The 71,470-nt window shown below is 48.2% G+C and overlaps 1 protein-coding gene across 1 annotated transcript; it reads right to left on the reverse strand.

Annotated features, from left to right (window-relative positions):
- Nucleotides 1–27,485: 27,485 nt before the first annotated feature.
- LOC110556689 (uncharacterized) lies at nucleotides 27,486–58,844 on the reverse strand. The gene is made up of 6 exons (XM_060363892.1): nucleotides 58,415–58,844; nucleotides 51,481–51,621; nucleotides 37,839–37,983; nucleotides 36,401–36,469; nucleotides 34,319–34,593; nucleotides 27,486–33,716 (listed from the first exon to the last, which is right to left on the reverse strand). Exons 1-5 carry the CDS (start codon nucleotides 58,651–58,653, stop codon nucleotides 34,558–34,560), a joined length of 630 nt encoding a protein of 209 aa, XP_060219875.1. The 5' UTR covers nucleotides 58,654–58,844; the 3' UTR covers nucleotides 27,486–33,716; nucleotides 34,319–34,557.
- Nucleotides 58,845–71,470: the final 12,626 nt, after the last annotated feature.

Consider the following 71,470-nt stretch of genomic DNA (forward strand, 5'->3'; position numbering starts at 1 on the left):
AACCTTGTCTCGAGAAATTGGGGGAGGGGGACATAATGGAGGAGGACAAGTGGCAGGAGAGGATGGTTGGGACACGGTCTGAGGAATGGCCAGATGCAGGGGCCCTGGTGTGGCACATTGCCCTAGCAACTGTGAGAACAAGGAAAGACCAAGACAGAGAGGCCCTTTAAACCACTGAGCCGCCCAAGTTCATCCTCTGCTTTGACATTCAAAATGATGTCCCATCTTCCTGTCCACATGGACTGGGTGGCCCTAGTGATCCACAACCTCGCAGCTTCCTTCTCCCCCAGGGGTTTACATTCCCTCAAGCTGAGTTTGAATCTCGCGAGCTGTGACTCAGGAGTGGTTTGCTTCACTTCTCTATGAACCGAACAGAGAACACCTTTCTCTCTAGTCTCCGGGGTGGGGCTGGGAGACTAGAGAGACACGGGGCTCCTATGTGTGAGAGTAGGAATAAAGACCTGATTAGCCCTTGGCCTATGGCCAGGACTCAGCATGGGTCTCCCCATCTCCCCTGCCTGTCTCCGGAGCCAGTGTGCGTGTGGTCTCCACACAGCAAGGCGCTGAGCTAGTAGCCCCCCACAGAGCCCTCCTGCAGGCCTCAACAGGCATGACTGCCCCTTTCTCCCATGTGGTCCCAGCCCACCCATGCTTCTGATTACCAGCCGGCCTGTAATTAGATGGCTGCCTGGTCCTGGAGAGGGTGCCCGTCAGCACCTGGCCTCTGCTTGCCGATGAGACACCAGCTCCTACAAGAACCTACTCGAGGGTGGCTCTCCCCACAGCCCTGTCAGGCCTGGGTGACACAGACAGACAGCAAGAGGCATCACAGAGGTGGCTCCTGCCATACCAAGATTTCAGGCTTGGCATGGAGGGAGAACAGGGAGCTCTAGAAAAGGCTGCTGGCATGGCTGTCCTCTCCCATGCTGCCAAACCACCAGTTAGGGTTCCTTGACAGGGCCACTGTCATCCCACCACCTCAGCCTGGGAGTGGAGAACATAGGTGTCAATTAACACAGCACAAAATCCTGGTTCTGCCTTTCGCTGGCTGAGTGGCCTTTGACAAGTGGCCTCCCTGCTGAAAGTCTCTTTCTGCAAAGTGTCATGAGTGAACCTTGCTCCAGGTGCTTATGAAAATCAGCTGGGAGCCAGGCACAGACACCTGGGAGAGAGGCTTTCCTGTTTCTTTCTCTCGGTTCTGTCCCTCACTTCCTCCCTGAGTCAGCCACGCTTGCATCTGTCTCCCTGGACTGACAGTGCCCTGCATGATTTGCTTACCAAAGTCCCACTGACTCTGCAAGGCTGGTTTAAATGTCACCTGTTCTGTGAAGCCTCTGTCGGCTCCCCCAAGAAGTGAAGTGCTTTGTATTCTGTATTCCGAGAGTAGTTTGATCGTACATCCCCACTGGGTGTTACTATGGTAGCTGCTTCCCACCCCCACCCTCTCTGCACGCCATCCTTTAGTCCTCCACCCCTTGGCTAGGCTTATGAAACCAAGGGAGACTTAGCCTCTGTTTGTTCTTCTTGGAAATTCACCGAGTAGGTCCTCTGTAATCCTCAGCTGAATCAATGCCTGCCTGCAAAGGACTGGACAGGTAAGTATAGAGATTAAATATTAAAGGAAAAATGCAGAGGCCCAAAGAAACCTTGTTCTTTGTCAATATGTTTTCCTTGGGGTTGGGCTGGGTTGAAGGCTCAGGTCTAGAAGGAAGTACGGAGCCTACAGAGAGGCCACCTAAGGAACAGGAGCCCCGAGGGGACTGGCTGAGTAACTTCAGCTTGTTTTTCTTAACTCTCTCTGCCCTGGCAGGGGAAATTTAATAAAGCCTCAAGCTGTGAAGACTTTGGAGGCCCAACAGAGGCTCATGATGGCGAGACTCACAGGAGGGAGTCCCTGACCCAGGCTCTCAGGGACTGGTGGCCCATGTATGCCCCTCCCTAGAGAGGGACAGGACCTTGACTGTGACCAAAGAGACTCCAGCCGGGAACGTGTCCTGGAGAGGCCCCAGGGGGAGGACGAAAGGCGCGGGCTGCTAGATGAACTGGAGCACCCAGCACTACAGGTACTGCGTGCAAATTGAGAACCGGCTGCCAACCTGTCTCCTGGAGCAGCCTGTGTCCTGACCCACACACTTCCAGAGCCCCCATTCTCCTGGGCTCTGTGAGGGGTGACATAGGGGGGTCATAGGCTTGAGCAAAGGTTTGCTAAGTGAGCAAGTGAGTAGGTGAATGGACATGCAGATGAGTGGGTGGGCCCCGAGCTTGAACAAGAATGGCACTGGAGTCGGGTGCCCAGCCAACAGCTTAAAGGGTTCCTCAAAGTTACCTGGACCAGCCCCTGAGCTGACATCCTGGAGCCCCTCCCTGGGCTCTGGAGGGTACAGATCTTCGCACGGCTGGCACAGAGTGTATGCCCGTGGTGGGTACTACGGTAAAGTACAGATGCTTCCTTGACCTGTCCTGGATATACATCTTCATAACCCAGTCACAGAGAGAATAACATAAGTCGGAAACACACTGGATCCATCCAATCTTCCAACCCCAGCTTAGGGACATGAAGATGACTGCGCGCTGTATCCCACTCAGCTGTTTGTCCAGAAGCTCAAAGGAGAATTGTAGCGCTTACCCACTGGGCTGGGGAAAGAGTCAGATTCCAAATACAAAGCAATCTTTCTTCTGAGAGCACATGGCTTTTCCATGCTGCCATGGCCTCCCAGAGTCACTAGCTTCACTGTCCCGAGTTGGAGAGGGTCTAGAGTTAAATCTCAGCCATGGCACCCTCTCACTCCTCAAGTCCCTGACTACGCTCCATTACTCTTTCTGAACCCTCTTTCCATAAGTACAAAAGAGCCATCAATGGTAGCTCCTCTCCAGGATATGGTAAAGACAGAGATGGTGTAAGATGCTGGCACACAGGAAGAACTAAGGACACAAGCGTCTGTAGAACATGAGCCCGTTCCTTCTGAGGACTGGCCCACCCTGGCAGGAACAAGCTTATACAGAGTTCTGTGCCACCTCAAGCCTTCCTCCCACGGTGATGGTGTGTCTCATCCTCAGCTAAGACCCAGGAGTGTGAGACTCCCTCTCTTTTCTGAGAGCCCCTCTCTTTTCTGCCTACACCATTTCTGCCTTTCCATAACCTCTACTTATGACCATGAAATTAGCAGCTGTGCTATGCAGTGAAGAAGAGAGGGTTCCCCAGGCCAGAGCTTACTTCAGCCAGCTCTGTCCAGTTCTGACTGGGCAAGCAGTGAGAAGAACAAGATCCCTGTGTACCCCGAGCAGCAGCAGCCTGGCAGCTGCAGGACCCAAAAGGGCCTTTTCAGGCTCTTCTCCTTCGAAAACATGGGAGCAGGCCCAGGCTGGGAAGCAGAGCTGAGCCTTGCTTCTGGTGGCCTCTTGTCGCCTGGAATTGCTCTTCTAAAGCAGGGCATGGAGTATGCTAGGCCTTCAAGCCACATCCCCAGCTCGAGAGACTTCAGGCAGCCAGAACTGTGCTGTATCCCCACTGTGGTTCCAGTTGCACAAATCCACACGTTTAAATTTTTGAGTCTCTGGAGTCTAACAGAGTCATTCAGGCTTGATGAAACCAGGAAATTTTAAAGCTCCCCAAATAATTCTATCCGCGTTCGAGTGAGTCAAACACTGACACCAGTAGAATTTAAATCTGTGCATCTGGCTGTGGGAACATACTGGAGTAATGGGAAATAAAGCTGGAGGAGTAACACAGTTCTCTCAGGCTGAGCCCTGAGTCCTTCAGCACTGGAAGCTGGGATGAGAAGAAGCCATCGAGAGAGGAGGAGGGGATCCGGTCATAGGTGCAGGGGTTGGAACGACCCTTGCCTCAGCTGAAGGAAAAAAAAAAAGCTTTCTGGAGCTGGAGCGGTTGGAGGATCATGATGGGTTCCTGCGTCAGCCCCTCCTGCAGGGAGGAAGCAACGCAGCCCTGCCGGCCCCTTGACCTTTTCTCAGGGGAGCCAATTGTGGGTTTCCAACCTTCCACACTGGAAGATAATGAATCCGTGTTGCTAAGCCACGGGCCTTGTACTAATTTGTGACAGTAGCAGGAGGAAATGAGAATAGCCCCTATGCCCTGCCCAGGCAAGATCTTATTCCCGTCTTCCTGTGCCCCTCCCTGCTACCCTTTACCCTGTGTGGAAGGCTTCAACCTATTCGAGCACTGGATGGCCTTGGGTCCTCCACATGAGGTCTTTGACTTAGTCCTCTCATTTGATTAAAAAGCCTATAATATAACAGACGTCACCTGCGACAATGAGGGTAAATGAGATGACGCCTACAAGGTCTCTTAGCAACCGTGCCTGGCATGAAATTGGTGCTTGATGCTATTTTTAGGCATGGAACAGAATTCTAAAGTTCTTATTCCTGCTCTGGCTCTGGATGGGGTCCCAGCTTTACCTGAGGGGACAGTACCTTCCTGAAGAGCATAGGTTAGAAGCAAGCTGGCTCTCTCTTTCTCAACCAGCCTCAGGGAACCACAACCCTGTCGGCTATCCTAACAACAGAGAGAAACTCAACCAGCAGCACTCAAGTCCTTTTATTGCCATTTCTTAGCTGGGCGACATCATAGGAGTGAGTCCACCTCTCTGAGCCTTTCCTGCCTTGTTGGGAGGGTAGCCGTTGTGAGGCCTGGCCCAGGATGCTGGAGCAAAGGTGAAGTGCGTTCAATGTGGCTGGGTATATGACATGTTCAGTAATGGGAATAAACTGCCAGTTTCCCTAAAGGAGGAGGTGCTTCCTCCTAGTCAAGCCTCTGCTCAGGTTTGGGGGATTCTGAGACTCATACAGTTTGAAGCCCTAGTTTAAAAATGAATGCCCAGACTTACAAATTCACTAGGGCTTCAAATGGGACCATGGTAAAGAGGCGTCCTGAAGGCTGAACTCCACGGTTCTGAGGCCTATGTCAAATGGATTCCAGAACCCCTCCCAAGCAGTTTAGGTAGACACTAAGAGCCCAAGACTTTCTGGAACGTTCAAAAGCAGTACCCACTGAGGCCTTGCAGCAGAATCCAAGTTTCTGTGGTCAGCAAACAAGACTCTCAATGGAGAAAAGGCAGAATCTTTTGCTCCTGATGCCGGCTACTTGGACTCAAGCAAGTACATAACTGCCTCCTACCTTAGCATCAGCTTGTTGGACTTAACAAGTGAAAATATCAAATGTTCAATTTCAAATAAATAAGTAATTTTTAAGGTGTAAGTACTTCCCAAATATTGCATGGAACATTTAGCTGGCCTGTCTTGTCCACGCCTGGTAACCACACCTGCCAGAAGCTTTTAAAGTCAAGTTCAGGGCCTCTTAGGGAGAAGTGAAATTGCCAAATTCTTTCTCAGGCAATAAAGTGGCAACCCAAACTCAGCATGTGTCTTTCAGGTGTGCCCTAGTTCTGAAGAGCAGCCGGGACCCTCGATCCCCAGCACAGGAATAACCGGTGTATGCAGTGGTGGGGTGTAGTAACGGCTTCTGCCTCCCAAGCCAGTCAGAGACCTGATTGTCAGAGGTACCCAGAGGCAGACAGGCTGACTCTAGAGCGGGAAGAATTTTGATTCTTCTCTCCAGGCTTCTTCCCACAGTGGCATTTGAAAGATCCGTGAATGGTCTTGCATGAAGTGTACACGCACGGTGCCGGTGGCAACTCTCCCCGCATCCTAGCCCATTTTCTGTTGCTGTAGCAGAGCACCCGAGTCTGGTGATTTATGCTTGACCCACAGTCTAGAAGCTGAGTGAGGTAAGAATGTTCACCTGGCATCTGGTGGGGCCTTGTGCCGCCTCCTCAGTGGTACCTGACATCTCAGGGCCTGACCCGGAAAACACACCGTCTGGGTCATCCTTCTCTTATAAAGCCATCAGTCCCCTCTTGCTGGCTCCACTCTCATGCCCTCATCTGATGCTAATTGTCTGCCAGAGGCCTCACCTCCAGTTGCCACTGGTAGATAAATTTGGGGTGGAGCTGGGGTGGGGGATGAGTTTCTGGAGAATAAACTTTGAAAAGACACATTCAAGCCACAGCGCTTTATGCATAGATGTTGTTGTCAGCCATTTTGGAAAACTGCATTTCCCCCAACTGATGGGCATGCTCTCCTGAAAGGCAACGCAGGGACTCCCCTGTACATATACGGGGTCCCCAGGTGGGCACACCTCCATTCAGTGTTCAGCATGCCACAGTTACATTGGCCACCTGGCCTATCTACCAAGAAGCCATGCTGGAACCCAGCCTCTTGCCTCTGGCGGCAGATTCAAGGGCCCCAGAGCACAGCCCGCTCTCTTCCTGACCCTGGGCTCAGGCAGGAGCTCCCACCCATTTTTTGCCACACCAGGTGGCCCCTGTGGGGTGACCCACAGACAAGGTAATGAGGTACACTATGTCTCGATTGAGCCAGACAGCCCCTCTTATAAGGAGGTGTCTGTGCGCTTGTCTCTGCAGAGGCAGAAACTACAGCTCAGAGCAAGGACAGGCGGCTAGCCCCTGCCGTGTGCCTTCAGTTCACATGCAGGGCATCTGATGGCTCAGAGCGGGGCCCCTTCTCCTTGCTGCGGCTAAGAGCCACCCTCAGGAGAAATTAAAAGTCTCACCCACGGTCAAGACTATTCTCCTTGAACCACCTGGAGGTTCTTGGCCTCTCATCTAGTGACACTTGAGCCCAAATAATTCTTTGCTCCTGGGGCTATTGCTTGTGAAAGCATCTTAGCCCCAAGATGCCAGCGACACTGCCGCCATCTTTGTCATAGCCACAGAAATGGCCAAATATCCCTGGGTTGGCTGCAAGGCAGAACTGGCCTTTAGTAGAGTCTGTGCCACAGAAGCAGCACTGCTATGAATCTCTTTAGAATCTCAAGAATGCTCAAGAATCTCTTTAGATTGTTTCTAAGTGTATGTTCCAAGCCTTTATTTCAAAACACAAAAACAAAGCCAGATGGCTGTAGATACGTGGTTCTTGCACTGCTTGCTGTTTTACGGGACGGTAGAAGTCGGCTCTCCTTCTGTATGTGCACCCTGAATTTTCCCCTGGAGCAACTTCATGGGGTTGTGGTCTTCTTTGGCCACCGCTGTGATGGGCACGGCAGGCCCCTGTCGATAGCGTCAGAGTCGCTCCTCTCCTAGGGCTTGGCTGTTAGGAGCAAATCCACCCTGATCTACCCGTTCAGCATCCTTGCTGCGTAGGGGCTAAACTCTCGTGTGTGTGTGTGTGTGTGTGTGTGTGTGTGTGTGTGTGTGTGTGTTGAGTGAGCGAGTGCTGCAGGGGCTGTGCACATGCATACACAGGCATGTGGCATGTGGAGGTAAGATGGGCGTCAGGGGTCTTCCTCAGTTGCTTCTCCACTGAATCTGGAATTCACTGACTGGCTAGCCAATGAGCAGGCTCTTCCTTCCCCTGCCCCCTCCCTGCCAGCTGAACTTGTTTTTGTTGTTGTTGTCTGTTTGGTTTTTGTTTGTTTGTTTGTATTTTTTTTTTTTTTTTACAGTGAGGTGGAGGACTCGATCTCAGATTCTCAAGCTTTATCAACTGAGCTGTCTTCCTAGCCATGGGACTAAGAAGCAATGGGCCAGAGGTGTGTATGGTTTAATTCTGATCTGCCACATTGTTCTCCAAAATGGTTTGTGCCGATTTGCCGTGAACGTCTTGATTAAAAGCATCCCATGTTTATGAGCATATATTGTGTGCTTACTTGTGTTGTCTCACTGAATTCCTATTATCACTGTGTCTTCCGGGAGCCATCTTTATTCCTGTCAGCTTGTAAGTGGCAGAAACTGGAACCTCAGCTCTGTACTGTCTCAGGTATGAACACTGAGTGTTCATAACCTTTCTGTGAGGTCTGCCCCATTTTTCCCCAGTTTCTAGATGGAGGTCACTCATGGCTATAGTAGTTGACCCTCTTTGTCTTTGCTAGAGCAGCAGATCCAATCACAGATATAGAATCTGAGCTTTTTCATCCTGGGAGGCTCGAGGTCCACCGCCTCCAGGAAGCTGTTTGGGATTGCTCCAGAAGTGCTCAGTTATCCTCTATGAACAGCTCTGTGGGGGGCCTGCAGATCTGCAGCAGGTACTTGAAACCAGCAGGGTAGATGTGTGGGTGTCCTGGATGCGATGGTCATGGAGTCAGGCAGACTCAGGTTAGAAACCTCCTCCGCCATCTACCCTTTCAAGTGAACTCACACAGGAGGTTCCTGTGATGCCCAATGTCATGATTCTTGTCATAGCTGCTTCCCCTTCTCCTCTGCTTTACTTTTCTAGTGTTTCTTTTACCCACGGTCAACCACGATCCAAAAATAGTAAATGAAAAATTCCAGATGTAAACAATTCCTAGGTTTAAAATCAGACGTCATTCTACGTATCAGGTGGGATTTCAGTCCATCCCACTCAGGACTTGACATGTTTTTATTCATCACGCCCACACTGTGTGTACAAGCCTTCTTGAAGCTCAGAGGGACAGCACAGAGCAGCAAATGGGGCTACTGGGAGCTATCACCCAATGGCAGAGACAGCTTCTGCGCTGTCATCAACAGTACAATAGCAGCAAACCAGTTAACAAGTGACAGCCCTGCATCACATTTTAAAATCTTTATTTATTATTTGTGTAATGCCTGCCTGTGTGTTTATGTACCACATGGCTGCAGGTGTCCTTGGAGGCCAGAAGAGGCTTTCAGATTCCATAAAACTGAACTTCAGGTAGGTTGTGGGTGCTGGGAACTGAGCCCTGGTCCTCTTGCAAGAGCTCTAACTACTGGGCAATCTCTCTGGCCTCTTGGTGTCTCATTTTTGCAGGAGGTAATATCTTATTCTGTGGCTCTGCAGAAGCAGATACAAAGATGAGGATTTAGGACAAGACTGTCGGGACCCATTCCCCTCTAGCATTTCCTCATCACTGGCAGAAGGGCCAGACAGTTGTCTGGAGTGCCTGCTGGCACTCTAAAGCACAGGCCGGCCTCCAGGCATGCTCGGTACCTGTGGCTCTCCTCAGCCCACCCCCTACCCTAAACCTCTCCAGATCATGGGCTTCCTGTCCCCCAGCTTCTCATTCCCACACAGCCCTGCCATTTTGACTTTGCTCTCTCTTTTGTCTTCCTTTCTTGGCTTTCCCTCTCCAGCCTCTCTCTTTTGGTCAGCTCCTTCTCTCTCTCACCACCCACCCCCTCACATGGCCAGGCCCAGTCTGCTGGCCATGCTCAATATACTGCTTTCTCTCCCTGCTCTGGACTCTCCCCAATGCCTCTGGCCATTCTCCCTCTCGTATCCACAACAAAAGCCTTTACCTCAACCAGACCTCGGAGCAGTTATGTTATGTCCTCACTTCATACATGTGGTGCCAAAGCCCCTCAGTTTAAATGAAGTCATTCATTTCAGAAGTTTCATATCAAAGCAGGAAAGGGGCCCAAACCATTGAACTGGTATATTGGCACAGCCATCTCTGCGCCCCCAAGAGCCTCGGCAACTACCATGCCAAGGAGTCCATCATGGCTTCTCCCCTAGGTCTGGGGGAGATCTGCTACTTCGCTGGCTGCAAGGCTTGCTTCAGGCAGCTTGTGGGAACTTCATAATGAACCCATGCCCACTCATCTTGGGTTTACCGTTGTTCTAGCTTGACACAACAAGCTAGAATCAAATGGACAGCAGAGCCTCAGCTGAGAAAATGCTCCTATCAAATGGCCCATAGGCAAGTCTGTGGGGGCATTTTCTTGATTGCTAATTGATGTAGGATGGCCCAGCCCAGTGTACTTAGAAAGTACTGCCTAAGACCAGCTCTTCCTTGACTGCCAAACAGGCAGTGCTGGGTGTACAAGAAAGCAGGCTCGGCAAGCCATGAGGAGCAAGCAGCATTCCACGATGGCCCCTACTTCAGTTCCTGACTCTATATTTCAGCCCTGAGCTCCTGCCCTGGCTTCCCCTGATGGTGGACTCTAAACCAAAACAAATCCCTTTTCTCCCCAAGTTGTTTTTGTCATGGTGTTTCATGACAACAATAAAAAGCAAACGAAGACAATCGCTGGCTGACCTTGTCTTTTAATTACTATTGACCTGGCGTCTCCTGCCAGCTCTGTAATCCTCCTGAAAGTCCATTTATTGTACGTCCTTAGGCTTTCTCATCACCACGCTGGCCTACACAAACCTTTGCTGATTGTCTCAGTTACCTTGTTACGGTAACACAAAGCTGAAAACACAGAGAGATTGGTCCTTCCTTAAATGCCACTGAGGGAGGTCATCTCATGGTAACTGATGCTAGGTCAGGCAGGGACTATCGATCATTTCAGATCTGACACAGAGCCTTGGTGAGCAGTATCATCCCAAATGAGAAGACTGAGACCTGGAGGTGGTCAAGGTCTCAGAGGCAGTGCACCAGCAGAGCTGGCCCTTGAACTCCAGTCTTTCTAGTTCAGAGATTCCCTGACCCCGCCAAGTTTAATTTTAGGCAAAGCAGGTTTGGGCCAAATTGTAATTCAGGCTTATGGAAAAAAAACAAATCTAGCAATGCAAGTGGTCTTCATGATTTAGCACCAAGTTTTATAGGGGTCATGATTCTCCTAATACCAGCTCTTCTTTGAGAGAGGGAAGGTCCCCATCCATCCATCCATACTTGCCTTGATTTTTGTGTACATACACATGTATGCATGCAATACATGTCACAAATGTACACACACACACACATTTCTTCTGTTTTTCCTTTGAATTGGAGAAAAGCAGCCATGCCTGAGGCTTAGGGCTGAAGTTTAAGGGCAAGCTAAATATTTGGAGAGAATGCCATGATGATTTGTTTTTGACATTAACAAGCAAGAAGCACACGAATTGGCACAGCTTCCTGGAGCTGGGAGGAGTTTCCCACAATGCACTTCAGGAGAGTAAGACAAAGACAAATGAACTCAACTGCAAGAATTGGTTCTCTGCTCTGCATATGGGTATGGCCCCCTGTTACAATGTGGTCAGGTATAAGTGAAGACACTTGTACATTTGATAGAGCAATTAGAGAAGATGGGGACTCAAAGGCCTGGGTTCTGCTCAGCGTTGCCACCAGCCAGTAACCTGGAAAAAAAATTACTAACCTAGACCCCAAGCCCAAGTCTTTAAGAACTAAATGTACAGCACACCATTTCTCTATTCCATTCAGGTCTGACACAGCCAGCCTTTTCCATCTACAAGGAATTCCATCTTTGAGGGACACACACCTTGACCAGCAGTTATAAGGATGATTACTCAAAGCAGCCAATGTTTACAAAACCCTTGTTACAAGCCAGGGACTGGCAAACCACTGTGACTCAGTTCCCTCTGTCCTCTAGTACCTTTATTGTCCCACACTAATAGGGAGATTGAAATCAAGGCTTAGAAGAAGCTCAGTGATTTGCTCAAGTCACAGAATAGAAATAAAAGCAAAATGAAATGTCAAGAGACACTGGGAAATCCAGGGTTGCTCTGGAATCTGCTTCACATGGAGGCTGAGAGACACAGGAGAGACAGGAGAGAGGCCAAGCCTGACCCCCTCATGAGCGCCTGGCTGGCTTCAACTCAGGAGTGCAATGCAACCAGATCTGCTTGGAGAGGCCCCAGCTAGTCATGCACTGAGCCAGAAACCTGAGCAGCTCCTGAGAGGAGCTGGAAGGCAGCCGGGGCCCTGGGGCCCTGTCCTATCTCAGCTTCACCCTCACAGGCTCAGTAGCTTTTGCCCCTTACTAATGGAGCCACCTCAGATCAGTGCCAGGGAACCACTGGCCCTAAGGGAGAATTGGGGGCAGAGGCTTAGAACGCCCTCACCGGCAAGCTCTCAGTGAGAATGCCAGGTCCCAAGTCCCTCGTCCTCCCATGTGTTCAATTCTGTCACCCTCCCGGATGCTGGCTGACCTGACAGGCTGACTTTGCTGTGAATCCTACTGTCTGCTGTTATTGCTTCAACACTGTTCCCTGGGAATTCTTTCTCTTCCTCTTTCCCGGGCACCTCCTCGCCACCTCCCTCTCTGATATACCTCAGAGTGACCTGTAACTGTGAGGCCCAGTAACACTGCTCAGACTCACCTCAGGAAGCTAAGTGAAAATGAATTCATACACCAGGCATTGACAATGTTGAAAAAAGTGTTTTTTAGATTGTTCTTGTTCTGTAGCTCAGGTTAGTCAGCTATGTGTCATTGTTGCCCAGGAAAGCCTTGAAATCATGGCAATCTGCTCAAGCCTCCCAAGGAAGTTACTAAAGAAATTTGTTTAAAGAAATGCACTGTATGATTTAAAGAAACAAAGCAAAACAAAACAAACAAACAAACAAAAAAACCAATATTCAAATGGAAAAGACCAGGCTCTAGTTGGAATGTGATACATTTTTATGATGTCATACATTGTAAATGTGTGTTTCACACTTACTCCGGAAGAATCACACCAGGCAAGCTCACATGACCGGAATATCACTATTACCTTCCCTTTTCAGACGAGGAAACTGAGGCATAGAGAGGTGAAGTAACTTGCCCAGTGTTTCAGAAATTACAAGAGGCAATTTACTAAGGCAGTTCCTCCTCAAGAGTGAGGAGCGATAATCCCCGATTTGCTAGGAACTTGAGAGGTTACATTCTCTAAGGGAGGAGGGCTTAGAGCCTGGAACCCTGCCCCTTTCTTCTCTCCTCCTCATCCTCCTTTCCCCCATCCTTGTGGACAGGAGGACTTAGTACCTAGAACACCTCCCTCCCTCCCTCCTCTCCTTCTCTCCTCTCTCCATCCCATCCATGTAGGGGACTGAGGAAGTGCTGGGTGAGTGGTTCTCAACCCGAGGGCCGCAACCCCTTTGGGGGTTGAACAGCCCTTTCACAGGGGTCGCCTAATACCATGGGAAAACATAGATAATTTACACTATGATTCATGTCAGTAGCAAAGTTACAGTTTTGAAGTAGCAATGAAACTAATTTTATGGTGCGGGGGCACCACACGATGAGGAACTGTATCAAAGGGTCGCCGCATTAGGAAGGCTGAGACCCCCACCCCACCCTGCCTAGGTGTGTCATTGACACGGGCGTGGCTTGCATGTCTCCCTCACATGACTGTTGTCCTCCCCCTGGCTCTGACAGCAGACTGAACCAGAGTGCCTTTGTCCCCTGACACCCCCTTATTTAGCATTTTATGTGACCAAACCTCTGCCCCAGAGAAGCGGAAGTGCTGGCCCAGTGCCATGCAAGGAGGGAGCCACTGAGAAGCCAGGCGTGTCTGACTGAGAGCCCGGTAAGGCAAGGCGGCAGTATGTGGTGTGTCCCCAGCTCAGCAGTCCGTTCTCGCCCTTCCACACTCGGGCCCGAACCCCCAGCCTGTGTTCTCAGAGGGGAAAGCATCCCTTCCAGCGTCTGCCTCTGGCGTCCAGAACTTATTCTACTATTCCATCCAGTGTCTCGGTAGACAGGAGAGTGAGCTCCTTGCCCTTCCTTGAGAGCTTGCTGGACGAATTTCCTTCTGTTACCCTTCGTCAAAGTCCCCCTGCAAGTGAGAGGCTGAAGGTCAACTGGTCCGCCTCAGTCTACAAGCAGGAGCTAGCACGCATTTCATCTTCCGTATGAGCCCTGGCTCTGTCAGCTTCTCCACTGGGCCCGTGCTCAGAGCATGGCCATTAGTCAGTGAGAACTACAAATGATGGGCACATCCACTGCTGCCAAGGCAACCGGGAATGGGCATCGAAGTACTTGGAGCTCTCTAGTGTTCTCCCACTGTGAACCTCCCACTGTGAACAGTTGTGTGTGTGTGTGTGTGTGTGTGTGTGTGTGTGTGTGTGTGTGTGTGTGATATGTATACCAGGTCATGCATGGGGATGCCAGATGAGGACATCGGGTGTCCTGCTCTGTCACTGGTGCCTCATGTCACGGCAAACTTGTTCTCTTGAGACAGGGATCTATCCCTGAAGCCAGAGTTAGGCTGGCAGATGGCACCCAGTGATTCTCCTCTCTCTGCCCCACACAGTGCTATTACAGGTGCGCAGCCATGCCCAGCTTTTTTTTTTTTTTTTTCAGTTGGGTGCTGGGCTCTGATCTTGAGGTCTTCGTGTTTATGTAGCAAATGCTCTTCTTAACCATAGAGCTGTCCCTCCAGCCACTCAGCCTAGGCTCTAAAACCAAGCTAAATCCCCTGACCTTGTGACACCTTAGGCTTTAAAACCAAGCTAAATCCCCTGACCTGGTGCCCTCGTGGTTGGTTTTGGAACTCCAGTGGACATGGCCTGTGACAACTGCTACCAAGGAAACCATGTGATTCCACGGTCCATACATGCTACTATCATGTGGGTATAGACAGGGTTCTGAGTATTTCAGAACCCATAGTGAGGCTGTGACCTCCAAATCTGTCATTTCCCTGAATCTAACCATGGTCTTCTTAGAAGAATCCCAAAGTCTCCAGCACAGCATGCCTCTCTCTACTCTAGCAACCCAATACCCAGCATCCTTCAGTCCTGACCCCGGCACACTGAGCAATCCCCACAAAAGACGCCACTCCTCTAGCATACACCAACGTCTTCAGCTTGTATAAATGGACACTATACCAAACTCTGGGGGTGGGACACAGGTTGGTTTCTATGTACATTTCTCCCTTTTTTGTGTTAATATTTTGTTTCCTCTGGAAAATGTGGCATGTTGGAATATTTAATCAGGTTTTCCACTCTCCCATACTGGATTATGCACTCACACAGCTCGAGGGGCCTCCCATTGTCTCTTGGCCAATGGACGTATCTCCTTACGGCACTGATGTGGAGTTCATCATGGTCAACGATGTAACTCTCATCTATAGTGAGTATCATGGTTTGGATTTCTCTTTCTTCTGATGGTGCTGAGGATCAAACCCAGGGCCTTGCATGCACGACGCAGACTGGGCTACAGCCCCAGCTGAATGGTTTGTTTAAAAAAAAAAAACTGAAAAAAAACCCTGACATTTATTGATTAATTGTGTGTGTGTGTGTGTGTGTGTGTGTGTGTGATGGTGCACCTTTGAAGGTCAGAGGATAACTTGTAGGGGTCAGTTCTTTCCTTCTGACCTGTGGGTCCCAAGCATGGAACTCAGCTCAACAATGTTGGCAGCAAGCACCTTTATCCACTGAGCCAGCCCATCAGCCCTGGTTTGGATCTTACATGTATTCCAAAGGCTCCTGGTCTCTAGCTGCTGGACTGTTGGGAAATTGTGGGACTCTTAGGAGGGAAGATCCAGATCTAGTGAAGACACTGGGGCCAGCCCCTCCAGAGGATATCGGGATGCTGGCCCCTTCTCTCTGTATTCTTCCCATCTCTCCCAAGGTATTCTGGCATCTTCTTCTATGTGCTCTGTCACCATGATGTACTGGGCTGTCCCTCACAGGCCCCAGACAATAAGATCAAGCAACTCTGGACTGTAGCTCCTAAAACCATGAGCCAAAACAAACTTTTCTTTTTATAGTTGTTTGCCTTGGGCATTTTGTCATAGAGGTGGAAAGCTGAGTGATGCAATGAGGAAGCACATCTCTTGATCCAATTAAGATGAACAGCATGTGAAAGAGACCCAAATTCGATCTCCGCCTGGAGCCCAGCCCAGCCCATTTGGCAGGTAGAAGCATATGAAATTCAAAACCTTGCCAGCATAAACCTCTGAACCCAGAACAGATGCCACCGCTCTGCTCAGCACAGTCTGTCCCAGGCCTAGACCCTCCACATTGCAGTCTTGCTGGACTCTGACATTTCTACTCGGTGCTCTGTGCCCTGCAAGCTAACAGCGGGCCAGAGAGATTCTCTGTGGCTAATCCCAGACATCCTGCCACCTCTGCTGTCTCCCCCAGCTCATGCCTGGCTTCCGGGAAAATATCTTTCATTGATTTGTCTTAGAGCCCCACACCTTTCATTCTAAACTCTGGATGTACATGGACAAGCTGCACCCCTAATCCCTGAACGGACAAAGTGAGGATTCTAGTGCTGCAAGGCTGCTGTGAAGGAAACTGGATCACGGGGGCAGTGCTGGCCAGGCTGTCCGTCCCTCTGAGCCGCAGAGAAGCTAGCTTTCCTGGCTGATCGTATTACTGCTGACATTGAATGCAGAGGCTGACACGCACAGAAACACCCAGAAATGCCTTCAGATCGAAAGGCCCCAAGCTTATTGTTTCTTCCTTTGACATTATGATACAGCAGAAAAACAACACCTAGTGCCATGGTGACCGTCTCTATGAAAGTCTCCGGCCTGCTTTTGGCACACCTACGGATGCAGTGGGAGGCTGGCACAGATCTGGACCAATCGAGAAAAGGCACGTTAGCCTTGGCCAGGTTACAAAGAACATTTATTTTCCCCCTTTGAAATGGACCTTCCTGTCCCCAATTCAGCATCATCCAGTGTCGTGCTAATGTGGGTTAATTTCCCATCAGCTCCTAGAAAGAGTGCCTTTCCAGTCTCTCCTGGGACAAAGGAGAATTGCAAACCAGATAAGGCCAGCTCCCATGCTCCACAAGGCCTGCAGGGGAGTCAGCATTTCAGGAGCCGGGGAGCTCAAAACAGGTAATCCTTCGGATCCTCCAACCTGAGGCAGCAAGGCCGTCAGAATCACTATGCCCCTATTGTGCTGGCCTTTTCTTTTTGAGCCTGGCCCTGATAAATATATTATGAACCGGCTGAATAAAGGTTCTTGAATGACAGCAACGGTGAATCTGTCCCTTTAAGACGGTCCTTGAGGATGGACAGCTAGAGAGTCAAGGAGCTGCTGGGCAGATGGCACTGAAGAGGGTGACATGCGTTAGGCAGAGACTATCTTGTTGCCTTGCAGTAAAACTCTCTGGCCAACGGCTACCGGTGGACTGGGTGACAGAGGACCAGACCTGACTTGCAGGTGTCACTGTCACTGCAGTGAGAAACTGACTACATTTCTCCTGAATGGGAACTCAGAACTCCAGCCTCAAAAGCAGTGGCATGAGGCGGCCTCACTTCGTACCTGTAGACCTTGCCGGCCTGTCTGATCACCTCCCCTTGAGGCAGAGGCGGAGAAAAATTGTCTCTGGAGACTGTGACCCTCCTGCCCGTGTGGACACATAATATACACTAGTCAGTGCTTGACAACTTGACAGAAACTAGAGACACAGGGGAAGAGGGACTGCCGATCGAGGAACTATCTCCTTCAGATCGGCGTGCGGGAATTTTCTTGATAAATGATTGATGCGGAAAGATCGTGCCCACCGTGGGTGGCGCCACCCCTAGGCAGGTGGTCCTGGGTATAGGAAAGCAGGCTGAACAAAGCATGGAAAACAAGCCGGTAAACAGCATTCCTCTGTGGGCTCTGCTTCAGTTCCTGCCTTCAGCTCCTACCACTGCGTTCTTGCCCTGATTGTAACCTGTGAGATGAAATACATCTTCAAGGCTGGAGAGACGGCTCAGCACTGACTGCTCCTGCAGAGGACCGGGCAGAATTTCCAGCACCCACAGCACAGTTCATAACCGTCTGTAGCTCCAGTCCCAGGGGATCCAATGCCCTCTTCTGGGCTCCATGGGCAGCAGGCATGCACATGATGCACACACATACATGCAACCCAAATGTCCATACGTGAAAGAAAGAAGGAAAGGAAGGAAGGAAGGAAGGAAGGAAGAAAGGAAGGAAGGAAGGAAGGAAGGAAGATTTTAAAAAATGAAATAAACCCTTTTTTCCCGAGTTGATTTTGGCATCTGTCACAGCCACAGAAACCAAACTAATACACATAATCTACAATTTAAGTGCTGGGAATTTAACCCAGTGCTTCACTGAACCCAGAGTGCCACGTAAGTTAGGCAGGCTCTCTACTACTGAGCTATATTCCCAGTATACATAGTCAGAAAGGTACAAGGTACGTTTTTGGGCAATTTGAATATGAAATCCCTGAATCCTACACGCAGCTGTAAGGATCTGCTTTATGCTCAGGACCACTGTCAGGTTCCAGATGGCAGTGGCACAAACCAGACAAGGATTTGCATCTCTTTTATATGAGAGGAGGCCTGTTGCAAACAGTCAGGGACTAAAATGGTGGCTTCCTGGTCGTTTGCTCCAGGAGGCCAAGGGTCCTGTCTTGGTGTCCTGCTATCCTTGGAATAAGCGTTCTAGTATCAGTGCCATAACATGGTTAAAAAAGTGCTGCAGTCCGCTATCATGCCTGTGTTCTAAGCCTCGGGAATGGCTAAGAGGTGCAGTAGGTTATCTCCCAGGTGAGTCGGCACTGTGAAAAATGTTTACTAGAAGCATCTCCCAATGACTTCCACTCAAAAAAAAATCTGTTTTGTTTTTGAGTGCGTGTTTGAGTGCATGTTTGCTTGCATGTGTGTCTGTGCATCATGAGCATGGACGGCTGGTACCTGGGACTGGTGGTTGTAAGCTGCCATGTGAGTGCTGGGAACCAAGGTCCTCTGGAAGAGCAGCCAGTGCCCGTAACTGCTGGGCCAACTCTCTAGCCCCCAGCTCTCATTTCATTAAGTACCTTTTCCATCAAGGGAGATTGGGAAATTACTGAGTAGACAGATACCCCAATAATGTGGCAGTTCTATCATTTCTGGCATGGCCGGTGTTCCACTCCCTTGGTTTTCTGCCATGGGCAACAGGCTCTTAGAGGTAAAGTAGGGATAAAGGAGAAAATGCTGAGGCAGGAGAATGCTGAGGGTGAATCTGTATTCAGTTCAGGGTTGCTCAAGGTTCCCTGTGCTTCAGGGCAATCCTTATTCTCGTGATAAGTATATGGACGGACTGATAGATTCCCTGTCAAAGTGGGAGAGGCTCAAGAGCCCAACTCCTTCCTGTGGGTTTATGTTAAGGTTGAAGGAAAGGCATTTTCTTCACTGGTGTAGCCACTAGCCATGTGCCCGTATTCCTGTATACAGTCACTCATCATCTTTCCTATAAGCAGCCCTAGTGAATTGTATTGGGTCATGAAAGGTGTGTGTGTGTGTGTGTGTGTGTGTGAAGAGAGAGCACATGAAAACCTGGAGTAGAGCTAGAGCTAAATAACCAATGCCCTGTGCAGCAGGGAGCCACTTCTTTGTGGCTGCAGAGGTATGAGGGCCCGGGCAACTGGGACTTGGGTGTTGCAACTCCAGTGTGTCTGCTGGAAGGAGACACAGGTTGTGTCCCCAGCATAGCTGAGGGTCAGGTTGGAGAAGTGAGCGGCAGTCAGGTGACCATGTGTCCTGGGGTCACACTGAGGCATTCGGGTTTTATCTTCAGGAAATGGAGAAGCATGGGAGGATTTTCAGGTATGAGGTGATACGGCTGGCTCCAAGCTCTGGAAGGTTCTCTCTGGGCCACAGTGGAGGATGGGCTGAAGAAAGAGTCACCGGGAGAAAGAGCCAGCTGTACCCTAAGGAGAGAGGCCTGCCTGGGGTGATGGGGTAGAGGGCAGGAAAGGAAAAGCTTGAGTGTGAGAGGGCCTGGATTTGTCAGTTGTCAGGAAGCCACCCCCCAAGAGATGGCAGACATAGCAGAAGGCAGAGTCCATTCTCAAGTTTAGTTTGGAGTCAGGGGCCTGTGAATTTTTGCATTTCTCCATTTTGTGATTCTCAACCACGGCAAAAGAGAAGAAAAAGCCCTCATCAGAGTTCAATGCAGACCTGCAATCCCGGTGTTGGGGAGGTGGGGAAAAGCTGATCCCAGGGGCTCAGTGGCCACAGCTAGTCAGTCTAGCAAGTTGGAGAGCTTCAAGCTCAGTGAGGCCATTTCAAAAAGGAAGGTGGAGAGCAGGAGAAGAGGGCACCTAATGTCAACCCCTGGCCTCTGCACAAATGTGCACACTCATGTACACTCACCTACACGCATATGTACACAAGGAGAGAGAGAGAGAAGAAGGGAGGGAAGGAGGGGGGAGGAGGAGGGGAAGGCAGCAATCTCGGAAGTCCAGGGCTCCCCAGCTTTACAGTAATTGCTATGGAGTATGAACAATTAAAACATTCAGTGGACAGTGTTCCCGGCACACAGGCAGCCTAGCTCAGTGCCCTGTGGAGGGCACAGATCCTTTCTCCTGCCCTGCCACCCTTAGCTGTGGGCTTTTTGATCCTCTTGCTAGCACATCCAGTCTCGCTTGTATGTCTGAGTCTTCAGGACGTGGACAAGCGTTTCCTTGACATAAACCTTGTGCTTTTCAGGGTCCCCCAGTGTAACCCCACTGGCACCTGGGGAGACCTTTAGCTGTCACTTAAGTGACAAGAGTGGTCTGGCAGTGTTTCAAGAGGATTGAAAAGGCTTCGGAGACAGCAAGGAGATGTGGCCAAATCCCTCAGGACACATGGGTGACCGTGTGTGACCTCCTTCACTTCCTGTCCCTGAGATGTCTCTTCAGCAACCTCTGAAGAGTCAGGTGTTCCTGGAATGCTATTATGAGCCAGAAACACTCATCTTTATACAGTGGACACCTGTCCCCTCCTACCTGACTCCATGTAAAGGTAACCTAAGAACAGCTCCAACAAACAGCAAGTCCAGTGCCATGGCTGCTAATGGTAGAATGTCAGGCCCATGCTGCTAGCAGGGTGTGGGTTTGGGGTGGCAAGGGTAGGGAAAATAGGTGGCTGGGCAATTACTTTTTCCTCCTTCTATTTACTCTGTGCACACGGGGCCATTTCCAGAGTCCACATCCTGAAAAAATAAAAGAACAGTACCAGAGAAAAGTCTCCAAAAGCCACCAGCTTCACCTTTGAGTTCAGACCACACCAGGAATGGAGTTGCCTTTCCTCTGCTGCAAAGGCTGGCAAGGCCATGAGCAAGCACACAGCCCAGCCTCCCCTCGTTTCCATGAGTCACAGTTGCCTGCCCTCGTCCCTGCTTACCAGCTGGCTACTATATTTAGGCGTCTTCATTTTCCGTTCTGAGAAAGGATTATGCCCTTCGAGCTCTGTATGCCTCAGGCAGAGACAGGCTCTCTCTAGCTCCCCGTCAGGCCTGAAGCAGGCAGGAACAATGATGCTACCCCTGGCACCTTGTGAGATCTGCAGAGGGCTTCCTGTCCCATGCAACTGTTATGCAAAACAGCTCAAGTAGCCCACAGTTTGGTTGAGTTTCAAAACCAGGGATGGTACTGCAACAAAAGAAAAAAAAAAGACCTGACTGACTATGGGTGGGGCTGTATGGTTTATACAACCTGAAAAAAAAAAAAAAAAAAAAAAAAGCACGTAGGGCAGAATGGACTTCAAATGAAAGAAGCCAGCATGTACATGTATGTAGAGAGATATCCGCCACATGTGTGTGAGCATGCACATGCATATAGATATCTACCACATATAGGTCAGTGTGTACATGCATGTAGATATCTGCTGTACGTGTGTGCATGCGTAAATGTGTATATAGATCGGTATCGTCCATATATGTCAGTATATGAAATATATATATACCTGCCACAGATATATCTATACATATATGCCACAGATAAATAGATGATAGATGGATAGATAGACAGACAGATAGATGATATATAGCTAGGTAGGTAGGTAGATATGATACAGAGAATATTTCAATATACTAAATGTATAACCTCTCACAATATACAACATGTTAAATATAATAGCATATAATGTATATATTGTTTATCATATGTGTAAGTTTTATCAGCTGCAAGGGAGCAGGCTGAGGAGCTTGTGGATTGTGAAATGCAGTAGCCTGAGTGGAACTCCAGGGATTCGATGTCAACTTGAAGATCACATGGTGATTCCTTCTGAAGAAGGAAGGCTCTCCCACCTGGACAAGGCAGCTTCATGAGGCTATGACACTTAGGAAAGTATTTACTTGGTGGAGTATTTACTTAGTTTATGTTGCTGTGACAGACATCATGGCCAAAAGCAACTTGAGAAAGAAAGGGTTTATCTCAGCCTACAGGGTACACTCCATCACTGAGGGAAGCCAGGGCAGGAACTCAAGGCAGGAGCTAGAGGCAGGACCCGAGGCAGAGAGGTGTATTGTTTTCTGCTTGCTACCAGCTCACATTCACCTAGTTTTCTTATACAGCCCAGGCTCACCTGCCTCGGTATGGCACTGCCCACAGTGGGCTGGGCTATCCCACGTCAATTGGCAGTCAAGTAACAGGCCAATGGAGGCAATAGCTCAACTGAGATTCCCTCTACCTCGGTATGTCTAGGTGTGTGTCAAGTTGACAAAAACAACCAGCACATGGAATCATTCATGGAGCCCAGGGCAGTCATGCCTGGCGTGTGGATTCATCAGCCAGAGACTTAGTTTAACTACTCTAGGAAGCTGGTAAGCATGGGCAATCTTTGACTTCATCGCTCATCTTCAAACACATGTCCTGTTTACTGTTTGGGAAGGATGACATGAGGTACCAGATGCATTGACATCAAGTCCGAACTTGGCGTGGTTATACTTTCATTATTCCTTTTCTCCGCACAGTTCATGCAGGGTTACTTTATGTAGGCCCTGTGCTACGCGCTGATAAGGCACTCTGATTCATTCATTTCAAACAGATTTGCTGGCCACCTACTACGTGCTGCTGGGCGTTGTGCCACATCCCTACCCAGGCAATGTCCCGGACAGACATTCAAAAAGTAAAGAAAGGTAGCACAGACAGTTCCTTGCCCTTGGGCTTCTAGTCCACAGCGCTCCTCACAAAATGACCTGCTCATTCTAGAGATAAGAACTCAACTCAGAGCCCTGGGAGCCCTGCAGAGACTGATACCCCAACCAAGGACCATGCATGGAGAGGACTTAAAACCCCGGCTCAGATGTAGTGCATAGACTCAGTCTCCAAGTGGGATTCCTAGTAAGGGGAGTAGGGGCTTTCTCTGGCATGAACTCAGTGGCTGGCTCTCTGAATACTTCCCCCATGGGGGGTGGGGGGAGAGTGCAGCCTTGCCAGGCCACAGAGGAAGACAATGTAACCAGTCTTGATGAGAGCTGATAGGCTAGGGTCAGACAGAAGGGGAGGAGGACCTCCCCTATCAGTGGACTGGGGGAGGGCATAGGGGGAGAAGAGGGAGGGAGGGTAGGATTGGGAGGAGACAGCCAGGATACAAATTGAATAAATTGTAATAAATGATAATAAAACAACAACAACAAAGAACTCAACCCTGAGGTTAAGGACAGGTGAGAGACCTGCCCAGGTCCTATGGCTAGTGTGTAGGATAGACAGCTTTAGCATGAGTCAGCTTGACCCCACACTCTTCATCCTTCCTCACCACACACCTCGGCTAAGGCTGTTCCCACCACTGGCTGGGCAGGGTGAAGAAGGCTCAGCATGCCCAGAGGAAATCATGTTTTCCCCTCAGAGTCTCCAGTTAGAATACAATTTTTATGTACACAGGAGAGGTTAGGGGAAGACTCAGTGCCCACTGCCAGAAAGGGGCAGTGAGTGGGTATGCCCGCTTCTTGCTGAGGATATGCTAGTGTGTGGATGTATATACTCTGTGTGTCTGTGTCTGTGTGTGTATGTCTGTGAGTGAGCATATACCCAGGATCTGCGTGGATAACTCTGCATACATCCTCCCTGTAGGCCTGTGTATCTGTGAGTCTGTACCTATGTTTTGGGGTCTGGGGAGCATTTGAGTGTGTGTGCGTTATGTTTTTGGTGTTTTGATTTTCTGTGTGTGTCTTACTGTGCCTGTGCGTCAGCGAGTGCCCTTGTGTGTGCGTCTGTGGGACTGTGTTGTGTCACTGCTCCCCTCCCTACACCCCGTTCTTCCTGTGAAGCTGATCTCTGACATGTCCTTCAGTGTGAGGGACGTCAGTGGCTTTAGCCTTATCTCCCAGCCTGCCACTCTGTTGGAGGAAATTAAATTTTGACTTGGCACAACCTGTTCCTTATGATGTCACTGGCTGTGACTGGCACACTCCACCCAACGAGGCATTTGCATTTTGATTACTTGATGAATACCTGCCAACACAGAGATTCAAAGAGCGTAAGTTGATTTTGAAGGACCGTACATGCAATGCTAGTGTTTTTGTGTTCTTTGCTGTGGACTTAGAACCTCAGACAAAGGAGAAAGAGTTTCAGCTTTGCAATAGAAGACCTTGGTTCAAAGCTCCTTCTCCCCCTTCAAAAGCTGTGTAAAACTGGGGAAGACATTGCAATTGTCAGGGCTTACTTTGTAAGAAATTACAAACACAATAATGGGGAAAATGTTCTCAGAAATCTATGAAGTCTCTTAGTTACATAATGTCAGGGGGGGAGCAAAAGGAAAAGATCCTTGGGAGATGTTTGACAGACAACATTTAGCTCTTTTCTTTCCTCAAGACATGGTCTTGAGTCAATGCCTGAACTCTTCTGAGCCTCATATTTCCCTAGAAACTCAGGACAGGAACTCAAATGGGGCAGAAACATATAGGTGAGAGCTGATGCCTAGGCCATGAGGGAGTGCTGGTTACTGGAGTGCTGGCTTGTTCCTTATGGCTTGCTCAGCCTGCTTTCTTACAGAACCCAGCACAACCAGCCTAGGGATATCACCAGCCACCATGGGCTGGGCCCTCCCCCATCAATCACTAATCAAGAAAATGTTCCATAGGCTTGCCTTCAGCCAGATCTTACAGAGGTATTTTCTCAATCAAGAGTCCTTCTTCTGAGTCTAGCCCATGACACGCTGACATAAAAACTAGCCAGCATACTGCACAAGCCTGACAATCTGCGTTTAGAGCTCAAGAACCTAGGTTAAGAAAGGACACAACATGGTAGCACTAGTGTCTGCAGTGCCAGTGTGCCTCTACTGGGAGGTGGAGGCCAGTGAATCGACAGAAATTTGCAGGTCAGGTAGCCTGCCATAGAGCGGGAAGCAGCATCTCAAACAAGGCAGAGGTGAGGCCTCACATCCAAGATTGTCCTCTGAGCATGCATGCTCAAGTGTGTGTGTGTGTGTGTGTGTGTGTGTGTGTGTGTGTGCATCCTTATGGTGGATGGCATCACCATGGCAGGAAGGGATGTGGTGATGATAGGTCATGTGATTTTATAGCAGGAAGCCAGAACAACGCTTTCTATAGCATGTCAGTCTTATAAGAACTAAATCCGGGTCTCTTGAGATCTACCTTAGTCCTTTCTAAGGATCTATCTAACAACCATCTAACAACAATCTATCTGACTGTGCCCCACCTCCTAAAAGTCCCAACACTTCCCGACATCACCACACAGAGAACCAAATTCCCAATGAGTGGTCTCCACCCTGCCAGCGCAGTCCTGGGGCTGGACATGGAAGCAGCCTGCATTTCAAGTTGGACTTTGCTGATCTTGTGGGCATTCTACCTGTGCCTGACAAAGTGTGTGTTCTGAGATCCTCACCTGGCACACTCAGTACCTCATAGCTCAGAGATCTGCTGTCTACCCAAAGGCTAACTCTGGCCTACCACTTCTTTTGTTAAAGTTCTATTGGGACATGCTACATTTAGGTGTTGTCTGTGGCTACATGCTCAGTAGAAAGGCAAAGAAACCACAGGGGTTGAAGGGTTTTTTTTTTCTGTCCCCTCTAAAGAGAAGTTTTCTATTCCCTGGTATTAGATTCACTATCTAATTTGGCAGAGCTAACAGAAACCTGAGCCTGATTGCCTTCTTTCAGCCCCGACACTGGGAGATTACCCAGACCGGACTACTCTGCCCCATTATGTTCTACACATGTTTCTACACATGTGACCCCCAAATGCCACTACCATAGCCTGATTAGCCTGCGTGTGTCCACAGGGAAGCACATTGAGCCACCTGGAGGCAAGACCTCCTCACCCTCCTGTTATATGAATCGGTGGGTTCCAGCACACCTGTTGACTGCATCTATTGATTATTCTGTGTCCTTTTCTCCAATTTCCCTTACTCCAGAAAACCCTCCAACTGGGCTAGAGTGACCTATAGGTCACAGTCTCTCCTGTTTAAACACCTCTGTGTCTCTCGCCTGCTCAGCCACCTCACTCCTGAGCACTGACATATAACTTGAAGGTCACTAGAGCAAAGCCTCCCATCCTTAGTCACCTTTTGGGAGACTGACATTCCTCCATAATGAGCCATTCTGCTCTTCCCATCCAACTGTCCGACTCCTTCAAGGCCCTACACAGGCTTCCCCCGCTGCGAAGTACTGTGTAATTCTCCACACACACGTGACCATTCCCTTTTGCAGTTCATGAAACTGACCTACAGCCAATCTTGGCTACACCTGGGAGGACGAGCTAGGTGAGGAGACACACGAGTGTCTCACTCCTTACCAGTTGTGGTGTAGTACAGGACAAAAGGCACAGGCTCTGGAGTCAGGTACGCGGCCGGAAGTCTGGCTGTCTTCCTGGAAAGCAGCCATGTTCAGCGCTGTACCACCAAAGTTGCAGTAGCTACATACTTTATCGTCAATGCTCTGAACCAAGTGATCTTATATATACCTCAGTTTCCTCATCTACAAGAAAGTGGTAACGATTCAACTATTCTCAAAGCTTGTCATGAGGAGCAAATGATGACTACAGCTTGGGCATCACTAATCCATGTATCCAAACTTGGAAATGTTCCCCACTGAAAACCTTCGGAGGAGAATCACACATCCTGAAACTTGGTTCCACCCACAAGGTTGTGTAAAATAACCTACAGGCATATAGCGCACAAGAAACAAATCTGGCATTAAGACTTTGGATCCATTCCTTGGTTATGTATGTATGTATTTCTATCCATCCATCCCAGTAATCCAAAATTAGAAACATTGTTGTTCCTCATCATTTCAGAGAAAGTGTCACTCAAGCTGAGCCATGCTAATACATACATATATAGTTAGTGTCACATGTCACGCGTGTGTGTGTGTGTGTGTGTGTGTGTGTGTGTGTGGTACCTATCTTAGGATGCTGTCTCAGAAGTACCTTAGAACTGAGCTGCCCTTTTCATTTTTTCTCTTTTCAGCTTAAGGGAACAGTTACTTCCTCGTGCAGTCCGAGGAGATGAAGTCCATGAGGGTAAGGCATGGCAGCAGGAAGCTGCCGGCCATGTTGCTTCAGAATTGGGCTTCTTAAACTAGGGGTCGTGACCTAATACAAGGTCATGTAATTGAACGTTGTCACAAAAATGTGGCCACAGTAAAAGTTTTCTGGATATACAATGACCAAAAATTAGTGTGTTAACATAACACTTAAGGAAACCAAGGCGTTTGTAGCAGCTCTTGTGCAGTGTGCCTGTCAGGCATAGCTCAGTTGCTCTGCAGCCTTGATATTGAACTTATATTGCTTTTATTGCACATACAAAGTTATCTGCTCTGATAGAAACACAAAGGTTTAATTATGGAGAACAAAGACTTTGAGTATTTTCTTACATCGCTACTCAGGATGGAAGCATGTTAGTACATCTTTGGATTGAATTGTGTTTGGTTTTTTTAATTTTTCTATTCAACTTGAGTTATGTAAAAAACGTGTTCAGTATATTTTGCCTTGGGATAAGAACAGAATTTCCAACGTTTTTTTTTTTTATATGGCCCTAAACACATTTTTGCCATTTTATGCTTCATATTTATACAAAGTACCATTCTCAGCACCAACTCATGAAATCAAAATATCAATTAATTTTCCATCCTTCCGCATCTGTTCACCCAAGATTCAATTCTTTATGTAACGATAAGCGAGTGCACGTCTCCCATACGGATGCAAGTTTTATTTGTCTTTAACAAGTACAAAAACTGAATGTATGCAAGAATCATTTTAAATACATTTCTGTTTGGCTTGTTATCAGGAAATATTTGGTTTGTGGATCTCCACTGTTTACTTTGTGCTCATATTGTGTGACAATTTCTTGGGCATGGAAGGGTTTTAAGTGGAGACTTTAAAGTGCCCTGTCTTAGGAGATACTTAGGAGTGCTTTAAGGAAAATGTTAGTGTGTGTGTGTGTGTGTGTGTGTGTGTGTGTGTATGTGTGTGTTCATACACAGACACTGTTGTGGTTCATGACAAACACTTTCTGAAAGCCTGTCGTATGGCAGGAATTCATTCTGACATTTCTTTATTCCTGTGAATACAATGTGATTTGTTGTTGTTTCAAGCCTTGGTTTTCTCTCCTTTACCAGACAGGAACCCCTGGAGGGCAGCAGATGTGTCCCATTTATTTCAGCATGCCCAGCACTCAGCAGCATGCTTTGTGGACAGTGCTGGAACGAACGAGACCAGAGTTCTAAATCCAAGATCCTTCAGTTTCTTCCTCCTCGTGGATGAGACTTGAGAAATATTCTTAGGATATCTAGCCTCCACTCCAAGGTTCCGTGACTCTATCTCGATGTCAGGAAGAGAGGCAGGCGGCATGAGGGACCCTCAAGTGGTAAATGGAGAGTCCATACTGACTCTGGAGAATGAAAACTCCAGCTGACCTGCAAGAGTTCTGTAATGAGCAAAAAAACCAATTTAAATGCAAATTGCCTATGGTGTGGTTGGGGAAAGGCTTCTTGCTGCCGGGAAAGGCTGGGAAAACACTCAGGGCCACTTCACTACTGGCCAGGGTTGCTTTATCCACTTAGGATTAAAGTTCAAACTAGTGACAAAGAGTCACACGCATTACTGGCAGCATTCCATGGTGTCACATGGTGCTGACTAAGAATCTCGGGTGTCCCAAAGGGTACCAGTCTCTAACCACTAGCCAGTACCATTTACCGAGTCCTTAGCTGGTGTCAGGTGCCGTGCTGAGAACAAAGGACAAATCTATGTACAGGAGCTGTCCTTAGGGTTCCAAAGCCCAGAGGGCAGGTTGGCATTAAAGTCGATTCTGGCCACAATACTAAGATTTCATTAACCGTTTTTTATGTGTCCTGCCCAGGATGAGAAGCTATACCTGTGCATGTCTGTCTGTCTGCCTAACTGTGAGGCAGATCCTGCTGTTTCTCAAGTTTCATAGTGAAGGAAAGTTAGGTTTGGTGAGTGTAAGAGACAGTGTGTGGTTTTTGGCCAGCGGATTAGACGGCGTCCCACTCTGTTGGTGGCTCACGCGCAGGCTCGAACAGGAAGTTCCTGGAGTTGTCTGCCCAGCCCTGAGTTCCTTCTAGATAATGGTATCTGTAGCGCTTGTTTCTAAACTCTACTTTATTTGGGGTGTTTAGGCCTCTACCTCCCTTCCAACCTCCCAACCCTAAGTAGGAGAGAAAGTGAGTGGGAGGGGCGCGGCCCCCTCCTGGCTGTTTAGGGTCAATGGGTTCTTTTAGGGCTATGCCGATCTCCCTCAATAGCTGTCAGCAGTCTCCTCCAAGCCTCTGTGCCCTGAAATGGTTCTCTCTATCTGTCTGCCACACTGTCTGTCTGTGGTCTCTCCAAACTGCCACTCGCCACACACCACCACCACATGCCATACTCCTCTTTCTGGGTTCTTATATTTCTATCCTCAGAGCCCTGGACCATGCTCCTCTCCATGCCGCAGGAGGCAGGCCGTTACCAGCAGTCAAAGGCCACACCCCACACGAGACAATTAACAGCTGTGGACAAGCTATCACCCAATTAAAACCCCACACTTGGAATTAAAACAAATTTACATAACATAATTGAGTTTACAAAGAAACCAAAACGTCCAGTACAGGTGCCTGTTTGCAGGTGTCTTCTGAAGACTAGAGGTGCCTGTAGTCAGGATGTCACGGGACAGGGTTTGTCACCAGCCTTGACCCAGGTCAGTGAGGAAATTATACTAGTCAAAGAATCAAGGTCTCAGATTACTCCACAGAAAATGCTTGTGCAAACTCAAGGGTCTCTCTCTCTCCCTCTTTTCCTCTCCCTCTCTTTTTCTCTCTCTCTCTCTTACAGCTGTAAAAGAATATTACTCTAGATCTTCAGCTACCCTCAAGAGGATCCAGTTGAAAAGGCACCTGTTTCCTCTCAGGCCAACTCCTGCTCCTCCCCTCTCACGGCCCATGTCTGCTGCAATGGGGCACTTCAATTTCTTCCCATTTTTTGTAATTCAAAGACAGTGCCATCTGCCACCCTCCCTCCATGCTCTCTGATGGGATTGGGGCAAGACTTCATCCCATTCATATCACAGCTGGAGCAAGAGCTGGCCAAACCAAAGGCAGACAGCTTTGGCCTTGCAAACTGCATTAATCCCTAATCTAGTAGCCCAGAGCCCATTCTTTCATCCCCATTGCCTGCCCCAGCAGGTCCTGACTGACAATGCCACCGATGAAGACACATGGCGTTTGCTGAGGCTCGTCGGAGTCAGGCATTTTCTCCAGCCCATGCATTACTTGCTCTGCACTGCAGCTCCTGATGAAAGGGCCAATGTTAACAGCCTCACTGTAGAGGTGCAGAAACTCGGGCTCAGGAGACTTATGACATCTGCCAGCCATCCACGGAGGCTGAGTCTGCCTCATAAGAGCTTGGCCAGACCAAGGACGAGGTTTCCTGTGGCTCTCTGACCCCTGGCCTCTGAGGAGCTGAGCCACTCCCTTAACAACACTCGCTGAACAATACCTGCTCACTGTGACACACACTGCATGCCAGGGAAGCCGACCGGGACTGAAGGCCATGTCATAGGCCCCATCTTCTAGTCCAGGCACAGGTGCCAAGCAGCAACCAAACATTTGGATGGCAATAGCGTACCCGGAGGAAAAGGCAGTCAGGGGCGTGAGAGAAAGATCTGAGTGGCTGATTGAGGAAGAGGGGGAGGCGGTGGCTCTCAGCTGAGACCAAGGTTCAGTTCAGCACTGTGGACAATTAGGGCCTGATCACCGGCTGTCCTGTGCACAGCTGATGTTTAGCAGGGTCCCACCTGACACCAGCAGCACTCCCTGCTCTACTGTGAAGGCCACACACAGTCAGGTGTTCTCCTGGAGGGTAAAGCGAGCTATTTCTCACTAGGGGAGCTGACTCCACACATGGAAGAGACAGCTGGGTGGCTAAGCCGCTGCTCAAGAGCAAACAAGCAGGAAGCACTTTGGCTTGATGGCTCCAACACATGGGCCCAGGAAGGCAGCTATCTGCAGGGGGCTACCTGTGGTAATAAAGTATGCCAAACACAAGGCTAGTAGAGAGCTACTCTGAAGACAGGGACCCTGGGGCAGACACGGAAAAGGTCCTGACTGCTTTTGAGAGGAGGGAGTAGGTAGTACCTGAGCTTTCATCTCCAGTACTGTTCCCTCTGTTGCTCAGGCTAAGCACTTACCTGTCACCCTGATGCATGGTCTAGAATCCCCTTCCTTTCTTTTCGTCTCCTCATTTTATTATACAGTGTTCTTTTGTTTCTTTCTGAGACAGGGTTTCTCTGGACTCGATTTGTAGGCCACACTAGCCTCAAACTCTGCCTGCCTCTGCCTCCCAGAGTGCTGGGATTACAGGCAGGTGCCACCACGCCCAGCTGTACAGTGTATTTAGATCATATTTACTCTGTTCCTTTCCCTTAACTCCTCACAGATCTGGGGCCCCTTCCTATCCCCAAACTTGTGTCTTTTTTTTTTTTTTTTTTTCAGTTCATAACCCATCAACTCAAATTAGTGCTGCCATCTACTCCTGGTAGGAGGCCATCTACTGGAGCATGGCTGACCTCCTCCCAGGAGCTACACCCTTAAGGAAAACCATCGCTTCCCTCCTCTGGCAGCTGACCAGAGCTCCTCAGGGGTGGGGCTCATGAGCCCCTTCCCACTCCATGTTTGAGTTGAGGGGCTCAGTCCTGTTCAGCCCTTCTGCAGGAAGCCACAGCTGCCGCCGTGAGTTCAGTGTCCCGTCATATCCAGAAGACATTGCTTCTCTGTGGACTTCCCTGGCCTCTGGCTCTTAAAATCTTTCCAGCACATTTCTGAGATGCTCCCCAATATCCCAGTTGTGGCTGAGCGCCCCTCGGTGGCTTAGCCTCCTCACTTTAACCCATTGGGTTCCCAGTGTACGTAACCCATCGCCTACTGAACAAAAATACTTGCCCAAGAGGTCTGAGATCTGAGCCAATCTACAAGCAGTCTTAGGCTTTCCAATGACGGTGTCTCTCTAGTCTAGTCTAGTCTTGGCATGAGACCCAAGCTTTTGTACCAGGTTCTCTCTTCCTGTAATAAAAGCATTAGGCAGGGGCCATGTGAGATAGCACACACCTGTAATCCCAGCTCTCGGGAGGTGGAGGCAGGAGAATCACAATCAAAGCTACCCTCCTGAAACATTTTAAGTTTGAGACTAGCTTGGGCTATATGAGAAACTGTTTTAAAAGTCTTCAACCAAAACCACAAAGAAATTAGGCAGAGAAACCCAAGGGCACTGAACGGCTGCAGCCAATTTTTGTAATGAAAACTGAATGAAGTGAGCTGGTCCTGGTGTTGGTCTTACTCATCTCCAACTTCCTAAGAAACAAATGTTTCTCTCTCTGTCAAGACCTGGTGTTTCTGCTTTTCCTTCTAATACCCTTTCAATAGACCTTTTTAAAAAATTCATCAGAGAGAGCTTCTGGTACTTGAAATGCTAATTAAAATACAAGCAGTGCCAGGTGATCGGGGCCAAGAGACTGTAGGCCTCCGGTTCACTGCACCCATCACTTTGTGTTAGACAGGCTGTGTCCCTCTTGATCAAGGCACTTTTCCATTCATTGGTGTGATTTCTGGGCACAGAATACTTAGAGTAATTCTATCAGTTACTTTCTCACTGCTTAGACAAAATGCCCGACAGAACAGCACACCAGAGGGAAGGTTTATTGCAGCTCATGGTTCAGAGGATGCAGTCTATGATGGTGGCATTAGGAGCTCACTGCCGTCTAGCCAGATCAGGATATAGAAAGAGGCAGATGCTGTTATGCTGGTAGTCAGCTGGCTTTCTTTTCTGCTTTCCTTTTTTTTTTTTTTTGAGTCCAGTGTCCTGGCCTGTAGAGTGTTCCTGCCCTCATTCAGAGTAGCCTTCCTTCCTTCCTCCAGGATGCTCCAAGCCCTTATGTGGATGTAACAGCATTCCTGTGTAACCTGTGTACATCCCCCACATCCAGTGGAGATACACCACAGATGTTACACTGTAGTTTTTGGGGGCAATGTCAGGAAGAAAAGAGTCTGCATTTTTTGGTACAAATGCAATTTCTGGGAAATTTTCAGTCAGAGTTTGGCTAAGTCAGTAGGTGCAGAGCCCACTAATCCAGAGGGCAAGCTGCTCATTTTGTTGTAGAATCATTTGTTTAATGTCATCCTCTTCCGTGATGTGAAGGACCCATGAAGATGAACATATGGAATCTTCCAGTAAGCCACCCAAGGATGCCAGTTTGCTGAGGCTGAAGCTGGAAAAGTCAACGACAAATCAGGACAGTGGCCACTTTGTTAATGTGGGGCATTATAGGAAAGCTTCAAGCACCATCCATTTTGGCCACTCCAGAAATAAATGGCATCTATGTATGTATGTATGTATGTATGTATACAGAAAACAGAAACCTACTATGTACCCCACTGGGCAGAAAGAGAGAATTCAAAGGAAGAAATCCTGCAGCTTGGCAGGAACAGACTACAGGGGCTCAGGGAAGGTGGCTGAGAATCTGGGTACATCGCACAGGTGAGGCAGATCTCCATTGGTTTAGGAGAAGGTCAGTGCTCCTCAAAGACTCTCTGATGACAGGCACATCTGCAGGAGAAACCTTCAGAGGGTACAGAAGAGGAATCAGAGCCCAGACTGGTGAGTTAGTCAATTGTTTCTTCCTCAATTCTATGCCAGAGGATGGGGCTAGCAATTTCCTTTCCCATCTCAAGCACAGCCATCTGCTCTGTTCAGCAAGCAGAAAATTCACCTCCAGAAAAAAAAAAAAAAAAAAAAAAAGTGCATTTCTTTGTGGCTATGTGATGAATCCCACATTTTCACTCCTTGTGAAGATCAGTGATCCAGTCCATCCCTTGTGGCTTTCCTTTGGGGGTTTTTAACCCTTCTCCCAGCAGGTTGTGGTGGCACATACCTATAACTTAGGAAGTAAAAGCAGATGGTTAGTGAGTTCAAGGCTGGCCTGGGCTATACAGTAAGAAAAGGGCTAGCCTCAGGGCTGAGATATAGTTCCCGAGTGGTGTCTATCCAGTGTTTTCAAGGCTCTGGGTTCCATCCACAGCATTGAGAAAACAAAAAACAACCCCACTGCATAAGCAGATAGGAGAACAATTATGCCCAATGTGCCCCCATCCTCCAGATTGTTGCACTAAAGCCCAACTCCCAGGGCGTTGGTATTAGAGGAGGGAAGGGGATTGGTTCATGATGTGGAGCCTTAGGAAGAGATCAATGTCTTTATGAAAGACCCTGAGTGCTTCCTAAAGCTCTGCCCCTTGTGAGGACCTTGCCAAGAAAAGGCATCTATGGGGCCAGGTGTGGTGGTGCACACTATTAATCCTAATACACAGAGGCAGAGGCAAGCAGATGTCTGTGAGTTCAAGACCAGTCTGGTCTACTTGGAGACTTAGAGGCCAGCTAAGGCTATATAGTGAGACCTTGTCTCAAAAAATTTAAAAAGGAAAGACAGAAAAGGTGCCTCTACACATGCAAAGCGAGTCCTCTAGACACCAAGCCTGCCCATACCTTGGTCTTCAGCCCTTGAACTTTGAGAGAGCAGCTCTTGCTGCTGAAGCATGGGTTCACCCACTCTCTGGGGCTCTGCAGTAAAGAACACATCTTCGGAGGAGACCTCACAGATGTTCAGGGCCTGGAACTGCTCAGGGAAGGATGTTTCTTAACCGAGCAGTCCCACTTCAAAGCAGGGTACCGGTCTTCCTGGAGCGATGTAAGAAGCGGGGGCGGGAGTTGGCAATCTTTAATTCTCAAGGAAGAACTAGATTGTGCAAAAGGAGAAGTTTCTAGAGAGAAACAATGAAGTAAAGGACTATGAATTTTGTGCTAAGGCAGCCTTTTCTTGTCTATATTTTCTTTCAATTTTCATTTATCAAGAAGAAAATTTTTCCTCTGGTTCAAACTGTTTTTAACATTTTTGAAAAACACTGTGCCTCTCCAAATTTCCCTCTTACATGGAAATAAAACAGGCCCAGGACCTAAGCCCAGAGTATTTGATGGGCAGCCCTAATTCTCCATAATTTAATAGCATTGTTTTAATTTCATGGTATTTCTTTTTATGGTCAGCGTCTATCTACAGTAGGTGGAACCAGCTTTCTATTCACGGTGATGAGTAACTTTCCCTTTTGAAGAAATGTATTTTAAGTTTTCAACATGAGGCAAGCCAAAGAAAAATAATAAAGCAAAGACTAGACCATATGGTCCACAGCTATGGCAAAATCATCTATGGCTTTAAACAACTGAAGTTTGAAAATGGGATTGGAAGTCAGAGGGACAGAAGCTTAAGCAACACTCGCCAGAGCAGATGTCACGGCTGAAACAGAAAAGATGGCTTATTAGATGAGCCAGAGACAGACACTGGGCAAAGCTAGGGGACTCTTCACATGACCCTGAGCAGACAGAAACCCCTTGACGTGATAAAGAACAGATCTGGTGTTGAACTTGGCCAAGGACCCTGCTCCTGGGTCCAGATGTCTCTTTCCTAAATAAAATGAGGCCCAGCGTGTTTGTGTCTGTTTCCTGTGAGCAACTACTGCAGCTGTGGTGATGGTGATGACGAGGGTGAAAGGCTAGTAGTGACAGCTGTTGCTCAGTGAGTCTGTGCTGAGTTCCTCACACACTTCTGTGCTTAAACCCTTCTCAACGGTCCTTACCCATGCCACTGTTTCAGGTTTGCTCTTTTCATGGATTGGTGAGATAACTTGGGGATGGGACCAAGTGCAAAGATTAGATTCCTGTATGTTTGTTCCTATACACTTTGTGTGCACACAGCCTGTGGTTGGTGTTAATCACCGACTTCAGAGAACCTGAGTAATCTGGGAGATGGACTATGCCTTGGAAGTTATCTTGATCGCATTCATCGATGTGGGAAGTCCTGCTCACTGTGGGTGGTACCATTCCCTGGGACCCCGGACTACGTAAGTAGAGGAAGAAAGCTGAGCAGCTGCATGCATTCTTAGTTCTCTGCCTCTCGATTGTGGATGCCATATGACCAGTAGCTCAAGCTCCTGCTACCTTGACTTCCTCACAATAGTGGACTGTGTATATCTCAAACTGTGAGCCAAAATAAACCTTTCTCCCTTAAGTTGCTCTTTGTCAGAATATTTTACCCAAACAACAGGAAAATAAAAAGACATAGCCTTGGGATAAATTTACGCAAGTATTTAAAAATACTTTCATGCATAAAACTAAATTTGTGTACCCTTCATCATCAGAAGTCAGACATGGGATTTTCTATTTGTTGCATCATGATAGTGCTTAAGAACCTTTAGGTTTTTAGAGTATTCTGAATTTCAGATTTCAACCTGAAAAGCCAATGCAGGTAACAACTGACATTTAAGGACCATATACACTGTTCAAGACTTCTTCACACCATTTCTTCATCCCTTTATTCTTGACAACCACCCCAGAAGGCAAGAATTATAACTCCCACTTTACAGATTAGAAAACTGAGGCAGAAAGGAAATGTGTAGGTGTGATGGCTATTCTTGGTTATCAACTTGAATACATCCGGAAATAACTAAACACCAAGTGGCTGGGTACACCTGGGAGGCATTTTTTCTTGATTCAAGTATTTAAAGGAAGAAGACCTACCCTAAAAGTCTGCATCTTTTTCGGTGGGAGGATCCACCTTGAGTTGGGACCATACATTTGGGTGGCATCCTGTATAAAGGAGATAGAAGAAGTAAGTTCTTTCTGGCAGATTCACTCCTCACTAGTCTTAGAGGCTGCTTCTTCGGGATTCTGGCATATGCTAAAGAGCAGCTGAGACACCCAGTCTTGTGGTCTGAACAGCCACTGAGTTCTCGGACTTGCCTTTGGGAAATAGTCATTGTTGAAACAATAGGACTGTAACTTGGAAGCCACTCTAATAAATCTTGTTTATATATATTATAGGTTCGACCTATCAGTTCTGTTTCTCTGGAACCCTGGCAAACACAATAGGCTCCATCTGTGATAGGGTGGATCCCAGTGCTTCCATTCTAGCCCCAAAGCCCACACTCAAGTCATTACACTGTGTGTAACGATAGAGCAGGAACTTGTCTTACAGAGAACTCACAGCTACTAAACTGTCAAATCAGCGGAACTACCTCCCAAGTGGCAGTTCCCAACGGCAAAGGACTTCACTTGAGCAGGTAATGTCCTGTGCATCTTCCGTGCCAGGCACACCACCCTTCCTTCAGGCAGCCACAGCTGGGAGCTACAGGCTCAGACCTACCATCCCCCCCGAGTGGAAAGGTCACCCCACAGTCTAAGGGCTTTGGCTGAACCACGAGCTCAGGCTGGTTGTATAGAACCTTAAGTCTACTCCCTCTTTTTGCTTAAGCCTCTGTGTCTGCCAAACTCAGTTTCTTCAGCTATACAGTTGAACTCCTCCCGATTGGCTGAGCTTAGAGGGTTCTAGCAAAGTTCAGAGGAGATGGTGTAATGAGAAGCTCAACTGAACTGAAGGCCCTTGGAAATGAAACTGTTTTGTTTGGATTTTTTTTTTTTTTTTGGACACTGTTCTCTGGTGAGTGTAGTTTCAAAGTTGGTATCTCAAGTTCAATTTAATTGACATAATATTGTTGCATATTTTATGGGTACAGAGTGATAATTCAGTACATGTGTATGACGTATGGTGAAACTGTGAAGTTCGACCCTGTCAAAGCAGAGGGGAGAACAGGGGTGTGGAGGTGCTCTCTCTCTCACCAAGAATGCCTGAAAAGACAACAGAAAGGAAGAAGGGGTGGGGCGAAAAAGGATTTATTTTACTCATAGTTTGGTTCACCACAGTGGGAAGACACAGGAAACAAAGCAGTTTACATCACGGTGGTCAGTAAGGTGACCGGCCTCCTCCAGCAAGACTCTGCTTCCTAAGTTCCCATCCACTACTCAGGTGGCAACACCAGCAGGGACCAACCCTTCATAACACCAGGAGCCTTTCCCAAGAAGCTTTCAGGTCCAAACCATAACCACGATCACCAGCGAGGATGCACAGGAGAACTGGGAATAGAGAGAAGTTGGGAATGAGGGCTCCAAACCCAGTTACCTCAGAGAAGGAGGCACCATGAAGTGCCTGGGGCTCACAATCATGGCTGTGTTCCAAAGTGCCGGGAGAGAGTAATGCATGGGCTCTCCACACACAGGAGAAAGAGACATTTGAGGAACTGGAGACACTCTCTCTGCTGAGTTCTCTGAAAGTAAAAACGATTATTAGTGTCTAATGACAACAGCTGGAGAGTCGTGGGACAGGAACAAATAAAAATGGCTCCCTCTCCTACTACTCATGGGACCCACTGGTGCATTTCCTTCCAGATACAGGGATATACTATTCTGAAAATCCAGCACATTTTGAATGAAGTGCAAAATTCCTTTTCTTCTTCCCCACCCTCACCCTGACAGGGTGTTACTACACTGCTTTGCCTATCCTGGAACAGACCACACTGGCCTTAAATGCAGAGATCCTCCTGCCTCTGCCTCCTAACTGCTGATATTAAAGGTGTGCACCACCATGCCTGACCTACTCCTATTATTATTTTTAATTGTGTATTAATTGTGTATGTATTTATATGTAACAAAGTTAAAGAAGAGGCTATGAATTTGGATAAGGGAGTATATGGGAGCTGTTCAATGGAGGAAAGGGAAGGAGGGAAATGATATGATCTCAAAATTTAAAAATTATAATTAAAATATAGAAAATCGCAGCGAAATGATAGCAATGGAGCATTCATCTTAATTTTGTTGTTCTGTCATTCACGCAGGGAGTGGGCCAGATTCACTGTTAAACAAACATCTGTGGAATGGTAGGAATGGCTGCTTTGTTCACATCCTTTCTAGCGTGTGTGGAGTCTCACCAACTAGACTGCTGCCAGAGCCAGCTTCAGACCTCCCTGCGAGCTTAGCACAATGCTCATTAGAGAGGAAAGATGAGTGGTCCCATGTAACACCCATGCCAGCCCACCAGGGAGAGGCTAGGCTGATGAGTCCAGCCACTCATTGGTTCCTGTGTGCCAGATTTGCGGGAGCAAGAGGGTTTTCTGTGGGACTTCATTTAACCCCTCATGTTATCTCTTTTAAAGATTTATTTGTATTTTAAAGTGTGTGTGTGTGTGTGTGTGTGTGTGTGTGTGTGTGTTGTGGGGACTCAGGAATGCAGGTTCTGATCAGAACCCCTAGAGCTGGAGTTATAGGTGGTTGTGATCTGCTTGAGGTAGGTACTGGGAATCAAAGTCAGGTCCTCTGCAAGGGCAGTGCTGGCTGTTAAAGGAGCTGCCTCTCCAGTCCCTCATCATGCTATCTTGATGACAAGGATTCTTACCCCTGAAGAAAAACAAAGCCAGGGAGTTCAGGAAACAACCTGAGGGAGGGTGGAGGTGCAAGAAGGGAGCTGGGGTGCAGACAGGATCTGCTATCACACAAACTACAAACTGTAACAATTCTCTTTTGTATAAAAGGAGGCAGCTTTGCCTTCCAGGGATCAGCCTTCTTTCGGAGCCTTTCAGGGTTGAACCGAGGCCTTGTGGTCACTAGATCAAGGCTGATTGGAGACGCCAGCCTCCAAGTGCTACGGCAGAGGAGAGGTTTCTATTTCTAGTGCCCACGGCCATCTCCAGGGAAATGCCTCTCTGCTGCTTCAGAGTCACAATGCTCTTGCCTTCCTCCAGGCCCCATGACTCAGCACACAGCTCCAGAGGGCTACCTGTACTTCTAGCCCTGTTGGCTGGGTGACAATGGGAAGGAAGAACTGGAGCTCTCTTGGGCCAGCTCTCCACTGAAAACCCTGCCACACACTCTTTGCAGAGGTTGCTTTCTCCCCTTTCCTGGGCTCTCCCAGAGTCTGTGTGCTCCACACTTTGAAGGAGAGATCCAGGAAGCACATCCCCCTGTGCACCAGTGAGGGGGAGAAGGGCACTAGTGGGAACACAGATCACCTGCCTCTGTGGCTTGCACAGTTAGGGCTACTGGGCAAAACACAAAATACTCTGGTAAATCTGAATTTCGGGCAAATTGTTTTTGTTTTTGCTACAAATATGTCACAAATACTGCACTAACATTTAGTTCGGTGTCCTATAACTTTATTTGCAAATAACCCTTCAAGCATGCTGAGCGTGGGGCAAGGAAACCAATCAGTGTGCTTTTTCCTCCATCTAGACCCTATACATGTAGCATCTTTGCCACTAGATGCTCATGGTACCTGTGACAAACACACATTCTTGTGGTATGACAGAGGAATGGAGCACCTCAGCCAGGGAGTAGAGTACTTGGGCCTTCTGTCTGTTGCTTCATCGTTAGGATGCCCCAATATCTGCATGCTGCTTGGCTGCCTGGCACATGTCTAGAGCAAGCCTCCGTGACATTATCCACTCCTCCTGGATAAATAAGAAGCCTAACTTGTTAATGGGTCTGAGATGCACATTTTGCTGTAACCTGTTCCTTGAGGCTTGCTTGACATGAGAAAACCATGACGGCCAGTTGACCTAAGTACCAGGTATGTTCCCTCTTTGGATTTGAAGCGTCTCTGTCTACCAAAATATGAAATCTGTAAGTGGAGGGACTTGAGTCTGTTTTGTTCTCCAGATCTCAGAATAGTGCCTGGCTTTCAAAAAGTTGGAACACTGGATGAACTGAAACCAGTCTAATTAACAACATAAACAAAAACAATGTATGCCAGGCACAGTGGCTCACATCTGTGATCCCAGCATTTGAAAATTGGAGGCAGAAAGATCATGATCGTCAGACTCCTGTGTACATGGTGACTGCAAGCTGGCCTGTCTCATGAGGCCTTGTCTCAAACAAAAACAAACAACAAACAAAAACCCATAAATAAGTATGCATTCACAGTCTATTAGAAGGGAGCCTTTCTGGAGCTAATCAACTTTCCTTCCTTGCTGAGACATAGTCATGGCCCTGCTTTGTTTACAGCAATTTATACCAAAGCCAAACAGGATTTCCAATAACCACTGACAAGTCACAAGTTCTCAGTGACAAGAGCCCAAGGCTTACATGGCTTTGACCGCTCTCCCAAACTCTCCACAGATGAGAGGTTGTGCTTTTTCATCCTAATACTTGTTCGGTGGCTCTTGTGTTAGTCAGTGTTCTGTTGCTAAGATAAAATACCTGAGGCTGGATAACTTTTAAATAAAAAGAGGATGTCCATATACCAAGTGGTTTGAGAGGCTGAAAGCCCAAAGGCATGGGAGCTCTGGCGAGTACCCCTGGCTTCCTTCTTTACCTTGTGGTATAAGGTGACACAGTTGCAGAAATGCATATGAGGAAGAGCAAGACACAATGAAGCCAGAGAGGGACTCTTGTAAATCAGCTTGCTCACACAAGAACTACTTCAACCCCCTCCAGAATGTCCTGTCCCTAGTGACCTCCCACAGGGTCCCAACCCTCAGCTTATGAACCAAGTCCCCAAGACATGAAGTCCTGGAGGACAAACCACATCAAAACCCCAATGGATCATAAGGCATAACACTCAGCGAGTGTGTGGAGTCTATGGTGAGGGCGTCACCAACAATTTGAGGAGGGCTGCTGGAATGTCTTAGCACCCAGAAAACCCTAGGATTCATCTTGGACTCACCTGGTTGGCAGCTTTGGAGGACCTGGTATGCCAGTTCTGACAACTGTTTTCAGGCCCCACAGTCTAGCTGGCCCCTCATTTGGTTCTTCACTGACTTCTCGTTCTTTCATAATTCTCCCTGATAATTCTCTAAGCTGTCCCCTCTTCCCATCCCTATAATTTGCTCTACAGAGCTTGACATCTGCCCTAGTTTGCTTTCTGGTGCTGTGATAAAACACTGACTTGGAGGAAGGGAATTTATGTGACTTTTAGTTTACAGTCTGTCTCCAAGGCAGGACCTCAAGGCAGGAACCCAGAGGCAGATACTGAAGCAGAGACCATGGAGCAAGCCAACAAGCATGTCCACTTTTAGCTACCTTCCTCATATAGCCAAAGACTGCCTGCCTAGGGATGGCACTACCCACAGTGGGCTGGGCCTTCCTATGTCAATTAGCAGTTAAGAAAAGTGCCCACAGGCCAATCTGATGGAGGTAATTCCTCAGTTGATGCTCTATCTCCCTAGCTGTGTTAAACTGATAACTATGATGGTTTGAGTGAGAAAGGCCACAATGGGCTCATATATTTGAATGCTTAATTCCCAGTCAGTAGAACTCTTGGGAAGAATTAGGAGGTGTGGTTTTGTTGGAGGAGGTATGTCACTGGGGTGGGGTTTGAGACTTCAAAAGCCCCCACAATTTCTACTTAGTTATCTCTCTGCCTCTTGTTTATCAAGATGTAACTCTCAGCCACTGCTCCAACACCACACTTGATTGCTGCCATGCTCCCCGCCATGATGGTCATGGACTCTCTAACCCTCTGAAACTGTAAGCGCCCAATAAACTCTTTCTTCTATAAGTTGCCTTAGTCATGGAGTCTTTTCACAGCTCCAGAAAAGTAAGACAACTGAAGCTCACTAAGACACTGTCTCTCTCAGGATCATGTGGCTGGTTCTTGCCAGCTTTCCCACTTCTGGTTTCCTCTTCACACACTTACCTTCAACACTGTCCCAGAGTGATCATTAACCAAATGATGTCTTCATCCTTGTTCCAAATCTCTCATGAGATGAAATTTAGGAAGCCCAAAGTTTGACCTAAACTTGGTCTTTCTTCATAGGAGAGGGAGGAGAAGAGGTATACTCTTGTGGCCATTTCTAGCTTTGAATACCCGTTTCTACTGTGGAAAACTGATGAGCAGCAATGTTCAGCAAGAGAACTGTCTCAAGGGGAGAAAGTAGGGAGTGATGGTGCAGGACAGCCAGTATCTTCACACCTCCACTCACACAAAGGTACAGAAGTCATTCGATTTGCTGTTCTGAAGGCCAGAATGTCTCAGTGTGGTGATGCCATGTACATGACTTGTGCTGAGGCTCCCAAGCTGATTGATAATGTAGCCGAAAGCAACACGGAGAGCAAACCCATGCATAAGAGGAACAAACAAACAACAACAACAAAAACATGTGAGGGAAAGATACAATTCCTAATACGCCGCTCCATGGAGAACTAAACCAGTTCACAGCTGGAAACTGTGACTCATGTAATCCCAGCACTTGGGAGGCGGAGGCAGGAGGTTTTCCCAGGCTACATAATAAGATCCTGTGTCAAGAACAAACAAACAAACAGAAAGAGTCAAAGGAAAGCAAGCACAGGAACCGAGAACAACATTGGTTCTGTAGAAACATACTGTGACCTAAACCACTCCAGTAGGTTCTGACCCCTACAGTGTCACAACGGGAACTAAGATTCCTAAACATGAACTTTTGAAAGACACAGTCGAACCACAGCAGATCTTCTCCCCCCTTGCTACCACAGGAAAAACATATGCACAAAGATCGTGTTTGTGAGCATCAAAATACTACATTTTCCTGGGAGGAGAAACTTGTGTGTTAGGGAGGCCTGATCTCCAGGGGTTCTCACTGGCATCACTGTCCTTGGTTATGAGGCATTATGTGAGACTCCTATACATGTTGTAAACAGGCCATCATCTACTTTGAACACTTAGCATATTCATCACTTCAAACATTTATCATTTGTGATGCGAGCATTCAAAATCCTCACCCTCCACTAGCTATTTTGAAATACACAGTATGTCACTGCTAAGTATAGACATACGCTTTTAAGGCAGTATGAAGTGCGTGATTCTTTTTCTTCACTAAAATGACAAGAGGAGGAACAAGGAAATGGAAGGCCCTAGTTTCCTGACATCACCAGGGATCAACTCCCAGGAAGCGGCTGATACTTCTCAGGCTCCTAGGGTAAGACAAAGGTAGTCTGGCATGCCAGCTGCAGTTGGGCACTCTGCTTCTGGAGAGTGGCTTATCCGGCCTGCTCTCATCTCACTGGCCTTACCCTCCTCCCACCATGGTGCCCAAGCCTCTTACCTGCTCTTGCTTTTTAAAAACTGTCTAAGGCTTCATTGCTGGCTGAGGTGTCTCTTTAATTGCCTACAGGTTAGCCTCTGTTTTACTACAGAAAGGCAGACCAAGAGGAGTCCCCTTGATGCACAGTAAGCGCTTGATAAATATTTGTCAAATAAATAAAGAGCCATGCATTTCATCACACGACTTCTCTTGAAAAAGAGGTCAAGACCACTCAGAAGGACACCCCAGGTCATTCCTTGGCCCTGCCTTCTACCTGGCACCCCAGTCAGTGCTTCTGCTCATGGCTCCCTCCACTGAGTCTGACCTTGAGCCCTCTTACATACATTCTGAGGACAAACTCTATGCCAGAAACTCTTGAGGCAGTGTAGCCAACTCCCCGCCCCCTTCCATGAAGATAATTCTAAGATCCTGCTGGATGAACCTGCAGGCAGCACCAATGCCACCCCTGACAGATCTGCAATGAACTTTAATTAGAGATTAAGGACAACCAGTAACAAAGCAGAATCACCATAACAATGTGCTGTCACACAGGCTATTTAAAACTTAGCACTTGTTTGTGTCTGAGATTTTCCGTTGAATACTTTCAGAACAGAAAATGGAAGCAGGGACTAGGTTCTGGTGTACAGCAGATGACCTAATAAGACAAATGAGACTCTCTGCGGCGCCAGGCAGAACACAGGGCCCTGGGCGAGCTGTTACAGTGTGCTCAGGCTAAGTGAGAGGGGGTGGGGTGGTTCTTAGAGCATCTCATCTCTGTCTCTAGGTAGCAAACTCCTACTTATCCTTTAAAGCCTAGTTGTAGTGTCTCCTCCTCCAGGAAGCAACTCTAAGTCCCTGGACTGGGGCTAGTATCTGGACTGAGGCTAGTTTCCCAGCATGCCCATGGCCTCCTGCCCATTTTACTGTCCTCTTCCTCCTGCGTGTCTCCCCAGCCAGCCTGATCCCTGGATTCCAAGGTTCAGTATGAGGCAAGACTTGTTTTATTGGTTCGGCTGCTGACCTGCCCCTTTGTTAAGCTGTTCCCCCTCTTCCAACCTTAGGTAGCCCTCTCTTCCCTGCACATTCAAGTCCTGGAGCATTTCTCCATCTTCTTCTGAATTAACCCTTCTGCTTCCAAGGAAAGCCTTGGACCAAGAAGTAGTAATTTCCCCTGACTAGCCAGAAAGGCTCACAGAGATGGCTTTTCTATTTCTCTTCTCCTTTAAGCTCCTCCTTTCCTCCCACCCCCATGTTGTGTTGTTGCTAAGTCATACTCTCTTCCCACTCTGCCACGCTGTTCCCTCCACCAGAGAAGATGTTCCCACCGTCTCGTCCTATAGAAACCCACACTCTTTGGGGCCCAGTTCCCATGTTTCATCCTTAATATCACCCTCACCCTCAGGCCTTGTTCAGCACCTCAATGGAAAGTAGAGATCTCTCACTGTGCTCCCTATTTCTCTGGCTGTGCAAGGCCCCATGCATTCTGGGGGTGTACCTGGAATCCACTTGATTGCAGAGCTCTCATCACCGCCTGGACAGGGCCGTGCTCAGTCTCGAAATATCCTTCCAGCACTGGGCCTGGGGCGCACCACACTGGGAGCCACACAAGAGACTGTTGAGTCTGCGAGGGACCCAGGTGAGGGCTGAGGGGAACTCTTCCTGGGCTCAGCCCCGTGGATTCCCCTGGGGCATCACTGCCCTGCTCCTGTCCATCCATCTAGTTGAGACTAACCAAGATAAAGGACAGGGCCAGTGGCCCAAGGCAACCTGATCAGGTGGTTGTCCTGCCCAAGAGAGGCCCAGCCACGGCTGCTGGCCAAGCCTGAGTAGTGGGAGTGCAGCCGCTGTGTTGAGTGACAGCAAGGAGCGAGGACAAGGAAAGACAAGGATGGAGAAAGACAGTAAACCAAAGGAGAGTCAGACATAAAATATCCCCATGAAGCCCAGGCTGTGTGTGACATGTGAGGAGCAAGTTTAGTTGGTGGCAACTCTCAGAGAAGCCTGAAGAGAGAGCCAAAAGTTCTGAGCAGCACCTCAGCTCTGTGACTTACTGACCAAGCTGGAGTCCCTGTCTCCATGACCCTCAGCCTCTTCTTCAGTGGTGGTGATTAGCAACTTGCAAGGCCATTGTGAAGGCTATAAATCACAAGCACATGGCAGTTAGTCCACCAGCATCTCCGTTCTGTGCTGTTGGCAGTCATGATCTGGTACAATAGGGCCAGGCAGGTGACAGCCAGGCAGTAGTAAGCCTCAAACAAAGGGAAAATGTAGAAGAAGGGACAATGGCAGCATAGGCAAAAATCTTATGTTTCAAAATGACAGAAACTCAACCTGAAATGTTGTTTAAGCAGAGAAATCATCATCCCCGCAGCTGGGAAGGTCAGAGGCTCATGGCCTTGTCACCCTGCCCGCCCATGGGGTAGTCCCATCCTCAGATAGGCACTACACACATGTATCCTGGCCCCAGCCACCCAGGCCTAGTAGGTTTCTTGTAGGAATGCAAAAAGTATCCTTCCTGACAGCCTGGAAGGCTATTTCCAGAATGTTCCTGTTCTAGAGGCCATCAAAAACTGACTGGCCAAGCCTGGGCCATGTGACCATCTAATCCTGGCTCAGAGGGAAGGAAAGACACACCCTCCTCCTCCTCCTCCTCCTCCTCCTCCCCCCCCCTCCTCCTCCTCCTCCTCCTCAGCACAAATGAGCGGGAGTGGGGAAGGGATGCTCTAGGGAAAACGGGTGTGCCACTCAAATCAACTGTGGAGTGCTGGAAATAAGAACCCCAAGCATGCCCTGCAAATGATGGAGTGGCTGCCCCAGCTCTGCTGCTGAAGGCTGGGACATCAGGGCAGTCAGCACCAAGCAGCACCAAGCAGCCATTCTGAGCTGCAGCCTCAGTTGGGGCTCCTTATGCCACATGGATGTGACTCAGCAGTGATGTTTGGTTTTGTAACAAGCTTCCCTCTGCTTCCCACTGCCCTGTGTCCCTGGGGCTGGCCAGCTTCTGCTTAGAAATACCACTTGCCCTGGTCTCCACCAGGCCCTGGAGAGGCTCTCTAGCCTCTCTGCAGCCCTTCCTTTTCCTAGTCCTCCTCTGCCCAGGGACGAGTGGTGACTGTTGAGAAAATGTCAAAGGCCACCTTGTGCTTACGATGGGAGTTTCAGCCAGCAGTGTTGCTGTCTCCCCACTTCCCTCCCCCACTCAGGCAGGGGAAAGACCAGGACAGCTTGGCAAAGACCCCAGCCCGGCTCCTGAGGCTGAATCCAGGATGTCAGCAGAATCCTCTCTGACCATGTTCAACATGTCTCAACACCCACAGGGGTCTTACTGGGGTATGGAAGGACCTAGGGTGGTCACAATTGAAGACTATGCCTTGGAGGAGACTCTGCTCTCAGCAGGCCTTTTCCTGGATTCATCTGAGCTCTGATGGTCTGAACCATACACTTGCTCAGCAATGGGAAGAAAGTTCAGCCCAACGCAATCTGTGCTGAGAGTTAGTACAGAGGTCAGCCCAGAGCTGACAAAATCCTTTTGCAGGAGAAAGCTAGAGACATCTTCGAGATGAACATGAGACCAGAGAGCCACGACTGAGTGGCCTTAATGGGAAGAAGGGCTGAGAGAAAAAGGAAAAGGGTGGTGTTTGCAAGTAGCAGCTGTTCAAAAGATAGAGAGGTTGTTCAAAAGGCAGAGACTGGTGTGAGGAGAGGAAGCTGAAGAAACAGATAAGACCACTGTTCACAAGTTCCAAACAGGACTATGTTGCAGTCTGAGAGAGTCGTCTGCATCAGCTCTTTTTCTCTAAAATGGAGTGTATCGAATGAGGCCCCCCTTCCCTCAGAAATGGCCTCCAGGAGGACTCTGGCCTCCTGGGAGAAGTGAAGAGAGCCTGACTTTCTAGGAAAGAATCATAACTTGAATGTACTTCTGTGACTGTTAAGCCAAGGTCTTGTCTGAGAAGCTAAGATGGTGGTAGATGCTTGGACTATAGCAGTAGTCGGTGGACAGACACATACGCTGCACACCCAAGCTATGCACGGCAAAGTGGCTGGGGGAGTGTTCAGCAAGGGATGCTGCAGGTACCAGAGATCCCTGCCATGCCCACCCCAAGTTCAAAACGTCATTCTTTTCCTCCTTCATTTGACACTTCAAACTTATCATCAGGAGAAAGAGAAAGCCACTTGTTCACAGATTCCTCGCTTGGTGACCTTTGTTGGAGTTTTCATTGTCAGCTTCAAAAGTGGTATGGCCTGAGGATGAAGAGATGGCTCAGTGGTTAAGAGCACTTGTTACTCTTGCAGAGGACCTGCAGTCAGTTCCCAGCACCCAGATGGAGACTCACAACCATCTGTAACTCACTTCCAGGGTATCTGACACCTTATTCTGGGCTCCATGGGTAACAGGAATACACATACACTAGTTGTAGACACACTAAAAATATATCTTTTTATAAAGGTCATGTGCCTCACGTCTAGGGTGAGCACAGCTCTGCTATGAGATGGCATGCTTAGCCCAAATGATGCTCTGCCAGACCTACAAGGTCCCCCTCTCCATTGCCTCTGCTGGGGCCATGTGTGTCTCCCAGGAAGCAGACAGTGGTAGCATGAGCCACGGTGCCAATGGCAGTAAATGTAGACTAGAAGATGTCATTCTTCCTAGCTCCTCCACAGATCCTCTCGAGGACCCAGAGGCTGGGTGGGGCTGCTTAGCTCTCTGGGTGCCAAGCCAGTAGAGGACAGCTACTTCTGTATTCCCCAGAACCTATACTGGGGCACGGGGAAAGAGCTAGACACCAAACCCTCATTACAGCTCTGTGTACATTCTAGAGAGCAATTGCCCTCAGTCAGAGCCTGCACCTAGGGCATCCCCTGGCCATGTGGCTCCCACTGGGGGAGCCTAGGAGGAAGGCTTAGCATCATAGCTAAGGATAAGCTATGGAGCCCCAGGGCTCCCAGAGCTCCCTGGAGGAAAGTGTGTGCCACACATTGGGTACATCCCTTCATCCTTAAGACTCTTTACATCTGACATTGGATGGGTTTGATCTGGGACTTCTGGGATGCAGGGCCCAGGGACAGAGCCCCACTGACCTTGGCCAGAAGGTACTGAATGGGATGTCAGGAGAAAGTGAGCAGGTTCTTGGCTTCACTATTTCAGGTGCAATCTGAAGTAAGTGTCCAAGCCTCTTTGGGCTTCACATCTGGATACTACTTTGAAACTTGGGCTCAAACTGCTAAGTCTGGTCATGGCCAGTGGGTATCAGCCACTAGTCTTGGTTTCTAGGCCACCCCATCATAGCGATTCTCAGAACTAGACAATATGTCTGTGACTGAGAAGGGAACATTCTCACCCACCTTAGATTTCTTCCATCTGTGACCTGTGATCATAAAAGCAAGCAAACCCTGACTAGGCCTGCCTAGCAAGACAGGCCTAATCTGTCAGGCAGGCTAGCCCTGTATACAGCCAGATTCCTCATTGAGATCCTAAGAGAAAATAAGGAAATTATGAAGTTGTGAAGGCAGAGGGCTCCTGACTAAGTTGCATAGGGAAAGGGTGATGGGGAACTATGAGTCTTGCAGGGCTCAGAGACAGCCCTGGAGAGGACAGACAGTCCTGAGGAGGGGAGGGAAACAGAGGAAGTCCCTTCTATAAAGTGCTCTTTGCTTCGCATAGAACTTGTGAAGCCCATCCTCTTATACACTGACAGGAATGTCCACATCACTTATCATGGAACACAAGGTAAACACCACACAAACAGTTGCAGGAGATTGTTTAAGGAAAGAGACAGAGAAAAAGACTGTCTGTGCTAAATGAAGATTCAAGTCTGGGTTTCCACAGCATTTCGGTCTGTGGTTGGTTGAATCCACAGTGGAACGAAGGCCAACCATATACACATATGTTATATAAAGCACAAACAGGCTCACCCTCCAACACAAGTCATGCAGGGCTTGCTTTTGTCTGCTGATTGAGTCACAACACACAGGCCAGGGCTGGAATCCCCAAGTCAGGGCTGCGCCTTACCCAGCAGCCACTCTGCCTGGCTTGGCAGCAGCGCTTCCTGCTGCCAGCCCTCCAGCTCTCAGTGCTGACCAAGAGAACTGCTTTGCCATCTGGTTTGACCTGATTTCCCTCTTCTTTTTCTTCCCCACACTGCAGGCTTGGGAGTCCGGGCGGGTGGTGCAAACGCAGCTAAGCTGGCAGAGCAGGAGGGAGGCAGACTTTGCTCTTTTTAGAGGCCAGTGGGCAGTCCTCTGGCGTCAGGCCACTGGGGCCTTTGTGAAGGCATTTGGCCTGATCAGGGGGAGCAGCTACGCAGGTGGAGCATGGAGGGCAGCGTTGCTTCAGGTTGCTCCTGTCAGTGAGCACTTGGAGCCACCTGGTTAGCTTTGCGTGGGGACCTACGTGGGTCTTCCCACCCAGATGAATCCTATCTGCCACATCAAAAGTTCAGCAAAGAGACCCGTTTACATATTCACTCTCTCACTTAGACTTAAAAGTTGCTGGCACCATAGCAGAGTCTTAGATTCTTACTGGCAAAGGTATTGAACAGCACTTCATATAGGAAGAGTCTTTGGGTGATATGTTCACACTGCAGGAAAATGGGGTAGATGGGGAAATGTGAGAGAAGGTGAGCGCTGCGTGGGGCTGAGTAGAGGGAGCTCTGTCGGGGAAGAGCATTCAGGCAGGGGCTGTTTCGCTGAGCAAAGGCTGGGCAGCCATACAAAGCGGGCATGTTGGGAGCCCAGAGCCGACTGGATTGATGTCCCCTGCACAACAGAGGAGGAAGGGGCTGTCAAGAAAGGAGTCTCTCCATCTGCCAAGTGGCCTAAAGCCAGTCACCTGCCTCTCTGACCCTCAGATTGCCATCTTGTAAACCACATTCCAGAATCCTCCTCTGACCTGTCCTATAGGGAACTCTGAGAGGTCAAAGGACCACAGAGGCTTTGCTCTGCAGATAGAGTCTACATGTTTGCTTCTGCTCAGGGCCTCTTCTACACGTTCCACAGTCTCATTTGGCCTCAGCCTTTGGTGGCCTAAAAAGATTCAGACCATGGGAGGCAGGAGGGGCATTGGTGGTGTGTGGGGGGGGTCTCTGGTGAAAGGCCTCCGTCAGGAGAACTGCAGGCACAGAGGTAAGGAGGGGGAATTCCTGTGGCCAGCAGACCGGCTGGGCTGGAAAGAGTGGGTGCAGCCTGCTTGCACAGGTGGCTGGGCTGTGTGGGAAAGGCCAGGAGGCCAGCGCTTCCTGCAGCCTGGGATTCCAGAGTATTTACAGGGTGAAGTATGTCATAGGCCTGGAGGAAAGGCCTGGGAGGTAGGCAGGCTAGTGTGTCAAGGGTATCCTTTCCCACCCAGTAGGCCTCCTGTCCCTTTGGGTAGCACATAGGGGTAGGGAGAAAGCAAGCACACTTCTAACTCACTGATGATCTACGTCAGACATTATGTTTCTTTAAATGTGTAAAGATGCCTCTGCAGTTTCTGAGACCTAGAATTCTCTTTCTGTTTATTCCAGACCCTGGATTGAGCACAGGCCTCCTACTCTCTTGGCTGTCACCTCTGCTCTCTCAACAGCGCCATGGTGGTTTGTGTAGTCCTATTGTTTCCTAAGAGCCTTCCTCTAGCCCACCTAATTCTGGGAGATGGTGGATCCTGGAGGAACACATTCCACAGCCAATGAGACGGATCCTTTGGAGAATTTAAGCCAGGACACCAGAACAATGAGACAGCATTAGCCCCTGTTGACAGGCTGTCACAAGCACTCACTCCTGCTGACCACTTACTTTCCTGGCTGTTTCGATCCAGCCTCACTTACGTCATTCTGAGCTGTCAGGTCTGGCCAGTGCTCTAATGTAGATGAAGAAACAGCAGTTAGGAGATCCACGTCAGATCGTCTCATGCAGCTGGTATGCCACAACTCAGTTCTTCAAGAAAACAAAACAAAACAAAGCAAAACAAGAACAAAAATTAGGATACTTTATTACCTATGTGGTATGTCCATATTTACACAAGATGACTGCAAGTCCCCGTAAAGAGAGTGCACTGTGAATTGCTGGTGGAAATGCTATGCTCCACAGACTAGGAAAGGTTTCCTAGAGCTGATACACAGATGAATGTAAGATGCAAATAAAGCTAACATGGGTTTAGGCTCCGGCCAGGCTTCCATCTGTCATCTGTGTCAGCTTGAAGTCTGCAGTCTGGGTCTCTTGGTGATATGGACCTACTCACTGGGGAAGGAGGGTTCTGGATCAGGACGGTCCCCTGGTCAGGGCAGTGACTGTTTTAGCGATGGGATGGGTCTCATCTTTTGTCCTTCGCTTTGCTTCCTCCAGGGAGGCAGCAGAGGGCTGAGAGAGTTCTGAGCCGTACAACACTCAGCTCCAGGTTGTCTCCTTACTGGAAGGGGCCAGGGGGTCTGTAGGGTGGTGCAGTCCGCAGAGAGAACCGGGAAATAGTTTGGAGCCACAGAGTGAGGAGAGCTGCCTTTGTCTTCTCTGAAGCCTGTCACCTTCCTGTCACCTGAGGTGCTTTGCAACCTTGGGGCTGTTCCACTGTCACGTGACTTTTCCTCACTTTTAAGCTGTTGTAGCAAGCGCTACATAAAGCCACAAACCTACTCTACAAACTCAACTGTCTCAGAGATGTCACGTTTACTTCATTTCCTGGAGTTCAAAATAAATGTGACCCTGAGTGACAGTCCTGCTGAGGGCCAGGCATGCCCTTCCAAGGGGGAGAGGCAGGGAGGGCCTTCTTTAGGACAATAAACTGCCTGGCATCTACCCCTGAGATGCATCTGCACTCCACTGCTCCCCTCAGCTGAGTGCCGCTGAGCACCTGGTCCCTCCTACAGGGCCCCTTAGCCGGTCATTGGCACCTGTACAGCTAAGCTGGATTGAGGCTGAGTTAGATGCAGCACTTGGCCACTTCTGCTGCATTCTGCCAGGCCCCCTCCCCACCCTCTTCCCAGTCCTAGGGAAATCCCCCTCTGTTGCATAAGAAAGCATATGGCTTTCTCTCTCTTTCCTGGAGGCAGCCTGTACTAAGAACCTTCTAGAAGGCTAAAACATTGTTAAAACTGAAGGAAAGACAGCACAGGAAGCACACAGAATGGAGGAAGGCCTTGCAGGTCTTTCTGAAACTTGTAGGCATGTACTCCTGATAACGACACCATCCACCACCTCTCCCCTGAGAGACCCTGCAGCATCATGGGCAATCCCACTGGTTCCCACCATCACCACCACCCCAGATATGGATGTGGTCAGTGTGAAGCTCCACACTGCTACAAATGAAGCTTCTTTGAACACCATTTCAGAATGACTTGCACGGGCTCAGGTCTGACCATCTTGCTTTCCTGTTTAAAACATAAGCTCCTCCACGCAGCTTCTCAGATCCTGTGACTGGCTCCCTGCTTGTCTTCTTAACTTTGGCCCTCAAACTTCCTCTTTTCAATGCCAGTTTGTGCTTCCAGAACTTACATCACCCTTTCTCTTCTCCAGGGATTTTGGTCCATTGTGACTGTGCCTTGCTCAGCCTCCTGGCAGCCTCCTCGGGCCTTCTACAGTGTTAGAGCGGAGTTGAATGCCCCTGGGCTGAGACCCAAAAGAGTTCTGCTATGTGCCTGACATGTGGCCTATTATTCTCGGAGCCTCTGGCTTCTCATCTGTAAGCTGAGCGTCACAAAACCAGTGTTATCGTGGGACCACAGTGAAGAGCCCATGAGAAAACAGGTATACAATACTGAGAAGAAGTGGAAATGGTGTCCTGAAGGCTCAGTAAGCAGAACCGCCTTTGTCATTCTCCCACCCACCTTCTCCGCTTGTACATCCCTCAGCTGAGTAAGCAGGGCATAGATTAGATTCTCCATGGGGACTTTGTGTGGTAACCTATACAGGAGGTGGCCACATTTGCAGGCATTTCCTACCTGCCAAGTACCATGTGGAATGTTAAAGGCATTCATTTGCAAAATCCCCAAATCCACTGATGGGAAGTTTGTGTTTTATTTATCTGACCGTGTCCAACTTATCAATGTTAAAATGGCACCAACTCTGGCTTTGACTCTGAATCTTTGTTCCCTTTGTCCTAGGCTAGTGATAAGCACTGGATTCTTTCTGGGGTTGAGGGGTAGCAGCCAGCTGCCACTTGGAGTCGGTTCTGAGTCCTGGAGTCCAACAATGTAGTGCCCTCGGCCACCGAGTGTGGTGGTTAGTGCCTTCCACTCCTGCACGCTACAACAACGGCGTGCCTTCCTCAGACTGGCCTGCCAGCACATTTGTGAGACGTGCTCTTGCTCGTTAGTCGATACGGCAGAACCTACCCACCACAGGCAGTACCACCTAGGCAGGTGGTTCTGGGCTGTGTAAGGAAGCTGCGCCTGTGTCACAAGGATCGGAGCCAGTAAGAATCACCCTTCCCTACTTTCTGCTTCGAGTTCCTGCCTTAAATTCCTGCTCTGCCTCTGTTCATGATGTGCTGTGACCTGGAAAGGGAATCCAAATAAACCCTTTCCTCCAAGTTGATTTTGAACAGATGGTTTAATCACAGCAGGAAAAAAACAAACAAAGAAAAAAAAAAACAAAAAACAAACTAGAACACACACACACACACACACACACACACAGAATATCTAGGAGACTGGTTGGGAAGGCAGTGTGGGGCACAACCAGCAAAAGAGTGACTTGTCCCCACCACAGATAGCAACACAGGGCAAACCTCAGTGTCCTGGGCTCTGCTGCTGACCTCCTGCACCGGTCAGCAGCACGGCCCCAGGAGCACATGCTTCCTCTCCTGAAGAAGCTTGTCTTCACAGCGGTCCCAGCAGCAAAGAGCACAGGTTCATTCTCTCTGGGCTGAGACCTACCCCTGATCTCAGGCACCCTGACCGTCACATGACCGCAAGCTGCATGCAGGCTATTGGGGAATCCTTTCTGACCTCCCTTCCATCTGACCTCATTCTCTGGCTCCTGCTGCTTTGTGATGCTCATGTGGAGCACGTGTTGGTATGTAAACTTTGTAGTAAACTTGATAAAGAAAACTAAAGTGATGCCTGGGAAGGAGGCCTGTAAGTATTCTAAGGTTTAAGACATATCTTCAGTTCACAGGTGGTGACGGCTAGGCCTGCTGGCCTGTGCATACCGGCATTCATGAAAAATATTTACTGAGCAGCTACATGAACTGTACTCTGCGCTGTCACAGTGTTGTGAGAACAATCAGATACGTGGGCATGGCTCCTGTACTCAACCAGACTGCAGGGCAGGGACTGGAGAGATGATGGTGTAGTAGATAAGCGCCCTCCTGCTCTTACACAGGACCACTTCCAGCACCCTCACGGTGGCTCACAACTGCCTGTAACTCCTGTCCTTGGGGACCCTGTAAGCTCTTCTGGCCTCAGACGGTACTGCATACATGTGAGACACATATACTCACAGGTTCACACTCATACACATAAATAATAGTGAGTTAAAAAATCTAGCCAGGTGTGGTGGCTCATGCCTTTAATCCCAGTATGTGGGAGGCAGAGGTAGGTGGGTCTCTGGGTTCCAGTTTATCTTGGTTTACAGATTGAGTTCCAGGACAGTGGGAACTATACAGAAAAACCTTGTCTCAAAACAAACAAATAGAAAATAATGAATGAATGAATGAATGAATGAATAAATAAATAAATAAATAAATGTCATCTTAAGAAATGTTTAAGACTACAGAATATAGGCAGAAAGTCAATTGAAAGCAATAAAAAGCAAAATAAGTTCAGGTGGCTAAAGTGACAGAGCACAAAGTGTGTGACAACAAAGTCTTTAAAAGAGGGTGCACAAATGGATAGTTCCACACAGATGTTCACAGCATCATTATTTCCAAGAGCTCAAAGCAAGAAGTACCCAGTGTCCATAAAGAGTGAGCAAACTGAATGTGAAATGACTGCTACATACGATAAGATGTTATTCAGGAAGGTATTTGGGCCCCGGCTACCTGAGCCTTAAGATCAGCCAAATACAAATGTGTACAGACAAATAACAGATGGGTATGGTGGTGTGTACTTGTAATCCAAGCACTTGGGAGGCTGGGGCAGGAGAATGGTGAGTTCAAGGGTACCTTGGTCTACACAGCAAGTTCCACACCAGCGTGGGCTGTGCAACAGGCCCTCCCCTTAAAAATAAACAGAGACAAAAGTGTGCTGTTCTACCTAAATGAAGTCTCTAAAATAGCCAGATTCATAGAGACAGAAAACAGAATGGCAACTGCTGCCGAGTTAGGGAGCGAAAGCAAGGAGGAGCTTGAAGGCGGCAGGCGGAAGTTCTGCAAGACGGGGCACGGCATGGGTATGCACCAGCGCACTGAACTGCACTTTGAGACAGCCATCACGGCAGACTACGCAACGCACGAGGCTATTTTTACCCTCCTTTATATAAAAAGGAGAGAACAAGAGAAGAGGGGGTGGAAAGAGAGACAGAGAGAGAAGAAATGATGGAGAGAGGGAAGGAAGACCCAGACTTCCAGGGAGAGAAGCCAGGCTGTATCCTGGATTCCCACGTGAATGTGAGTGAGTCTTCCTGTCTCTTGGGATGGCTGTTGAATGCCATGTGAGGTGCTCATGAGAACCCCGGACATGCACATGGTACACACAGGACGGAGGTGAAACCTTTGCTGTTGTCATCTCTAGCACTAACCAGACGACTGTTGGCACACCCGTATCAAGCAGGGGTTTAGAGAGCCGGCGGCTCCTACTCCCAAAGGAAGGCCCTGCGCTTGATCTTGTCCTCTGTGGGCCATGTCCTTCCCCAGCCCTGAAGTGACCTTCTGAGCACAGCTCAGCTGTCACAAGTGATCATTCTTCTGCAAAACATTGCCTTCGTCTCTCCCCAGTGACACCACTTACTTGATTCTCTTTTCATACCCCAAGTATCAACCTCTCGGCATCTTCTGCAGGCCTTCCCTTGCCTGCTCGACTTCCTGCAGCACCCGCAGCGGTATCATCTCTCTTTTGTATTTCTACTCATTCTTGAGCCCTCAGCCAGACTTCTGGCATCTCCTACCACAAATGCATCCAGAACTGTCCTGTCTATACCCTGGACTCAGTGTCTTCCTCCTACTCAGCCCTGTCACAGAGATGTCGAACTCAACATTTTAATGGATGAGCCTAACATATACAAAATAAATAGGCTGTTCCCAGCAACTGAGATTCCCACTGGTCAAACAAGAACCTTTGTACCATTTTTAGCATCTATTATTCTCACATTCCACATTAAACACACCAGCAAGTCCCACCTGGCCAGCCTTTATACCACACCTAGAATCTATTTATCCAGTCTTACTACTGCCATGTTGTTTCAAGCCCTGATAGCCAACCTGTGCTATAATTGGTACCTAATGATTATTTACCCCGCTTTTGACTTAAACCCACTTCTAGACAATTTATTATGCCTCAAATAACAACCAATGTGATCCTTTGAGAATGTAAGAGCACATCTCTTCTCTGACCCGAGCTGACACAGCCTCTCCTTGCGTTTAGGGTAAGGGCAAAATCTGTACAATGTCTACCACAGCTATACTACCCAGAGGACCAGAGAAGCCTGGAGGACTGAGAGAGGAGAAGAAGGGCCCCTCTCTTCTTCCCCTAAGCCTGTACCCACGTGGTAGGCAGGATCATACAGGCCTTCCCTTTCATTGCACATTCCCGATACTCAGAATGGAAATTGTAATTATGGAAATGAGAGTCTTCTTGAGGTTGTAAGTGAAGATGATTCGTTGGTCTACAAGATGAATAACTAAAAAAGTTATAGCTAACCTTGTACTCCCCTCAAGGGTTTTGCCCAACCGGGTAAGGGGAAAGTAGTCAAGTTAGCATTTTGCAAGGATATGGTGGTTCCCCCCTTCCCCAAGCTGTTTTTAAAGTTCCCTCTTGCTCAGAACCCGAGGAATTCTGCCTTTCTGCAAAGAGTTCTTCCTACGCACAAAGGCAGCCCAGCAACCAAGCCAGCAGCAAGATTTCTCCCCAGCCCACACCGCACCCACCCACCCACACACGCTGTTGCTCTTCGGTCTGGAGTGATTCAGGGTGCGATTCTGTCACTTAGGCACAAGTGCACTCACAGGTGATGATTTTTTGCTATAAATTGAAAGAGGGCCCCAGCAACCACTTACTACAAAAACATTATTAGTTTCCTTTTAGATTCAAGAATGTCATGAAAATATAGCAGGCCCAGAGCTCCACACAGCAAAGACTTATCTTTAATGTTCCATATCTTTGGCCTAAACACTGAGGTACAACCCCAGGCCACATATCAGACTGAAGCACTAAAATGGACAGCCAGCCTTCTGCTATTCCTGAACGGGTTGGCTGGCTGTTTCCTTGGGAGTTTTTTTTTTGTTCCCAGAATCCTCTGTTTCCGGGGTTCAGCATCTGTTTCCTCATTGTTGTGGTGGTGCTGGTGGAAGCTGTGATTATCTACTGACTTAGGTTGAAGTTTCTAAGTGAGAGCTGAGAGGCTGTCTACAGCCTCTTGAGTGGGCTTGTTGGCTGCCCAGTCTCACTACTGGGTTAAACCACGGCGAGCTAGGTTTGTTCTTGTTAGTTTCCTTACCAAGGAGTTCTTCAGGCTCCTCACTACCTCAGATGACATATTCGCTCTGTATTCCTGTGAAAGGCAGCTTTGTACTTTATAGCCCCTACCCAGCATGGCGCCTAGTGCCACTAATTCACCTTCCCCGAGGAAAAGCACTCACGATCTTATTGTGATAGAGGAGGGACACACGCTTGGATTCACCGGCAAAGTGAAGAAGTGATGCTGGTGCTGTTGGTATTGATGATGGAGGTACAGATGTGGTGGTGGTGACAGCGGCAGTTGCAGATTTGGTGTCAGCGATGGTGGTAAGTTGGCAGCGATGGTGGTGGAGGCAGAGCGGTGGGACCTGCAGCCATTAGGGCTGAAGTGGCAGCAGTAGCGGTGGCCAGCGGTGCTCATGGCTACAGTGGCGACTGTGATGGTCCCGTGGGTGCTGCCGCGGCACCTTCCCCCTCCCTACTGCCTCCTGCTCCTCACCCACCACAGAACCACTGGCTGCTCCTAACTCCTGCCATATTCTGGGCAACCCTGGCTCTTCTCTTAGAGATTAGGTTAATGCTTCCTCAAGTTGGCAAACGCATTCCTAGTCTGCCTCCCTTTTTATAGACGTTACCTGACATATCTGGATGTTCTCTGTCTTTGCAAATGTAGCTCCCTTTTTATCCCATGATCATGTCTGTGGGGTTTGGGGAAGAAGCTGCTTTTTAAATAGAAGTTCCTTCCCCACTGCCTTTGAAACAAGGCTTTGTTTCTTACATCTTCCTTTCAGATTTCCTCTTTTCATTTTATTTTCTGTATAAAGAGTAGCATCCATCTCATGTGTCCTGGGTCAGCTTGGATCCAGGTTCTCCATTTCTCAGGATCTGAGGGCCTGGGGTTCTTCAAGTTTTGAGAAGTTTTTTTTCAGAGAAGACTTTTAAAAAAAAAAATATGCTAAAGCAAAGTTTAGGAAAATTGAAATCAATTTTAAACATTTACATTTACCAAATTCTTGTTTTCAATACAGAAAACAAAATACAAAGCAATATAATTGTGTACTGTTCACAAGATAATTACAGGATTTATTAAACATATTAATTCATAATACATAGGCAGAGTGGTACAGTAATGAGATGCAAACCTGAACTACAGTGAACCTATGTGATGGATGTGTTCTTTGCATTTCATTTCAACTCATTTAGGCATCAGCCTTCAGAGTCATGATTTCCATAGTGATGGCACGTGCTCCATTTGTGGTCACATGCCTCGCCTCAGCCAGCTCCTCAGGCAGCAGTAGCCTGGCTTCCCACAGACATGAGTGAGTCGTTGCCATGTGCAAAGGGCCTGGTCTGCAGCCGTTTCCTACAACATGGGCAAGCTTTGCCATGAACATGGCTTCTTGGGCCCCGACAAGAAGACAGTAAGGGGATTAAATGACTGATATGGCTTATCTCCCCTTAAGATACTTAAGGCTACTGGAAATCCCAGAAAGCCTTGGAATCTAGCTGGATATCCCTCTTTGCAGCATACTTTAACAGCTAAAGAAATACAAAAGGGGGAAATTTTCCCACTCACTTCAAGAGAAAAATATCCAGTTTTGTTTTGCCATATTTTCTCCCTCTCAGCATTGTTACAGGCACACACACACACACACAGAGAGAGAGAGAGAGAGAGAGAGAGAGAGAGAGAGAGAGAGAGCTTGAAACAAAGCAATTCAACCCAATTAGACTTGGATTCAGATCCCATCTCCTCACTTCCTTTTAACAAGTGCATAAACTTAGACCAACCTAAACCGTTGACAAATCCCCTGGGCTCCAGCTTTCATGTATATGAGCAGAACAACAATATTATCAATTGTGTATATTATTTCAGAATAAATTAATGCAAAATAGTACATGCAGAACAATGCTTGTCACAACCAAGGCTGTGTTCAGTGAACAGTAGCTGAATTCCTGTCATTGACTCTTGAATTTAGCAAGTCTTTAGAGCAGAGAACAGAGAGAGCCACATGTGGACATGTCCACTAGTGAGTTCTGTGTACTAAGGGTTCCATCTCACAAGACTGCAGCAGTGAGGCCTGAAGAGGCCTGGATCACAAAGACCGGGAGGGAGGAGCAGACAGATGGGATCCAGCTGACAGAAGTCAAGAGGGTTTTCGAGAACTTGCAGAAGGAGGAGTTGGTGCTCTGCCTTTTTATCGGAGCATCACATTCCAAGCATCCCTTGTTTTTGCTACTGCCTAATTTTCTCATCAGTTCTGATGTCTGCATGACATCATCCAGCTTCCAGGTGTTGCGGTCTCCCTCACCCTTCCCTGTCATTTCATTTCTTGGCTGCCACTTTGGAGCTATTACAACAAGCATGCACCTGACAGTTCTTCCTCTCAGGAACTATTTCCTTATCATGTGACCTGGGTCAAGGGCTATGAGCCCTCTTTCACAACTCACTGCCAAGCCGTCAGTTAGTTCACACACCAGATGTTATATAGTTTGTTAGAAGAGACAAAAGTAGAACTTTACTGCTGTTTAATTTAGATTCATTTTGATGTGTTGTTTGATGTGGGGAGCGCCCAGTCTCTAGGCAGGAAGGGAGAAGGAAACAGTCCTGGGAAACAGTTGGGGGATGGGCAGGGGGCTGAAGCAGGACCAGACTTATAAGTAGACACCAAGCATGGCTAGGATGCTGTGTTTTTGCCTCGTCCACAGCTAACTGGATGGATAGTTAATAGAGAATAATCACCACTGAACATGCGCAGGGAAATCACTGTTTCCTACTCTGATTTTTTTTTTTTTTCAGGAGGATGGCAACTGTTAAGCAGGGGTCCTTTACTCTGTCCCAAGCACTGTGGAGGGCAACTGATGCCATAGTATTATTTGTAGATCTTCTTTTTCCAAGTGGCCCTGTTGGGCTCGTTGATTTGTTGCTGTTATTTGGCTATAATATACTGTCCTAGTGCATTTCTTGTTGATGTGAGAAAATACCTGAGACTGGGCCATTTATAAAGAAGAAAAGTTTGTCTGGCTCATGCTTCTGGGGTTGCAGATCTAGAAGCAGCAGCATCACCTGCCTAACATCTAGGAAGCCTTCCTGATGTGGTGACATGAATTAGAACAGGTGTGCCAACCCAGGTATGTCTTCCTTCACGCTGCCATCATGGTCCACCCTCATGACCCTACCTAATCCTAGTCATCTCACAAAGATAACACCTTCAGACAACATGAATGTTTGCTGTGACTACATTTCTGGCTCCCGAGTGTGTTTGTGTGTGGGGAGGAACACATATTCAAACCACAGTATCTGTCCTCAGGACAGAGAGAAGTCAACCTGGGAGAAGCCCTGAGCTGGAGGAGGTGAGGGAAGAGGCCCTTCTTCTCTTGTGTGCCCCAACTCCCCACCTCATGGCTGTTCTTTAGAGAAGATGGCACTGGGATGACAAGACCAACCAGCTATTCAAGATCTGGCTTTTCCAGCTCTGAGGATGGGGACCCTGGATGGGGGCAAAGCAGAACCATCTGGGAGAGGCTGAGAACATGGCTCTGGGGAGGCAGAAAGGGAAGCTTGTGCCAACTGTCCAAGACCATGCTGCAGGGACCAAAGCACAGCCTTTGCAGGAGGAAGAAGCCAGGCAAATGAGGGCAGCGGCACACAGTGTGAGAGGATATTTGCAGTTTCCTGGGGTCCAGCGTGAGACACCTATGTCTGAGAAAGGCTGGTGTGAGTAGATTTGAGAACTGTGGATTTCAGTGACGGATGGCCACACTGCGCACCTAACCCAAATGACACCCACTACCTTTGGGCAGACTTATTCTAGGTACTAGACTAGACCAGGCAGTCCACAACAGGAAGAGTGTAGCAGAACCATGACCTCAGCTTCCATGCATCTTGAACAACAGCTGCTACTCTATGCTACCTATGTCTATTTACCATTACAATGAGGAAATAACTGAATCTGGGCACTATGTAAAGAAAATAGCTTCATTTAGTTCACAGTTTAGAGGCTAAGTTACATGGCTCTTTGGCTATGTCATATCACTGTGACTACTATGAGACCCACATGATAGACAGGAAGACAGCACAAGTTGCTCTCAAAAGAACTATCAAAATACCACAAAACTACCCTGCTCCCTTCTGACAGCCTCCTAGCACTTGCCTCTGACTGTCCTCATGCTGGGGACAAGGCTTTTAATGTAAGGACCCTTGGGGTACACTGTGATCACACCCAAACCATAGCAATGTTTGCATCACAGAGGAGGAAGAGTTGAAATTCCTGGGGAACTGGAAAGGTGGGAGAAAGCAACAGAGATGGGAAAGAGATGGCTTAAGAGGAAGCAAGATGGTGGAAGGGTGTATACAGGGAAGTAGCTCCTCTTCCTCTACTCCCCCACATAGTCAGTAAAAGCTACTCTGACAACGAACCTGCTTTGTGGAAAATAAGGCTCGGACTCAGTCCTGAACTGCTGTGGAGTGGACTTGGGGGCCACCACACACAGCTAGGAACCCTGGGGGTAGAGTCCTGTAGAAGCCACCAAGGGTTGTGCCACACAGTTGCTTTTCCTGGACATGCCCACCCCTCTGTGTGAAGCGTCCTGAGGGAGGTACGGCAGGGCTCCAGCAATGTACAGGTCCCATCCACATCTCCCTTGCCCCACTTTGGAGCTACTGTTACTGGGTAGGCCACTTGGCTTTACAACCTCCTTCCTATGGTCTGAGGGGCACAGCGTAGCTGGAGTACTGGGAACCTGGGACCGTTCTGCCATGTAGACAAGGAAATAACACAGCAGTGTCCTGCACAGGTGTGGGCTAGCCACTAACAAAAATAATGGAGGTGGTGCTGATGACTGTAATGTCCAGGCCTAGCTTTCTGCTGTCGTCACAGCTCCTGTTCCCTAGCAACAGCAGCAGGCCCAGCCTAGCTGGTGAATCTGTGAGTTGGAGGTAATTGCCTGCCACTGCTATTTCCTTCAGCATCCTTTAGGGTGATGTGATGCAGCTTTGGCCAACGGGGCTCAACAGAAGGTATGCTGTGAGGGCTTCCAGGGAAGTTTTTGTTTACCTCATCTAAAAACTACCTGGCTCTGCTCTGGAAATACACACCCCCTTCAGCCTGCCTGGAACAGGAACGAGGATGGCACGAGAGGATTCTTTGTTTGCCAGGAACCTTGCAAACCCAGGCAAGTGCTCTGCTCCAGAGCTTCACACCCAGCCCAGAACTTCCTTTTTATTCTGAGACAGGGCCTCACCAAACTGCACAGGCTAGTCTTGCACTACAGCCCAGGCTGACCTTGAACATGCTATTCTCCAGCCTCACCCTCCTGAGTAGCAATGGTACAGACCTGTGCCACCAGGCAGCCCTGGCTGGAATCCTGTGACTCTGAGAGATAAACATGAGGAAAGAGGCCAAGGGAATCTGAGTCACTGGCCTGGCATTTGTAAGCCTCTGAACCAAGGCGACCAGCTGCCTGCTGTAGACTCTGGCTATATATGAGAAGAAACTGCTAGATTTATATGTAAGTTACCTGCAGCCAAAGACATTCCTAACAGATATGAATGACACTGGGCGGCTCAAGGAGCAAGGAGCCCACATAGACACACAGGTTCTTTGGCTAGCAAGTCATGCAAAATCATCTGTCATCCGTTTCCATTCATTCCCCAAAGCATCCTATGTTATCTTCCCTCAGAGATGACTCTGGGAATCAGCTTGCTCTGCCTATCCGAGCTCAGCTGATAACAAAGAAATGAGGCCATTTCAAACAAGTAGTGAAAAGGTGGCTTCCAGAGAAATCAACAATGAAGAAATAGCAATGGGGGAAAAGGGCATTTGACCCACAATTCTACAGCCCTGAAAACTTCCAGTACACATCTGTCTGCTAAGGCAGTTCACTCCCACCTAGTTCCCAAGGATTCCAAGAGCCTCTGCTCAGCTGATCTACACTGTTTCTGTTCCATGTTGCTGCACTTCTCCCTGAGGACCAAGCTGACTGTTCCATGAGCTTCCTGCGAGTGACGATCAATTCTTAGTTATCTTTTTAGCCCCAGTGCCCAGCTAGGGTCTGGCATGGGTTAGGAGCCCAATCTGGAATAGGTAGGTGGGTGCAGAAATCTTCCTGAAAGCAAGAGCAGAGGTGAGGGTTTTAGAGCCAGAGCTGTTAACCTTCAGTGGAGTTGACGATGAGATGGGAACTGCACGGGCAAGCAGTTGCCACGTGGGTTTTTTAATTGTATGATGAGTGTTCTTGAGACCCAGGCTTCCAGATTTGTGGTGATTCCACTTGGGTTCCTTTTCCACAGTGTGGGGTTAGCTATGCTGCTTTCACAGGACCCGTTGTCGTTAGAGGGGGCTGCTGCTTGTACAGGAATGAGGAATGAGTATTGTGATATTCCTGCTTTTGTGTCTGGAGGCTAAAGCATTCCCTCTCTCCACCAAGCTTGTCATACTCACACTGCTGGCCTCACCCCAGAGTCTGACTCAGTTAGAATGGGATGGGGCCTTGGAACATTCATTTCTAGCAGGCACTGACTAAGAAGCAGATGCACAGAGCAGATTATACTTGGTAGAAGGCAACGAGGAGGAAAAAGAGAGAGGCAAATAGAATCACAACAAAATCCTCAACAAAAACCCAACTACTTGGAGGTCCTAGCTCAAAGCATACTGGGGCTTATGCCACAGGTGGAGAAACAGGTCCAGGACTGTCCCTAGTTCTCCAGCTGCCCCTGAATACAGCTGAACAGGCTGTGCAGGGAACAAAGCATCTATCTAGCTTCATATTCAGAAAATGAGATCAATCTTTCCAACAAAATTGCCTTAATAAGCTTTCTGCATGACCATTCCTTAGGGAAGTTGGGAGGAGAGATGGGAAACTGGGTATCTATCCTGTTACTCCAGGCAAGCTCAGCTATTTCCCCCAAGATACTATATGAATATGCTCACTCCCTACATTTGCTGGGGTCAAATAGCCTTATAACATTTTTAAATTATGAATACTTGTTTTTTTGGGATAAGGGTCTCACTGTATCACCCTAGCTAGCCTTAAACTCGGAGATCCTCCTGCCTCTGCCTTCGAGTACTGAGATTAAAGGTGTGTGCCACCATGTTCATCCTGGATAGCCTTGTTCTAAATGTGTAGTACCCAACACTTCAGTTAGAGAGTGGCCAGACAACTGGAGCTAGCCCCTAAGTGTGACAATACCACTTTGCCCAAACCTTAAACACAGAAACACAAGGGGCTGTTTCTATCAGCCAGTCTCAAGTGCCAGGCTAACTGCACCCGGTATAGTCAGAGCAGGACCAAGTGACCATGGGTGGCCAGGGAGACAGTTTTGAGCATTCTCCATCCATGAATGTGTTTATGCCACTAACAGAGCATGTGCCCTTTTCAAAGCCTATGTTAAAACCCAACCTCTGTTAGATGTGCCACCTTTTTTCTCCCAAGGATGGGGCAAAGGTGTGAAGCCCTAAGTAGCAGGTGGATACAGCTGGTGCCTGCTCCGTTTTCACAGCTCTGTGAGCAAAGACACAGCTTCTGTTTGCATTGAGTGAGAGAAATCCTAAGATTACTCAATGACAGGTGACTTAGCCAAAGAACCCATGTGGTCACCATGGTGTCATGCTGACCACCACAGCTGTGGAGCCTCCCAGATTTGGAAGGGCCACTCCGGGGGTCAGTCCCAGCTCAGCTCTCAGCTAGGTATCAACAGAGGTCAGCTGGCTCCTTGTGCTGGGCGTGGCTTGGAGCCTGCTGAGCAAACATGCAGCATCTTCCTGGGAGGCCACCTTGACACACTTTGGCCCAACCTGTTCTGTGGTTTTGTAAGAGGCCAAATTCCAGGCTGGGGCAGAATAAACAAAAGTGCATGGCTAATGATTGGTGAGTTTGCCTGGAATGCAACTGACCACACATTTCAGAAGAGACTTTGCAACCACACCTGACCCCTTGCCAATTGTTTATAGCAAGGCTGTTGAACAGCCAGGGGCTTCCAGGTCTGCTGGTAATTTCCCTCTGTCCTTTTAAGAATGACAGAAACAAACCTGTTATCAGCTTGGAGTTCTCTTCCCTAATCTGCTTAACAAATAAATAGCATCTTTCTGCTTAAAACCTTACGCCCATATAACACTTTGACGTCTTCAGAAATATTCCCAATTTTACCCAATTCAGTTTTGGAAAAGGGGGGTTGGCAGTCAGCTCAGAGAGGTCAGACTTGCCCAGGGACACACAACCAGGAGACGTCTGGCTCAGAAGGTGAAATTATTGTACAAGCAAATCAGGCATAAACAGTATTCACATTTGGTCGTCCAGTCCAGGAGATAAGCTTCCCCTCTGGTAGAGGTGCTTGGCCTAGAGCTGGAAGGGATGAGAGGGCCCCAGTGTATATCCACCTTGGAGGTAGCTCAGGATGTTGCCTCTGTCCTCTCTTTAAATATAGCTACAACCCTTCCAATCGCTGTATCTACTTCCCATCTTGGAGGGTAATGGGGACCTCATACATACACCACTGAGCTTCATGTCTAGCCCCACTGAAATGTCAGGGTGAGCGCTGAGCACCTAGAGTTCAGTTTCTGGCCTGCCACCAGATCTGGGCTTTCTAAACTTTCTCCCCTTGTGACTTCTTTGTACTTGAGAAACTTCAACACACACACACACACACACACACACTTTAAATTTGTTGTTTAACGTGCATGAATGTTTTGTATATGTGCATGTATATATACTATGTGTGTGCCTGGTACTCTCAGAAGGCAGAAGGTATCAGATGTCCTGAAACTGGAGCTATAAATGGCTTTGACTCATTGCTGGGAATGGAACCTGGATCCTCTAAAAAAAGCAGCACATGATCTTAACCACTGAGCCATCTCTTTAGCCCCTGCACTTGAAAAAATTTTACATAACCCTAGCTATAAAAACTAGGCTAGAAATCAAGCACTTACTGATGATAAATCATAAATTTATTTAAAACTAATTCTTACCTCATACACAAAAATAATTTTACCATTTCTTAAAGATGTGCTTGTATCTTCTTATACAGTTACTTCTCAGCTGGATAGCTAATACCAAGGTATACAAAGCAACTTCAGTATTTTTCAGAATTGGTCAATATTTTGATTTTATAATCATCAATGCTGAGAATGCCAATCCACACAAGTAGGTAATAAAACACAGCAGAAGCATGTTTAGGACCATTTCTGAGATTGCTGGGAATTCTGTCCTAATCCCAAGCCAAAATTCATCGAATGATCTTTTTTTTTTTTTTAAGTGAAACTCAAGTCAGTAACTCAAATAGCAAATTTTATAATCAAACTTTCTATCACGGCATACAGCAAAGCTGCACTGTTTGGCTAAGTATGTGCTGAGAAGTGGCAGGAGGAAAATATCCAAAACGTTTGTTTTTGTAATTAAACCATTCTGTTTCTGCAAGTGAAGAAAGCTTTATTTGTGCAGTGGGAACACTACAGTTCAGAAGACAGGGCGCTCTCTCGGACCTGAGCTGAACTGTTTGGGCAACGTGTGGAGCGAACACTGAGCAGAACAAAGTGAACAAGGTGCTCAGAATCAAGTCTGCAGTGAGGTTGCCTTGCCAGAAACACCACAGACTCACCACTCCCTCCATCTGAGTTCATTCTGGCCTCTGTGTGCTTAGAAATCTTTCACCACTGTCAACTTCACTGTGACCCCACATTTGGTTACCTGACTCTAAATGGGGTGTCCAGTCGTGGTTTTTGAAGTGGTGTCTAGATGACAGTGACTCTGTCACCAGCTACTGTAGCTGGACTAGAGTTTTCTCATCTGAAGAGAGGGTGGAAAGCCTCAGGAAATCCACAGGTCCCACCCACGCTTTTGAAACTGCTGTTGGGTGTAGACTTGCAGCTATCTGGATCTGCTCAGCTGCTGAGGATGCAGAGACCAGCACCATGTGTGCTCCTTCTGCACACATGTACCCACACAGGTACCCACTGCTTGCTCTGCTCCCTTGTCACGGGTCTCCCTGGGCCTCCGGTGGGTGCCCCAACTATCCTGTCTAGTGCAATCATCTGCCTCGCTGGCCCTGTCCCTGTAGACTGCTGGGGAGACCAGTGCCACAGTGAGGGCTTGGGCAGGCAGGCTCTCCCAGCTGCTTCTGCACGTCTTTCTGGTTACTTATTGTTTCTCCCAATTAATTCCCAGTTAGCACTGGGAAACCCTTTTAGGTTAGATTCTGTCAGTTCTCCAAAGCCAGGTGCCAGCTACTTTTAGCTTGATTAACTCTCAGGCCTTCCTGCTGCCGTGATGGCTGTGTGTGTGTGCGTGCCTGTGAATGTGTATGTGTGTCTCTTCTAGGCACCCACACACTGCTACCCTCCTGGCAATACCATGTCACACTGGCCTTGGTTTAGTTGTTCACATGTGGACAGAGGTTGAGTGAGGCATGCCTAGCTAGTGAGGGATGGGTGAAATTCAGTCAGGTCATGGCCTCCACTTTCTCCTCTACTCACCTCAACTCACAGCCTTGCCACTGCAGAACTGGAGTCACACAGGTACAACAAGGCCTCGGATATACTCCAGGCCTTGCCTTTCCAGTTGGAAATCTAGATTCTATGGCATTTGAGCAATTTCTAAGCCAGAACAGCAATCTGCTGGTCCTGTTAGGAAAGTGCAAAGCCATTTGGGTTTGAATAACTCAGTGAGCAAGCAGTGTGACTTTAGAGATCCAGATGCCCTGGAATGCATTTCCAAGCAGGAATTAGCTGACACAGGCAGTGTCAGCTAGAAAAACAAGGTCGGGTTAGGTGGCCCAGAGGTCCCTCTAACTTCACCAGCTGGGTGGCAACAGGCCTGCAGAGTCATTGCCCCTTTGGTGGTTGTGCCATTAGAAACCAACCACACAGCTGGCGGGGTTATCTGTGGTTTGTTAACAGGAGTCCTTCGGGCTCCTGCTGTCATTTTTAGGAAGAAAATTACTGATCTATCACTCTCTTTAAATCTGTATAGTAATAATTAGCCAGGCCCCTATGAGAGGCAGGTTACCCTTGACCTTGGCTGCTCTACAGGGAAGTGACCCATGGAGCCTGTGCAATCCTTTAACCCTGACTAGCAGGGGACTTCTGGATGGGGGGAGGGGTTTAACATAGAAGGGCTACTAACTGCATTAGTTCAGTTCAGTTTTCCAAGCTTCAGGTGACCTTGAGGTCAAGAGCAAAGAACTCTCAGGTGAGGATCAACAGATCAGCGCTCACCATGCAAATCTGGCCCATCCGTAATTTTTCAAATAAGATTTTACGGCAGTACTGTCAGGCATGCTTATCTATACATCGTCCGGTGCTGTATGACTGTAACAAGTAGCTGCAGCTTCAAACTCATAAAATACCCACTCCCCGGCCCTTTACAAATGGAGGTCAATGGCCTCTGCCCTACTTCATAAAGGTCAGGTTTTCACTGCTTAGCTCCCATTTTTGACCTTTGGACTTGGATGGTTGTGGCTCTGTGACTTGCCTGGATCTAGAAACTGTGCAGGGAGTGGTGTGCATCACTTCCAGGCAGAACTTAGTGTTCTCTGATGTGTGCTGTAGGTTAGCTCTCAAGTGTCCCTAAGGGGCTGTGTGTCATGTGCTGGCCCCAGCTTAGCAATACAGGGAGCCACGAGGGATATAGCATGATAGGAATCCTTCCATCACTAAGCATGTGCCCTCAAAAGCTATTGTGAACCCTGGTCTCTGCCTCATTGCCAGAGGGTGGGTGTGCTTCCTCTGACACATGCTCCCACCACGCAGCACTGCCCTGCTACAGCCCCAAAGCAACTGTCCTGAATGCTCCAAATCTGTGAGACAAAACAAACCTTTTTTGTTGTAAATTGACTAGCTCAGGGATTTTGTTACAGTAATGAAAAGCTAACTGACATAGCGCATGCCTAGGATATCAGAACTAAAAATGACAAAAGAAATGTGCATTATCTTTCATGTATTATCTCATTATCAACTTCTCAATGACTAAAAGGTAGAAACAATTTTTTTCATGTATTCAGTAAAAAAATCTATGTTTTGTGTGATTCAATGCTAGACTCTAGGACATAGATGTAAGTATCAGGCACTTCTCTTCCATAGCAGGATGCATCTACTCAATGCTTTAGAACAAAAGCAATACTGAAAGACAGCAGCTCAGAGCTGGGTGGTAAAGCTGGACAAGGGTTTACCAGCTAAAGAAGGGAAAGAGACATTGCAAGGCAGAGGACCTGACACGTAGAATGATCCAGAGGCCAGGAGCCCTGAACAGACTGACATGACAGAGAAAAGCATCCTGACCCCTCCCAGGCCCCAGGGTACTGTGCAAGGTGAGGCGACTGTCAGAGCTGAGAGTGGAGGAATGCTATGAAATGCAGTCTGCTACATACAAGATGGCTGCTGCAGCCGTGAATCCACAATGGCTGGGTCCTATGTAAGACCTATACATACACCCCTGCACACACACACACACACACACACACACACACACAGCTCTGAGCAAGGGGACAACTGGCCACGAAAGCTCTAAAACCAGGTGCTGAACCTTTCACCTCAGTATCTGAACCATCCGTTGCAGGAGTAAAAGGCTAGCTCTTGAGGGTTGCTTCTCACCATGTGCTGGAGAATAAGATCTGGAGAAAGCTTTTGCATGGTCTATTGTGACCAACTCTATGATCCTCATAAACTAGAGCTGAGGAGGTGTGTGGAGAAATGGGGGCAAGTGAAACATGACAGCCTGAACTGAGCTCAAGATAAGCATTCACAAGGACCTAGGCCACAGGAGAAATCAGAAACAAGAAGACTGGGGTCAACCCTTCACCATGTTAGTTTCGGGGTCAGAGAAGGTGGCATCTTCTCCTATCTCTCAGTGGTATGCACCTCTCATCTCCCTTGATCCCAGGTAACCCTGAGACCTGAACTTAGTCCCTGTCAACCATGCCATCCAGAAAGTAAGCTCGCAGTGCAACACCGAACAGGTACCTGGTCACTGTCTGGCCCACATCAAAATAAAATTGGGGTGAGCTCACCCTTTTAAAAGAAAGGGTCACAGGTTTATCCATTCTTCATTCTGCATTTCAAAAACCTCTCTGTGTATGATGTGTGCATGCATGGCTGTGCATGTGTGCTGCATATGACTTTGATGTCTTGCCATGGCACACCTGTTAAGGTCAGAGAATAGATCTGAAGTTGGTCTTCACTTTCTACCTAAAAAAGAAAAAGAGCTAAAGAGTCTCTTGTTCTTTGCTGCATAGGCCAGGCTAGCTGGCC

Source organism: Meriones unguiculatus, chromosome 11 (assembly GCF_030254825.1).
Source record: "Meriones unguiculatus strain TT.TT164.6M chromosome 11, Bangor_MerUng_6.1, whole genome shotgun sequence".
Taxonomy (NCBI): Eukaryota; Metazoa; Chordata; class Mammalia; order Rodentia; family Muridae; genus Meriones; species Meriones unguiculatus.

Bases quoted from the DNA above. Each gene is read 5' to 3' on its own strand.
- LOC110556689 (XM_060363892.1), bottom strand. From the start codon at position 58,653: ATGAGCACCGCTGGCCACCGCTACTGCTGCCACTTCAGCCCTAATGGC. The intron at 51,622-58,414 runs GTGAGTGCTTTT...GTTTTCTTGAAG, and splicing joins TCCTCTATCACAATAAGATC to AACTGAGTTGTGGCATACCA. The intron at 34,594-36,400 runs GTAGGTCTTCTT...GTTTCTCTCTAG, and splicing joins AAAAGATGCAGACTTTTAGG to AAACTTCTCCTTTTGCACAA.